The 72,089-nt window shown below is 42.9% G+C and overlaps 3 protein-coding genes and 1 non-coding gene across 8 annotated transcripts in view; 2 read left to right on the top strand and 2 right to left on the bottom strand.

The window, feature by feature from the left end:
* The first annotated feature begins 1,213 nt into the window (after nucleotides 1–1,213).
* On the top strand, nucleotides 1,214–15,162 carry LOC143983457 (uncharacterized). The gene is made up of 4 exons (XM_077483171.1): nucleotides 1,214–1,320; nucleotides 6,543–6,609; nucleotides 11,606–11,769; nucleotides 14,422–15,162. Exons 2-4 carry the CDS (start codon nucleotides 6,583–6,585, stop codon nucleotides 14,654–14,656), a joined length of 426 nt encoding a protein of 141 aa, XP_077339297.1. The 5' UTR covers nucleotides 1,214–1,320; nucleotides 6,543–6,582; the 3' UTR covers nucleotides 14,657–15,162.
* Nucleotides 15,163–30,086: 14,924 nt separating this feature from the next.
* KBTBD7 (kelch repeat and BTB domain containing 7) lies at nucleotides 30,087–32,560 on the bottom strand. Its single transcript, XM_077483172.1, has one exon. It carries the CDS (start codon nucleotides 32,424–32,426, stop codon nucleotides 30,507–30,509), a length of 1,920 nt encoding a protein of 639 aa, XP_077339298.1. The 5' UTR covers nucleotides 32,427–32,560; the 3' UTR covers nucleotides 30,087–30,506.
* Nucleotides 32,561–37,279: 4,719 nt separating this feature from the next.
* On the top strand, nucleotides 37,280–37,351 carry TRNAN-AUU (transfer RNA asparagine (anticodon AUU)). The gene has a single exon. It is a non-coding gene; the product is annotated as a tRNA-Asn (tRNA).
* Nucleotides 37,352–47,538: 10,187 nt separating this feature from the next.
* MTRF1 (mitochondrial translation release factor 1) overlaps nucleotides 47,539–72,089 on the bottom strand; it is a 62,070-nt gene continuing 37,519 nt past the window's right edge. For all 5 annotated transcript variants that reach the window (XM_077483177.1, XM_077483178.1, XM_077483180.1 and 2 more), the window contains 5 exons: nucleotides 62,312–62,484; nucleotides 62,110–62,227; nucleotides 55,234–55,370; nucleotides 49,819–49,917; nucleotides 47,539–48,132 (listed from right to left, as the gene is read on the bottom strand). In XM_077483177.1, the coding sequence (XP_077339303.1) occupies nucleotides 48,016–48,132; nucleotides 49,819–49,917; nucleotides 55,234–55,370; nucleotides 62,110–62,227; nucleotides 62,312–62,484 (644 nt within the window). In that variant the 3' untranslated portion in view covers nucleotides 47,539–48,015. The remainder of the gene's footprint in view (nucleotides 48,133–49,818; nucleotides 49,918–55,233; nucleotides 55,371–62,109; nucleotides 62,228–62,311; nucleotides 62,485–72,089) is intronic.

The following is a 72,089-nucleotide window of genomic DNA, read 5'->3' on the forward strand; positions in this document are numbered from 1 at the left end:
AGGCAAGCTCACCCAGCAGGATAAAGTCATAAGTAACAGGAGTGGGCCTTCCAGCATCAAGCTCATTACATTACACAGCCATTTATCTCCAAACACTGTTCTCCTCTGACATTTTCAACTCAGCTGGCAATAAGCAGGTCTATAGGGTAAGTACCTGCCCTCTTCAATTAACCCCTTCTCAATTAACCCTGCCCCAGGTAGACCCTCCACATACCGCCCCTCCCCCCCGTTCCAGGCCCGGGGCTGGACAATTTATACCACAATGGCCATAGGCCTGGGAAAGGGCTTTTTTTTCCCAAATGCAAGCGCCCAGGTCTATGCCCCCTTCCTACTCTGAATCCACATAATTTCTAGACTGGATTGTTGCTGTAAACCTATCATGGTCAATTCTATCAGTTTCCATTAGGCGGTACAATTCCTGGTACTCCTCTGTGAGGAGCAGTTGCACCAATTCTGAGCCACCTTTTAAACAATGCCATGTTTTTGAATCCAGCCAGGCAGTCCTCAATGTGGTCGTCTGGTGGCTTTGGCTCTAAAAAGTCACCAGCACAGATTCTACCTTTGTTACTACTGAGAGCAGCACCAACCTTTTCTACTATCTCAGAGGGTTCCTGTCCCTCCGTGAGACACCTGCTCTCCACAGTAGGCTCAACCACTAGCACTTGATCCCCAGGTTTAGACTCTCTGACACTGGCGGACCGGTTGGCAACCCCCCTCTGAGTCCTGGCTAATGGTTTATGCCCACGTTTAAGCACTTTGTGATTTTTGGCTACCCTGTAGCATGGAGTATGATGCACAGTAACTCGGGGAGGGGCGCATATCTTCCGCAGGATGCTGTGGCTCACCACTCAACGATGTGACCTGTTCCCTGGTGGGGATCAAAGGGGAGTCCTTCCTCTGAGTATATTATACAATACAGTACAATCCTCCGTTGGGTGCTGCAATTGGATTGTAGATGACAAATGCTTTTTGTTAACGCCAACCAGTTGTGGATTTCATAGTTCCCTAAGTTATGTAATGCAGTATATAATTCTTATATAGAGAACCGCTACAACAGCTCTATAGTTGTTATCTTGACTTTGACATACCGCTGAAGGTTAAAGTGATTGTGAATCCAGGTCTTCTGGTCTATGATCTCCAGTCATGAGGAACAGCTAAGAATAATTGAATTTCTTTAATTTTTAACAGGATGAATTTCAACTTCTGTTGTAGTTACCTCTTAACAACACATCATGATAAAGACAGGAATGACTTTCTTGTCTCTATTCTTTTGGGAACATCACAGGGTTTGCTCGCTATTTACTGTATGGCAGAAAAAAGGTAGGCTGAAATAGATATCGCATCTGAAATACTTTTTTATAATTTTAATTTTTTTACTTTTTTTCAATATCTATCAGATACTTTTATTGTTCTATGTGATCTTGTATGGTAGTATTCAGCCTGGCCGCTGTTTATCTACAAAACTATAACTTTTTTTTTACATTTTAGCATTAAATTACATTTTACAAATTGAAGGGCTGATTATCGTAAAAAAATTCTCTTTTTTATTAATTTTTTTCATTTAACTGACAGCATGTAATAATTTGTGTGAAATATTCAAAATGCGTTGTTCTGTAATAATATTCAGTATATGACACTAGATTGCAGCTTGTAGTCAGGTAATGTAGTCCATAGAGAATTTTGAGTATGACAGAGCTCTCTAAAAATATATGAAGGGATATGTTCTTGAAAAAGTACGATATTTTTGGTATAAAGCTGATTATTTTTAATAATGATAATAATAATAATGATGATGATGATTTGTTTAGAATTTTAGAACCATAACGCATATGTACAAAATAACAGATTTTTTTTTTTTATCCTTGTTTAGTTTTACTTGAATTGGCCCCAAGCTGATTGAAAATCGATCAGTGATTGGCCTTGTCAGCACCATTCCACCCAAAATCCATAGATGGATGCAGGCGCTGTTTGGGCATTCTGACAGCCAGTGCTGCAAGCTGTCAGAACATGATAGTCACAGTGGAAGATTCATCTATCCACACTGTTTAGCATGGATAGAGGAATATGTTTGACATCTTTCTTTTAGCCTTCAAGCAGAACAAAAGAAATCTATGTATGTTATTGCTAGCCTTAGTTATGGAGTTTCTGGAGTCAACTGTTTAACACATTACCCTCTCTTATGATGGTAAACAGTGTAGTTGATCAGACATTTGACAGTCCAGCCTCTGTCGGACTTTGGATGACATCTGATCTTCTATTGCTCTTTACATTGATGATCAGTGAGAAGAATGCTCCTTACATTGGTGATCAGTGAGAAGAATGTGTCTTACATTGATGATCATTGAGAAGAACGCTCCTTACATTGATGATCAGTGAGAAGAACGCTCCTTACATTGATGATCAGTGAGAAGAACGCACGTTACATTGCTGATCAGTGAGAAGAATGTGTCTTACATTGATGATCAGTGAGAAGAACGCACGTTACATTGATGATCAGTGATAAGAATGCATCTTACATTGTTGGTCAGTGAGAAGAATGCATCTTACATTGTTGGTCAGTGAGAAGAATGCATCTTACATTGTTGGTCAGTGAGAAGAATGCATCTTACATTGTTGGTCAGTGAGAAGAATGCATCTTACATTGGTGATCAGTGAGAAGAATGTGTCTTACATTGATGATCAGTGAGAAGAACGCTCCTTACATTGATGATCAGTGAGAAGAATGCTCCTTACATTGATGATCAGTGAGAAGAACGCACGTTACATTGATGATCAGTGAGAAGAATGCTCCTTACATTGTTGGTCAGTGAGAAGAATGCATCTTACATTGATGATCAGTGAGAAGAATGCTCCTTACATTGATGATCAGTGAGAAGAACGCACGTTACATTGATGATCAGTGAGAAGAATGCTCCTTACATTGATGATCAGTGAGAAGAACGCACGTTACATTGATGATCAGTGAGAAGAATGCTCCTTACATTGTTGGTCAGTGAGAAGAATGCATCTTACATTGGTGATCAGTGAGAAGAATGCTCCTTACATTGATGATCGGTGAGAAGAATGCTCCTTACATTGTTGGTCAGTGAGAAGAATGCTCCTTACATTGATGATCAGTGAGAAGAATGTGTCTTACATTGATGATCGGTGAGAAGAATGCGTCTTACATTGATGATCGGTGAGAAGACTGCTCCTTACATTGGTGGTCAGTGAGAAGAATGCTCCTTACATTGATGATCAGTGAGAAGAATGTGTCTTACATTGATGATCGGTGAGAAGAATGCGTCTTACATTGATGATCGGTGAGAAGACTGCTCCTTACATTGGTGGTCAGTGAGAAGAATGCGTCTTACATTGATGATCAGTGAGAAGAATGCTCTTTACATTGGTGGTCATTGAGAAGAATGCTCTTTACATTGGTGGTCAGTGAGAAGAATGCTCCTTACATTGATGATCGGTGAGAAGAATGTGTCTTACATTGATGATCGGTGAGAAGAATGTGTCTTACATTGATGATCGGTGAGAAGAATGCGTCTTACATTGATGATCGGTGAGAAGACTGCTCCTTACATTGGTGGTCAGTGAGAAGAATGCGTCTTACATTGATGATCAGTGAGAAGAATGCTCTTTACATTGGTGGTCATTGAGAGGAATTCTCCTTACATTGGTGGTCAGTGAGAAGAATGCGTCTTACATTGATGATCAGTGAGAAGAATGCTCTTTACATTGGTGGTCATTGAGAGGAATTCTCCTTACATTGGTGGTCAGTAAGAAGAATGATCCTTACATTGATGGTTATTGTGAAGAATTCCCCTAACATTGTAGGGTCATCAGGAGGAATGCTCCTTACATTGGTGGTCAGTAAGAAGAATGCATCTTACATTGGTGGTTAGTGAGAAGAATGCATCTTACATTGGTGGTTAGTGAGAAGAATGCATTTTATATTGGTGGTCAGTGATAAGAATGCATCTTACATTGGTGATCAGTGAGAAGAATGTGTCTTACATTGGTGATCAGTGAGAAGAATGCATCTTACATTGGTGATCAGTGGGAAGAATGTTCCTTACATTGGTGATCAGTGAGAAGAATGTTCCTTACATTGGTGATCAGTGAGAAGAATGCTCCTTACATTGATGATCGGTGAGAAGAATGTTCCTTACATTGGTGATCAGTGAGAAGAATGTTCCTTACATTGGTGATCAGTGAGAAGAATGCTCCTTACATTGATGATCGGTGAGAAGAATGTTCCTTACATTGGTGATCAGTGGGAAGAATGCTCCTTACATTGGTGATCAGTGGGAAGAATGCTCCTTACATTGGTGATCAGTGGGAAGAATGTTCCTTACATTGGTGATCAGTGAGAAGAATGTTCCTTACATTGGTGATCAGTGGGAAGAATGCTCCTTACATTGGTGATCAGTGAGAAGAATGCTCCTTACATTGGTGATCAGTGGGAAGAATGCTCCTTACATTGTTGGTCAGTGAGAAGAATGCTCCTTACATTGTTGGTCAGTGAGAAGAATGCTCCTTACATTGATGATCAGTGAGAAGAATGTGTCTTACATTGATGATCAGTGAGAAGAATGCTCTTTACATTGGTGGTCATTGAGAAGAATGCTCTTTACATTGATGATCGGTGAGAAGAATGCTCTTTACATTGGTGGTCAGTGAGAAGAATGTGTCTTACATTGATGATCGGTGAGAAGACTGCTCCTTACATTGGTGGTCAGTGAGAAGAATGCGTCTTACATTGATGATCAGTGAGAAGAATGCTCTTTACATTGGTGGTCATTGAGAGGAATTCTCCTTACATTGGTGGTCAGTAAGAAGAATGATCCTTACATTGATGGTTATTGTGAAGAATTCCCCTAACATTGTAGGGTCATCAGGAGGAATGCTCCTTACATTGGTGGTCAGTAAGAAGAATGCATCTTACATTGGTGGTTAGTGAGAAGAATGCATCTTACATTGGTGGTTAGTGAGAAGAATGCATTTTATATTGGTGGTCAGTGATAAGAATGCATCTTACATTGGTGGTCAGTGAGAAGAATGCATCTTACATTGGTGGTCAGTGAGAAGAGTGCCCCCTTACAGATAAAAAAAAAGATTAATAGTGTCAGTGGTTATTTATCTGAGATACAAGTTGCTCATTTCCTAGTATCCTCTGGAGGAAACTTAGGGTTCCAGGGAGCCTTGGCTGAGAAAGATCAGTTATCGTGTCACCAGTTGTATAAGAATGGCAACATTAAGAGGGCTATGATTCTAACTACATTGATAACAATGTAAAATGAAAGTGGTTGTAAAGGCTAAAGGTTTTTGGGTTTTCTTTTTAACCTTAGGCCGCGTACACACGTGGGGACTGTTCGCTCAACTTTGTCCGCTGAACAGTGTTTCGGCGGACAGTCCGCTCGTGTGTGGGCTTTCAGCGGACAGTTTCAGCGAACAGTCTGCTGAACAAAGTTTTTCAGAATTTCCGAAAAACTCTCGTTTGTAGGCTTGTTCGTCAAACTAAGTTCCGCGCATGCTCAGAAAGGATTTACACGCCGAAGTTTGCATTGCAGTGTATAGGACGTCGTTTTCTAGTCCCGTCGTACGTGCCGTTCACGTCATCGCGCACGGTTTCAGCGGACTGTTCGTTCGTCGTGTGTGGCCAAGTCCGTCCATGCTAATTTTGAGCGGACTGTCCGCTGAAACTGTTTGACGGACAAAGTTGAGCGAACAGTCCCCGCGTGTGTACGCAGCCTTAGAGCGGAGCTCCACTTAAAAGGGGAAGTTCTGCTTTAAGACATCCTCTGAGTTTTGATAGGTACCCGCTCCTACTTCTGCTGCATAAGTTCTCCTCGCCCCTCCCTCCCTGTAGCCTTCTGGGACACGTCACAAGACTCAGAAGACTGGGACTCGTGCTTGGGCAGTGGCCAGCCAGCTCTGAAGCCAAAAGTCGTACATAGCCGGCTTCCCACAGTTAGGTTGTCGGTGCCGGGAACCCAGAGGCTGATGAATAAATAGCCCGGGTGAGGGCGGTGCTGGATCATTACACAGGTAGCTTTGTAGCTGCTGCCTTTTTTATTTTTTTTTTATTTTACAGACTGGAAACCACTTTAATGCATTCTCTGCATTAAATAAAAAAATCCTTTAGGTGCAGCTGCTCACCCCTAAATACTTACCTGAGGCTGAGCCCAGTCTAGCACTGTGCCAGAGAGCAGCAGCACTGCTCTCTCTATCTTCCTCCTCATTGGACCCAGCAAGCTGTCAATCAAATCCAGTGACAAGAGAGTAAGGACAAGCCACCCTGCGTATGTCAATAGAAGCACACAGTGTGGCTTGGAAGCAAGCCAGCATGAGTAACCCCTGTAAGCAGCTTGCAGGAGCGGGAGGGGGGATTGAAGGTAGGAGGAGGAGCCAGGAGCATGGAGACCCCAGAAAAGGAGGATTGGGGCTGCTCTGTGCAAAACGATTGCATACGGCAGGTAAGTATGACATGTTTTGTTATTAAACAAAAAAAAAAAAAGACCCTTTTATTTCACTTTGTTTTTCTTTTTAAGATTGTAGAAAGGAATTGGCGCCTATCCCAGTTTTAAGCATATGAAAATGCCGAATAAAGCACAAGAGGTAAGCTGTTGTCTCACTCTGTTCTATCCGCTTGTCTTAATCACTTGATAATGCACCGTGCAGAGACTACGTCATTTGTCAGATGGGGCTTATAAAGAGAAGTGCTGATTTATGAACATTGCAGGCAAGTGAAAGTATAGCCTATAGCAAGCAATCCGATAAAAAATGTCATTTTTCAAGTTAAAGTTAGAGAGTGTCTGACTGTGGAAATGGGGTGTCTCCCTGCAGGTATGCCAGAAATGAAGCATTTTATTCCATTAAAGACATTCCTGTTACAAGTCTAAATCTGCATTATGGCAGAATGGCTCTTATGTATATGTTGCTGATCTGCATTCCCTCCAACCTTATCTGTTTTACTGACAACAGAAAGACACCTCTGTGACCAGAATTGTATAATAGTTGAAAGAATGTGAAATATATATATATACTTTTGTTGGTAAATCTGATTGAAGGTACTGTATGTGGCCAGATTAAACTGTCGATGCCTTAAAGCAGAACTTTGGTCAAAAATATCAAGGTGAAAAAGAGTAACCCGTTCAAGGATAACATAACAGAATCAGCTTTTGCTGCACTATTAAATTTAAAGAAGAAGTAATCCCTGATGGGTTTACTTCCTCTTTGTCTCCCTGCAAAGGTAAAGCATAATGGATTGCTATGCCAATAGTAGCCCATTATGTGTCACTTACCAGACACAGGAGCCAGCGATGTCACAGCTGTCCCCTGTAGCACGGAGCGTCCATCTTCTTCTGGGTATCACTGCTCCAGCCACTCACAGCGCCGGAGCAGTGGTGACCTCACTCCCGCGCATGCGCTGTAGACAGCGGTGCCTGTCTTTTAGTAAATATCTCCTAAATCGTATAGGTTTAGGAGATATTTCTTGGACCTACAGGTAAGCCTTAATCTAGGCTTACATCTAGGTCAACTTGGTTTGTAAGGTTTTACAACCAATTAAAGTCCAAAGATTTCCCCTGCAGTACTTTTTCCTGCCGCTAGATGTCCTCCATCTAATGGACAGCATCAATCATCCCACTTCCTCTGAGCCCATGTCCTCTTGGACTTGCCACAACCTAAACAGGGACAGTGAAAGAAGCAGCAGCACAGTGATGAGTTCATTTCTCTGTCGCTCTGCTTTATCTTGCTATTGGCATGCTAATTGTCAGCACATGAACAGATTAGTTAAGGTGTTACCAAACTCAGGAGCCTGCATTCACTATATCTGGTCTCCCATGGTACACAGAACATGAAAATGCAATTATTTTAGTAAATATAAACTGCTAAATACATTTTCTGATCAGCAGTTAGAGCAGTCTTGTGGCTTCTATCAGTGTCCAGCAGAGCACTGGTTAAAGCTTGTAGGAGGAGTTTTCATTCTACCCTAATTGTCCTATGAGGCTGCAGGACCTCTGACCCTCTGTCTGGACAGTGCTGATTGGCCCTGTGCTGATCACATGCACCCGCCCAAGAAAATAAATCTCTCTAGCAATACACACCAAACTGAGCATGTGCAGCTTGCCCCCAATGCTCTGTACTATCAGCAGATAGATTGGGGACTGTGGAAGAAGGGGAGGATCAAAGGAAACAGGACCAAACAGCCTTTTTACACAGTGCAGAAGATTTAACCCCTTAAGTTCTAGATGAAAACAGATGCACCAACTAAGTGTAGCTTTAGAAACGTTAATGAGATACAGAAAGAGTATTATGCACACATTGAGAATTGAGCATAGGCACAATCAAATAAAGGTGACACTACACTCGGCTGTCTTTACTTCATGGGAGAGAGGAGGTGATGCAACGCACATCAAAGGAGCCCAGATGCGGGAAAGGCTGCCTGCCTACAGTCAAGTAGTCCGGTGAAAACTGACCCTTCCTGGTCCAGTTCAACGCACTGTCAGATAGGCGTGACGTCACTTCCCGAATATGCAGCTGATTTTCGGCTACGCGTTTGTGGAGCATGCGCTCCTTCTTCAGGCTCCTTAGGTTTCCTAGTGAGTATAACAAACAAGCATGCTTTACTGCATATACACACTGATTTTACTGTTGTGAGTTAAGTAACACTTTAATTGTGCTGATTCTTAAATAATAACTGAAGCCATATTTTTTTGTTTTTGAATAGAGGGATTAGAACACCTGTGAGAATTGTATTGCTGTCTTTGCCCCATGTGTTGGAGATTCTTTCTCTCCTGGGGTCTTGTTTACCATTCATCACCAAGAGTGAAAAGTAAAAAAAAATCTTAAATTTTGGGTTGTCACCAGAACAGAAATAGAGAGGGAATCTTCCAATGGGGATACTAGTTTTTACAACCAGGGATTTCCTCAATTTAAAGGGAATTCCTGCCACATCCTGTTTTGGCTATGGGACAGGAAGTAAAGGGAAACCTCCGCAAGTGGACACAGATGGCAAAAAAAAAAAAACCCTGACAAGGGGTTATAACCTTCCATTAGTCTAAAATGAAAGAAAAGTTTTGCCTTTAGTTCTAATTTAATCACGCACCCCAACTGTGCTGTGCAAGGACTGCAAGAGGCTGATACCAAACCAAACTCAGGTACTGACACTACTCAAATTTAAAATTGAAGCAAAAAAATGCTGCTTGTCTAACCCAAACCTGCTTGTGATGTATATATGTAACCTCAGTCAGTGTTGCTCCACAAATCACACCCACTGATGCATTTCGTGGATGAGGTGAAATGCATCAGTGGCAGGGTTTGTGGAGCAGCACTGACTGAGGCTACATATACACATCACTACCAGGATTGGGTTAGGTGAGCGACTGCTTTTTTTGCTTCAATTTCCATTACTCACTGGATGAGCCAAGTCTCACACCGCCCCCCCCCCCTAATACCCTGAGCATCAGCAGGGCTGCGCACCTCGGCTTGAAATGACACCATTAAGTTTAGACGGGTCCTAAAATACAATAAATGTGTAAATACCTTATTTTAAATTGATCAGGAGCAGTCATAAGATCCAACAGCTCCGGCTTCCCGTGGGACAGTGAGCAGCCAGGGATGGGAGGTAGCACTGATGAAGAATGGGCAATAGGTGTCTGCGGGTGATGTCACAGCTGAGTGCTCCCTGACACAGAGTAGCCAGAGTTTCTTCATCACATGACCGCACAGGAGCCAATAAAAAAGGGGGTATTTACCTGCATTTTCTTAAAGAGCTATTCAATACACGTAGCAGGAAGGGGGAGGCAGCATTTTTAAGGACACCTATAGCTGGCCTTCAGTACTACTTTAATGAGTGCATAGCTGAATTCATTTGTACCTTTTGTATCTGCTTAGAGCTCAGCTTTAAAAGACCAGTGAATCTAAAAAAGGACAATGAGGCTGATTTACTGGAGCTATATTGGGTTCATCTACAAGCATTACTACAACTACTTTTAATATATTATTATAACTATACACATGTAATATTTTGTTTCTGTATAACCCTGCTTCACGAAGTATACATCACATTTTTTTGCCATATGGAGCTCTCACTTATTTCCTCTATGTCCTTACACTGCCCAATGCTGCAACCATATATTATGCCGCCTCCGCTCCTGTGTTGGGGTTATGGTCTCGGCCCTGTGCCGGCTCTTCTACACTGCAGTCACTGTCTGGGTTGGTGAGTGTTGTTGGTAAACTATCTATATACACTAAAAATACTCTTGAGCAAAGTTTTTTACGCCTTTATATATATTCCATAGGAATGTCTGTCGCATCTGCTCCTGACAAGTGGGAATACCCACGAAACGCGTAGAGCTTTAGTTGATGCCGCAGTTACACTCCATACGGATTGATATTTACTTACTACCATTATACGTTATGATAAAAAAACTAAAAAAAACGAAAAGTATAAAAAAGAAGAGAGGGACCTCTAAGTGTAGCAACATGGTTACATTTAATGAAGGTATAACATTTAGCAATACATGGTTGATGATTAAAAGAGGTACATCTAAGTATGCAGCTATCTGGGGTAAAGCTGTCCACATTGACCATCCTCCTCACCGCCATTGACGTCATCCCTTCCACTCTGCGCTCCAGGAACGCTTCAAGCCTCGCTTTCAGAACGCTCTAATGCAGGGTAGTCTTCCTAGCCACCATTGCAGACTGACAGTGGTGAGAGCCGGTGGTGCGGAGGATGATCTATGTGGACAGCTTTACCCCAGCTTTACCTCATACTTAGACGTGGCTGTTTTGATCATAAACCATGTGAGTTGCTAAATGTTGTACCTTCATTAAATGTAATCATATTGCTACACTTAGAGCCTTCTCTTTTATACTCTGTAGCTTCTGCTGGATTTTGCTTCTAATCCCCTTGTGGAGGCCGCCTTTTGTGGATAGACATTTTATGGTTACACAACCTGGTCACATTGCTATAATCTTTTTATATGAACTATAAACTGAAGGACTTATGAATAAATGGTTGTGGAACGAATCATTTTTTCCATTATTTCTTATGAGGAAATTCGCTTTGATATACAAGTGTTTTGGATTACAAGCATGTTTCTGGAACTAATTATGCTCGCTATCCAAGGGTTTACTGTATTGGTGTTGCCATCAATGCTATGCAGAATAGCTTTTTGATCACAAGAAGGATATCTGATAAGGCCATCCCTATTACCATTGCTTTTCATGCAAGTGAGAATTACAGGGCAAGAATATTTGATACAGTGAGCTAGCTAGTGCAGGGAGGATGATATTTTTAATAAACCCAACATTTTGCATTATATTCTGTTATTTTATAAAGTATATCAAAAATTCATAAGCTTATGCACAATAGTAACAACCTGGAGACCTTGGTGTATCTAATATGACCATGAATATTGGAATGATTTTTTTTTTTACAGCAGCACATAAATATAACATTAGCGGTAACCGGTAAAAATTTTGTCCGTTAGCGCATTTCAAGAAATAATTTGTCATGAAGGAATGTTACAAGCCAACAAAAATGCACATCCAGGGAGAAAGAACAACTTGTGAATTGCTGACACTTATTTCTTGTTACGTGAATCAGGATGCAGTAATTAACCTGAAGTCCATAAAGGATCTTGGGAACCAGCTGGGCTTTGAATGGACCATTGTTGCACGAGAACTTGGATTCAGCAGACCAGAAATCAGACAGTTCCATACCGCCTCAATGGAAAAGAAGATTCAGGCACAGAAAATGCTAGAGTGCTGGTAATTACCATGTCATTGCTTATCAACTCTATGCAGGAGCAGCTTGTGCTTATAGATAAAAGCTCCCTCTGCCAATGTGATCACATAAGCGTCTCTTAAAAAGAAAATATTGTAAATGCAACGTTCCACCAAAGCATAAGAATAACCACATTTATCTAAAAAGTAATATTCAGACTGCTATAATTGCTTTCAATAGATGGGCTTACAAGAGAACATTTTAACTGAAGATTAAGTATGTAGTCACTACATTTACTGTGTAGCTAAAATTTGTTTTTTTACAGCTTATAGAAATACGATGTTCTGTCTGTTTGGCTTTTATAGGATAGCCCATGTTTATATTTCTGGTGAATGATGGCTTCCACACATACACAGACTCAATTATGCTTTAATAGTCATAAGAACACATAGTCTGTGACTCCTTCCCTGCATACGTGTTCTGAGTATGCATGACAGCCTGCATTCACGGAAGACACAAACAGGAACCTGCATGTGCTGATACAGTTGTGTTACAATGGCATGTAGCAGGCAATAAGTTGTGTCTCTCCAAATTCACATAATATTATTATTATTATTATTATTATTGTACAGCATTTATATAGCACCAACAGTTTGCTCAGTGCTTTACAAAATAGGGAGACCGTACAGTTGCAATAAAATTCAAGACAAGAGGGTAAGGTCGCAGTAAAGATATTCGTTATTGTAGCTCCAATTTATCACAAAAGTGAACTGCAATACCCATGCATTTAATCTTCTCCCCTCTATGGATACCCCTTGGGTAAGCAATGAGTCGCTTGCAGGAGCTTATTCCCTTCCCGTCCCCAACTCCCAGCCTTTTAAAAACTTCTAGTTAGAAGGTGGGCATTTGGGTCATGTGACCACTGTGATTGGCTGTCACATGAGCAGAAAGCTCCTGATCACAAGTATGCATTGGGTGCTTTCTGATTCCTAGCAATGACTGTGCTGGGAGCATGCAGGGCACGTGCTTTCAGTACAGTTTTGTGTTTTAATAGGACCACATATATGCGCGGCCTCTCTGCATTAAAGCCCAACCGCCAAGAGGTCACATATATGTGTGCAGCTGGTGGGAAAAATCTAAAAAACAAAGGCTAGTGACACCAAAGATAATAACGGTGAGGGGTCAGCTGATGCAGAAAATAGAACTTCAGTTTCAGGTTGAGGCTGATTCACACCTGAGTGGGTGTTTTTTCTGCCGTCTTGTTGCACATTTTTGCAAACCGTTTATTTTTTTTCGGTTTAGCTCTTTTATATTAACCAAAAAAGAAAATTTTCATCTGTTTCATCATTTGTTACAATGTTTTCTCAGCTTTTTCCTCTGCTTCATTCTCTTCCTGGAATTTATTTATTTTTAGGAGTAGGGTTAACCTAACCCCTAACAAAAATAACAAAATAAATAAATATTAATAATAAATAATCACTTGGGTTAGAGGTTAACCCTAACAAAATAAATAAAAGCTTAGGTTAGAGTTGGGGTAATTTATTTATTTTAGGGAAATGTGTCATTATTATTTATTAGTATTTTCTATTTATTATTACTATTATTATTTTGTTTTATTTCTTTTGCATTTGGGCAGAAAAAATTGCAACAAAACATACACAAAAGCACAAATAGCATGCTTCAATGCATTTCTGTGGGGAAATAACACCAATCTGCCCAAATCAAGCTACAAAAGAAGCTCCAACATTTTTTTGACCTTCAGGTGACTTGGAGCGGAGATGTGAAACAACACCACAGAAATTAAGCTCCGGTGTTTTGGAGCTCAGGTGTGAACAGGGCCTGAGGCAGGATAAGCTTTCCTGAACCAATGAGTTTTCAGGGATTGCCTAAAGGCAGACAAAGTAGGAGATCGCAGTACACACTGAGGAAGGGAGTTCTAAAGAATGGGAGAGGCTCTGAAGAAGCCCTAGAGGTGAGCATGGGAGGAGGTGACGAGAAGGCAAGTGAGTCGGAGATCTTGGGAGGAGTGAAGAGGACCATTTGGGCGAAATTTTAAGACAAGATGGCGATGTAAGTTGGAGGCAGAATTGTGGATGACTTTGTATGAGGTTTTTAATATTTTGAAGTTTATGCAATGGGCGATCGTAAGCCAATGGAGAGAAATATCTAGTTACGTTATTGTTGTGTCCATATTTGATGGTGCAGTCAACTTTTTTTAAGATCTGAATGTGCATGCATGGTTAGACTCCTGTTGAAGCTGGCAGGTGAAAAGTGCCTACCAAGTGGAAGGTTCACATAAAAAATGAAACCCCAAATTTACAGAAAAAATATAGGCCTATATTTTTCACATCTGTCCTAACAGCAGCCTAGGATTGATTGATGTATCTTTTCTTTCTTTTTTTCAAGCTACAGACGAAACATAGAAAGATTTTGCATGGGAAGCAAATTAGGAAAATCTTTCACAAGAGAAACACAGGCTGTTGTTGCTTCAATACTTTGAATCACTGACTCAAAACAGCATGCAGATAATGACTTTATGCTTTATTCTGACTTTCGTGACCTGCATACATGGTCTGAATCAGTGACTCAGAATGCATTGAAGCCATTGCAAAAATTAGCCAGCCAACCAGCTTTTGCGGAAACTCCCATTTTCTTTAATGGCTTTCAAACACTGACTTGAGTTTGTGCACATGCAGGTATGAGAAGGCCTGGAACGATCTGAACAAGACTAAGATTCTACAGGATGCCTTGGAACGTGCAGGCAGAAAGGATCTTGCTGACAAGCTTCGCTGTCTCCACTGGGGGCATCAGAAACTGAGCAGTAGAGTGGAACTTCCTTCGGCTTTCCCCTTCCTAATCACTGTGCATAAAACTATCAATAACAAGGAAGGTCTAAAGAAAATAAACCAGCTTAGTATTAAATATATATAATCTGGATTTCCCAGAATGTTCTGTAGTTACTCCACAAGCAGTATGTATATACTGAATCTACAGGTTATCACCTGCCCAAAATATACAAACACCAGCATCCTTTCTTACCTAAATATGTGTTCATTACTTCTAAGGACATGAGCAGACTGCCATCAAGGAATCCTAATTCCAGACCACATGAGCAATGAGTAAACGTAGCATGCATGGGAGCCTGCCAGAAGGTTGCTTACCTGCCTCCAGCCATTCATAGAGGCCACCATCATCTGAATCCACAGATCTAAGAATTACTTCTGCTCCCAGGAGTTGCATGATGGCAGGCATTAGACCCTTGGTGAAGACCAGCAAGTTGAAGTTTTACAGGTTCTCCTTACATGAAATTATTGGCTGATGATAAAAGATATAATCTTGTATAGTCTCTTATTGGGAAGTCATTTGAATGTGTAAAATTCTGCTTTGCGTAGATGATGTACTATTGATTTTAATTCAAAATAAATTAGCTAGCTAAATATTTGCATTTATTTTCTTCAGATTCCAATCATACAAAAAAATAATTTCTGTTTACTTATTTCATCTGCCCATGACTGGGTATTCAAAGTGAACTAAATATTTGCTTTTATTTTCTCACAGAAGATCGAATCTGCAGAAACATCAATGTGAGCATGCCATTTTCCTTTCTCTAGGGAAAAAGAAAACCTTTTTCCTTTAGGGTGAGGCTGCCCTGTATGCAAGGGTTAAATACTCATCTAGGTACCAGAAAACTTAATTTTACAAACCCGATCACCTGTCAACCTGCACTTTTCTCTACTCCTCTTCGCTTGAGTGGTGGACTGTCCCTCAGCATATTATGGGCACTGCATTGTACTTGATGACATCACAGAATCTGTGACTGACGAAGTGCAAGGGAGAAGAGGCTGTGAGACCAGCCTAGCAGTAAAGGGGGAGTGTGATGGTTCAAAACCTCAATCGGGTTTAAATTAGGTATCTGCCTGCTGCTGGTCCTAATTATAAAGTGGAGATATGCGTGCATGCCGGGAGTAACCACTCTGACACCTGTTCAGTTTGATTACTTCCACATCTCTGTTTATTGCAGGGCGGTGCTCAATGTTATATACACAGAGAACAATAGAGCATAGGTCATTACTATGTAAATGTGGTCAGTCTAAAAGGGTACATCTTATTGGCTGAAATACAAGAGGAATGCAGGAACTTGATGCTTAGGCTTAGTTGTTGCTGGCTCTTCTCATTTCCTCATACCTCCAATGCGGGGGCTGTAGGGGGTAGACACCATCTTTTGGTTCCAAAGCAGAGCTGAGCTGTTTACTATATAACAAGTAAGGCGTTGCATAGAAACATGTATACACATAAGAAAATAGGTATTTTTATGATTATCATTATGTACATTACATTCCTTCACAGGAGCAAAAGATCTGGTAAGTGAAACTGCTTTTTTCCCTAGTTTCCCCAAAAGAAGCATTTAACCCTTGCAATATGGAGGATCTTCCTTTTCTGCTTTTAAGTAAACCTTTTCTGAGAAATATGGGGCTGCCACTGTTGATTTTCTCCTAAAAATAAATGGTACTTACCCAATAACCTAATCTTCTGCCATCAGGGTTCTCTGAGTCACTGAAGGGCTAATTCCACGTATACACGACCGGACTTTTCAACGGACTAGGTCCGACGGAATGAATGCGTCGGATATTACGATCGTGTATGGGCTCCAGCTGACTTTCTTTCCCCAAAAGTCAGACGGACCTAGAAATAAAACATGTTTCAAATCTTTCCGATGGACTCGAGTCTGGTCAAAAAATCCGTTCTTCTGTATGCTAGTCCGACAGACGAAAACCGATGCTAGGGCAGCTATTGGCTACTGGCTATGACCTTCCTTATTCTAGACCGGTCATATGTCATCACGTTCAAATCCGTCAGACTTTGGTGTGCTTGTTTGTGGCCAAGTCCGTTCATTCGGAAAGTCTGTCGGAACTCCACCAAAAGTCGTTCGGGAAGACCGGACGTATTCCGTTGAAAAGTCCAGTCATGTTTACGTGGCATAAGTCCTCATTTGCATACTTGTTCTAGTTAGTGACTCAAAGTAGTAAAGACTGAGGGTCAGTATAACTGCCAAAATGACCCAATATCAGAAATTTAGAAAAATGTGTAAACTGCGCTTGGATATAAATGAACAAAAAACTATAAATTAAAAATTATACTAAACATAAATAATAGGCAGCAGCTCGAAGTGAGATACAAACACACAAATGCAAAGAAAGATAAAAAGAACTGCGCCAAAAGCACTAGATAAAAAATAACTATATACATATAACTATGCAAAGAATGTATGGCATAGGTGTCTATGGCCAAAAGTGGTCACTAAACATGCGTATAGTGTTCACAAAAAGATATATGCATCAATAATGTATGAAAAATAAGGACCATACATAAAATTAAAAATAAACATAAAAATTATTATAAATTAAAGTCCATTAAGATGTTCCGATATTCCAAGCGATCAGCATATCACCACCGTAATCACACACACACTCCGAAATTTTGTGCCCGTCACCAGATAAGTGATGCGCTTACCAGATGAATGAACAATTACAGCCTTAATGGTATTTAGAGAGATTAGAGCTTCAATCAAGGCTCCTGCATCCAGATAACCCCCAATGTAGATAAATGGCCAAATCCCAATCTTTGGAGCTCCAATGGATATATCATCAGCAACACCGTTAAAGAAAAAGAAATGCCTCCATAGCGTAAAAACGTCAGGAAATTTATTTAAAGTAAAAGAATCACACTTACATATAACAGATTTCTGTCAGGCATTAGAACAGAACAAAACACGCCGGCCGGCATACAAACAAGCGTCCCGTCCTCCCCTCGTAGAGCGTGGTGGCGTCACTGCGTATATCGGAACATCTTAATGGACTTTAATTTATAATAATTTTTATGTTTATTTTTAATTTTATGTATGGTCCTTATTTTTCATACATTATTGATGCATATATCTTTTTGTGAACACTATACGCATGTTTAGTGACCACTTTTGGCCATAGACACCTATGCCATACATTCTTTGCATAGTTATATGTATATAGTTATTTTTTATCTAGTGCTTTTGGCGCAGTTCTTTTTATCTTTCCAATATCAGAAATGCCAGCCTGTTTCTCTCATGAAAGGTTTCCGACAAGAAGGACTCAAGGCAAAAATTTTATTTTCCCATGCAGTGGGGATGACCCCATACTGCATGGGTTAACTGCTCATTTTTGTCTAGGGCAATTGTAGAGTGGGGATACCTAATCTGCCAATCCTGTGAGCACAAGACCAATGCCCACCACAGCTGTCTCCTGCCCCTACACTAGCAGTCTTGTAAATGGACTGTTCCTGATGTCATCACACCCATAAATCGGCTCTGGATGTCAGGACAGTGGGAACAGTCCACAGCTGGTCGTGGGGGAGCGTGGTTTTCCAAAGGATCAGGTAAGTATAGCTTTTCCTTACACACCTGGACAAAATGAGCAGTTAACCAATGCAGTTCAGGCACAGCCCCACAGCATGAGAAAATAAGCATTTTGCCCAGAATTCATCATTAAAAGAACTTGGAAGGGCAGGTCTAAGGGATCAGTGTAAATTCAACGAACACTGGCCCTTTCACCTGAGCGGTGTCCATTCATTCTCAGCAGGAAAATTCTGCACGGATGCCTTGCTTGGTCAGATTAGAACAGTATAGCTGTTACATTGGTGTCGACCATGTCCATGCCCAATTTTCCCATGCGAGGCCTATGGCTGTGAGCAGATGTAGGCAGACTTGCGCCCACCTATAGCTGCCAACCTTCACTTCGTTCCGTAATCGTGGACCTGAACACAAACCTTTTCAGTTTGGTCCAATGGACCGGAAGGCAACCCAGGAGGTGGACATATGTAGGTGGACCCATAAGCATGTATAGCTGTCTGTTTTGGTAAAAAAAATAGACCGACAAACCACCTGTATGAAAGGGGCCAGAGTCATTAAAAATAAGGATATTGGTAGCCACAGTGATACAGGCACGCACGATAACACACAAGCTTAGGTCGCTATAGTTTCCCTTTTAAAAATGCACTAAACTACAGAAGTGAACCAGCCTCATAGGGAAAAAAATAGGATTTCTACTTTTGATAAAATTTTCCCTTCAAATTGGTGATTTTGGCTACTGGAATAGCTTGTGCTATGTACAGTCGGGTGCGTAGCAGCAATACCAGGCACTTCCCCCTCTACAGTCAGATATAGAGAAAGTTGGTTGTACCGAATCTCTGCCATATAGGGGAAGCCTTCTATTTTTTCAATGAATATGAGAAATGAGGTGGAAATCATAGCATCATCCACTTACTGTACATACCAAAAGTTACTACGGTATATGACAGCCTAAGCTAGGCCCAAACAAGATATTTAAAGTGCCAGGAAAACTGGAACGCTCTTTTAAAGCTGAAGTTTAATGCTTATGTATTGTGTTTCACGATTCCTACTTTTCCTTTTATCACAATGCTAATAACATTTTTAAATAAGACCTGGTTTTCATTACATATCTTATTTTAGACCCAGGGATGTCATAACTGAGTCTCTTTACTCTTTACTACTCTATGGAATGCAGGCACATGGCTTTCATTGCTGTCAGTGTCCCCACTGCATAGATTTACACTCTCTTTTTATTTTGGTGACCGTTATTAAAGCTTGTACACACTGAGAAAATTGGGTGAACATTTTCTTCCGAAGAACAATCATACAATTTTCTGATATTGTGTACACAAATTTTGACAGTTGATTCCGACCTTCTGAATTAAGATTTCCGAAGGAACAAACTGGAGAAGTTTTCTTGTACGGGACCAGAACGAACGATTTCCGTTTAATGTGTACCGTTTTTGTACAAGAAATAATCAGAAACAAAAGACTGCTCCTGTTCAGAAACAATAAAGAAGAAAAAAAAAGCATTTGTTGCAGAATTTTTAGACATTATTTCCTTCCTCGGTTCTGACTTTCTGTGAAACTAGGAAAATCGGATGATCGTGTGCCCGATTTCCTTATAGTGTGTACCCACCTTTACTCCGGCACAGTGGTAGGAAATTCAAAATGTTGGCACCAGAACAAAATATGGTGGTAAATCTTCTAAGACGGACACTTAATCTAGAATTCCCCTCACTGTAGAGATTTCCTTATAGACTGTGTAGTGGCTCCAGGAAAGGGACATCTTTGCAACAGCACAGAGGCGGCGATTTAAAAAATAATCCACTATATACTTTCATTTACAGGTCTGCCCCCTAAAACACAGTAAAGTTTTTAGTCTCCCTTTACAGTACGTGGAAATTGCAGTGCTCTATGATCATTAATTAAGCAAGTTAATTAACTCTTGAGAATAAAAATATTAAAGCGGTTCTCCACCCTGAAGTGGAAGTTCCGCTCATCTGATCCCCCCCCCCCCCTCCGGTGCCACAATCGGCACCTTTCAGGGATGAGGGGGGTGCAGGTACCTGGATAATCCAGGTATCTGCACCCACTTCCAGGACAAGACCGCCGCAGATGCCCCGCCCCCCGTCGTGTTCTGGGAAACACACAGTTCCCAGGACACAACGGGGACAAGCAGAGACGCGCAGCGCGACTTGCGCATGCGCAGTAGGGAACCGGGCATTGAAACCGCAATGCTTCACTTCCCGATTCCCTGAGAGAGGATGGCGGCGGGGGCAGCAGAGAGATGAGCGATTGCTCGTCATCTGCCGCCGACATCGCTGGACCCTGGGACAGGTAAGTGTCAATTTATTAAAAGTCAGCAGCTGCAGTATCTGTAGCTGCTGGCTTTTAATATTTTTTTTAAAGGTGCAGAACCACTTTAAAGAAAAAGAAAACTTCAAGATGTAAAACAACTTGTGGTGACACTTTGGGAGAGATTTACTAAAAATGTATCACTCAATATCTGGTGCAATTGTGCATGGTAGCAAATCAGCTTCTAACTTCAGCTTGTTCAATTAAGCTTTAACAATACAAAATGGAAGATGATTGGTTTCTATGCAGAGCTGCACCAGATTGTGCAATCTCCAGTTTTAGTAAATAACCCTCTTCGTTTTGCTCAAAACACACTCATATCATAGAAATATAAATTTTATGAGTTACTCAAAAGGGATGGGATTCGTTTTTAAACCAGCATTACCAATGCCGCAGACCCATCTCTGTATTTTTGCACCTGAGGAAACACAGAACTACCTACCTACATATATATATATATATATATATGTATGTATATATGAATTAAAAAAAAATGTGGAGTAGCAAACAGGTTTCTTATATTATATTATATATATATATATACATATACATACACACACACACACACACACACACACACACACACACACCATCAACTATAAGTTCTATTTTTTTTATAACCTGTAAAGTTAGTTGTCCAGAAAAGTAGAAAGAAAATAAGATTTAAAAAAAAAAAAAATGCATTTTACGTTTAGAGGAAACACTTCTTTGGAGCACTGCAGAATGTAAAAAGGATACTGAATAGCGAAGAATCACATATTTAACCACTTGCTTACTGGGCACTTAAACCCCCCTCCTGCCCAGACCAATTTTCAGCTTTCAGCGCTGATGCACTTTGAATGACAATTGCGCGGCCATACAACACTGTACCCAAATGAAATTTTTATCATTTTTTTCCCCACAAATAGAGCTTTCTTTTGGTGGTATTTAATTATAGCTGGGAGTTTTATTTTATATATGCAAAATAAAAAAAAATAAAAAAATCATGTTTAATAGTTTATTATAAAATTTTGCAAACAGGTCATTTTTATGCTTCATTGAAATGCGCTGATGAGGCGGCACTGATAGGCTGCACTGGTGGGCACTGATAGGCACGTATAAGGCAGCACTGATGGGCACAGATAAGGCAGCACTGATGGGCACAGATAAGGTGGCACTGATGGGCACAGATAAGATGGCACGGATGGGTGGCATGGATAGATGGGACTGAAGGGGCACTGCTGGGCACTGGTAGATGACACTGATGGGCACGGATATGTGGCATATGAGGTGCAGCACTGTTGTTGAGGCAGATTGTGGGCACTGATGGGTGGCACTATGGGCACTAAGGGGTGGTACTGATGGGTGGCACTTTTACTATATGTATGTTGCACTGGCAGGGGGCAGGTGGACACTGATGACTTGGCCGTGATCGGGACTGAAGTCCCTCTCACGGCCGCCAGTGAGCGGCTGTTTTTTTTCTCCCCGCGCTGTCAGCGTGAGGAGGAAAATAGCCGATTACCGGCTCTGTTATGATCACATGATCAGCTGTCATTGGCTGACAGCTGATCACGTGGTAAGGGGTCGGGATCGACCCCTTGCTTCGATCCGTGATCAGGCGATTCTCATAGACAGAGCGCCTCAGGGGGTGCGCAGGCCGCTCGTGCACGGGACGACGTCAATAGACGTCGTCCCGGCAAAGCAGGTCTGCGCTGTAGCCGTCATTCGGCTATAGCGTGGATCTCAAGCGGTTAAACCCAAATTCTAGGATTTACGAAAGGGTACAACTTAATTCTGGGGGGGGGGGGGGGGTACAGGAACAGGCATTATTAGCCCTATTTCCCCTGCTCCAGTGCTGCCCTCCTCTCTTCAAATCTCTGGTCTCTGGGCGGGGGTTTCCTCGCTGTCATATACAGTACAATCAGTAGCTGACCAAAGAGCCTGAAGAAAACCGGTTGCACTGCCAGAGCAAGAAATAAGGTAATTTGTCCTATTCTGACACCCCAGACATAACAAATATTGAGCCCTGGCACTTTCTAATTCCAGGAGTTGGGCTTTAGGCCCAATTCACACCAATGCAGGTTGCAGTTTGCATTTTTCAATACACGCTTGTGATCCATTGAAGTCTATGGAACCAAAAACCAGAACAAAAATCCCTGGCCCTTCCCATAAAATGCAGAGATGTGAACTACATCCATAGGAAACCATGAAAAATGTACTTTAGTGTTTCTGCAAAACTAAATATGCACTAAAAAAATGCATAGGTGTGGACCAGGCCTTAAAGAAAACCTATATTGTGAGAAATATGGCTCAGTATAACGGCCAGGGAACTAGAAGGATCAACAATAGTTTCAGTACCCCCCTCTATGCCAGTTTGCTATATAATAGATAAAACAGGCAGTTACAATACTTGCCATTATTTTATGTTTTCTGTGTTCACATTGGGAAGGTTTCCCATTTTTGTGGACAGCAATAAAAAAGAAAAAACCCAACACAAAAAACAGACAGGATATTGAAAACCTTTCAGGGGACAGAGGTGAGCGTGCTCAGAAATACAGAGATAAGCTACAGCAGGGGTGCCCAACCAGTGGCCCTTTGATGTGGCCCGCGACCTCCTGCTCTGGGATGGCGGGTTGGCAAGCCCAGATTGTAGGTTGTCTACCCACCATGCCAGAGCATCAGTGTTGTGAATGAAGCCAGTGGTAGAGGAAGCAAGCAGCTGCGGAGCAGAGCCGCATAAGCCAATGCTTCTTGTATAGCACCGGCTCCTGTCATAGGTGGAGTGATACCAAATGCACTCTGCTTGAGACAGCAAGTTTATTACTAAAATCACAGTGTATATATGGATATATCTGTTCTGCAGTGGTTACTGGGCTGCTTTTAAAGTGATCCGCAGGTGTAGCACAGTGTACCTGTGGCTTACCTGCACTGAGCCATAGACTTCTGGTTTTAGTTTTACCTGTGGGTTTGGTGCGCTTTCAGAAAGTGCACCACACCTGCAGGATATGATAGAATTCTATGGCAAAGTACAGCTAACCTGCAGGAAAGCCACCGCAGACCATCAGTGTAAAAGTAGCCTTAGGCCCCTTTAACATGATCTGTCTGACCCAAACACTCCATTCACCTCTATGGAGCGGCAGATGTAAACAGACTCGTGTCCATTTACACCTGCCTCCTTCCAATCCGCTAAAAAAAAACGGAAAGTGGATCCGTCCCCTTCTATTTGATCAGATGAGAGGGCCAATAGAGTAGAGTGGGCTGTGTCCGTTTTGCATACGCAGAGCGGACGCAGACCTGTCATCTGCTCATTGTGGCCCACGACTGGTTATTAAGTCACTTAAGTGGCCCTTGCTCTTCAAAAGGTTGGGCACCCCTGACCTACAGCAATCTAGATATAGTAGATTGCTTCACGTGTGCATCACTAGTCAAGCTAGCCACATGCAGAACAGCGCTGGATCCTGGTGATGACAGGTAAACTATCTACAGTTATCTCTAAGCTTACACACAGCTTGATTTTTTAAATGTATTTTTTTAAAGAAAACCTTCACTTGGCCATCAGTCAAGTATTACAACCCCATTCTGTTCGCCTGCTATGCAGATTAATAAAAAAAAAAAAACACAAGAACATCTTCTATATATCTTGTCAATAGCAGACTGCAAGATCTCGGTTTGAGCGTTATTTTGGAGACTGGACAGGAGAAGGGGAACAAGCAGTCAGGGGCTAAAAGGAATATTTGCGGAAAATAAAACACAAGAAATTTCTTGCTGGAGTACTCTACATATGTAGATATCTAATGCCCACGTCAGTCTGACAGACTCTGCTTACTGTACATCCAAAATATTAGTCTTGGTAAGACTAACCCTCTGGAACATTTCAAAGGATTAGATCTTAAAGTGGATGTAAACCCGGTATTTAAAATTTGAGCTGGGCACATATATCTGTAGTGTTTGTTTACTTATCTTTCTCCAAAGGTCCAAGTCCTGTGTCTTTCTGCTGCTCTGTTCCTCTGTTTTCATGATAACTTCCGACAAGTACTCTGACACAGGAGATAAAAGCAGCTTTAAATTTGTGTTGGGGTGGGTGCTATAACTAGATTAGCAGAGAGCTGGTCTATTCACAGCACAGCTCTGCACATTCCCTTCTTCTTTCCATCCTCTGACAATGTGGAAGGGGGGGGGGGTGTTCCTTTCCTCCAGTCAGCTGTGACAATGTATGCCAAGACTTCTCTCCCACAGTTGAAACAGGAAGAAAGAAATCGAACACCATGTGCACTTTCTAAACAGTATATAAAAGATGAAGACAGCTGATATACATGTAAAACCTATGTAGGGAGATTTGTTTCCTCTCTGTGTATCATCTGAGGCTATTAGCTTCACTGGGTATAGGAGAGGGTTTATATCCACTTTAAGCTGACCACACGCAGATTTTATTTTTTTGCTCATCCTGTGGGCTGAATTAAAAAATCTAGCAGATTCATCACCCATCCATGCTCTACAGTGCAGATTGACTAATCTCCTACTGCGACTGTTGTATTTTGAAAGCTGGCCACATAGAATTGGGGACTCACTGACTATTCATGCTCGTCTCTTTTTGCCAGATATGTATTCAATTAACCACTTCTGGACCGCCCACTGTATATATACACACGTGATTTAGAGCTGCACAATTAATCGCCAAGAATCGTTATTGCGATCTCGACTAGAGTGTTTCACAATTCTTTCTATGCAAAGAATTCTCTCTGCTCTCCTGAAGCCGCAGCCCTCAAAAGAAAATGACTTAGAACCCCCAAACATATTTTTAGTAGACACCCTAGAGAATAAAATGGTGGTTGTTGCAATATTTTATGTCACACTGTATTTGCGCAGCAGTCTTTCAAATGCAATTTTTTTTTTTTTGAAAAAATTACTTTAATGAATAACGAAAAAATAAATAAAAATAAAACACTAACCAGTAAAGTTAGCCCATTTTTTTTTATTTATTTTTTTTGTATAATGTGAAAGATATTAGGTAGCAATAATAGTGATGTTTTTATTCTAAGCAGAAAAAAAATGCGATTCTCATTTTGGCCAGAATTGTGCAGCTCTAACGTCATTACTTTGATGTTAGCGGCCATAACCCCGGTATATTTTTACACAGTTCCTCTTTCATATAAAAGTGCCCCGGTGGCAGATTTGCCAGAGGATCACAGGAGAGGTGCCCCTCCCGCTGATAGTGGCGAAAACAATCCAAACTTCTGGACTGATGGGCAGGAAGTAGAGTGAGGGCAAGATGGCCCCCACTCAACTCTATGCCCGCAGAGGTGCGGAGCGATGTCAAATGTCACTTTTCCTCTCCGGCCTTAAAGCTACTTTCACACTTTTTACAAGTGCCATAGTGCTAAAAATAGCACCTGTAAAGCGTCTCTCCTGTCCCCCCAAGGGCTTTCACACTGGAGCTGTGCGTAAGCAGGATGCTTAAAAAAAAAAAAAAAAAAAAAAAAAAGTCCTGTAAGCCTGCATACACCTCTCTTAAAAGTGCCCCTGCCCATTGTAATCAATAGGCAATGGTGCTTTTAACCCTTTTCGGCCGAAATTACATTTATATATATTTTTTGGCTTATAAGTGTAAATGTGAGATGAGATCTTTTTGACCCCGATCTCACATTAAAGAGGCCCTGTCCTGCTTATTTCTATTACAAGGGATGATTCCATTTCTTGTAATAGGAAGAACAGTGATTTTTTTTTTTTTTTTAAGGGACAGTGTAAAAATAAAAAGTAAAATAAATAATAAAAAATTAAACTGCCTGTCCCTCAGAGCTTGTGTGCAGAAGTGAACACATACGCAAGTCGCGCCCACATATGTAAACAGTGTTCAAAGCACACGTGAGCTGTTGCCACAAATGTTAGAGCAAGAGCAATAAGTTGTAGCGCTAGACCTCCTCTAACTCTAAACCAGTAACCTGTAAAAAAAAAGTTTAAATTGTCGCTTATGGAGATTTTTAAAGTACTGGAGTTTGTTGCCATTCCATGAGCGTGCGCAATTTTAAAGCATGACATTTTGGGTATCAATATCCTTGCTGCAACATCATCTTTCGCAGTATACAAAAAATTGCGATTGTAAGACCGCTGAGCAAATACGTTGTGACAAAATGTACTGCAATGATCTCCATTTTATTCTCTAGGGTCTCGATAGAAAGGAGATATATCTCTATATCTATCCAAAGTTTGGGGGTTCTAAGTAATTTTATAGCAAAAAAAATACAGAATTTAACTTTGTAAACAACAAATGTCAGAAATAGGCTTGGTCCACTAGAATTCCATGTGTGATTCAACCTAGTAACATTAACCTGAAATATTACATCCATAACTAAAGCTGGCCATACATGGAGCACATTTTGGCCTATTCATAATAAACAGGTCAGCATTCACTCTATGGGTGGCTCTGTCAGCACCCTCTTACCTGACATTGAAGATGCTGGGCCAAATTGTCATACAATCAGCGCTTGCAAATAAAATGCAGGCACTGTTCGGGTAATTTGACAGCGGGTTGCGTCGGCTGTCAAAATGCAATGTATCATCCATTCAAGCTGTGTGTATGACCAGCTTAAATGTTGGGTGTTCATACGAGTGCTCAGACAACAGACACTCCAAAAACCACACTAAATACTTTCGAGGCACAACTGGGCATTTTTGGCCTTAATTTCAGGTTAACACTGAGCTGCGGGAATGAAGCCGAGTAGTTCAGCTGAACTCGCACAATTTCACTCCCGCATTTCAGTACTGATTTCGGCTCTGATTTCAGAGACATCTGCACAGATGTCAATGTAAATCGCAGTCTGAAATCACAAAAATTAGTATAGAAACTACTTTTTGAAATTGGTGCAGGGCCATAAATGCAGCATTGTACCGATTAAGCCGGTGCCACTGCCACCATTTGACATGTCAAATCATACCAATGTGAACCAGGGCTAAAGGACTAATACTGGATAACCTGAATGCTGGGTGCAGCTCCAGCCAGCATTCAGATATCCCCACTCAGAGTCCAGGACGTCATATGACGGCCTTGGGTGGGAAATGGTTAAACCTAACTCCAACTTTTTACACTCATATTTAGGGTGCGGTTTGTGATATGCAACATGGTGCCATGTGCCCCCCTGCAAACACCTCGCTGGTACTGTGTGAATATTGGAAGGCCTGCAAATCTACACAACCAAAGATCAATTTAAAGCAGAAAGTCTGAAAATATTGACTTACTCTCTAGTGATGCAACCTCCACAAGCTCCCTCACGGGCATCTTCTCCGTGGTTCTTTGGCTGTATATATTGGCAGGTGGGGAGGACAATGAATCTCCCATACACGTACATGATAGTTCAATCATTGTGAGCATGAAATGAGCCAAGAAAATGTACCTTTAGTTTTGCTTTAAATAATCTATAACAGCTGAAGTAACCAGTGAATATAAATTAGTGATGTGATGGTACGCACACATATGGAGTGTTACCTTCACATATCACAAAGAGATTAGGGAAACCAATCTTTAGCAAGGTTTAACTACTCACTTTAGAGTATAAAGTCCACGCAAAATGTTATAAAACCCATTTTCTGCTCCATAACACTTCACCCGTTACAGAGTTGGTCTATCCAAAAATTAATGAGCATCAATGCCCTTTTGCCTTTTAAATCTCTCAGGGATCCCACTGGCAAGAGCTCTGCTAAGAATTTAAAAAAAAAAAAAAAATTAAGGCCTCATTCCGCAGGGATGTTTTGCCAACTCCCATAGAAGCTTTTCCTCCTTGCAGCAGCGTTTTCACAGAACAAATTGCTTTACCCTTTTAAAAGTGTATAACGTATTTAAAGGGCATTTACAGGTGTCAAGCACTTGGACATAATTTCATTTAATTGATCAGAATAATTCATTCTGGCCACGGAAATGAATTAACACTCAAGAGCTAAAACGCGCCTAGCGTTAATGCACATTTAGAAGCATCAAGTGTTTTATTTTCCTGCCATAATTTTGCTGCTTCTGGACACACTGGGAGTGCTTTTTTTCTTCCAGTCTCTAATCGCATATGTGTGCATGGGCACATAGGCTAACATGCAGGGGCATTTAGAGGCAGGGGAAAAAAAAAAAAACAACACCAAACACCAGACTTCCCTAGGAGCAGTTGAAAAAAAAACCTCCAGTGTGCACGAGCCGAAACCTTGACGGCTTGTTCGCACCATACGTGCACGAAAAATTATGGACAAACTGCACAGATTTCACTTGCAGAGACATCATTTTTCATTTACGTTTTAGTGAGTTGTTATCCACGCTGACATTAGTTTTCATGCACATAAGTTATGTGCCCTGTTCACACCACTGTTGATGTCATGTCAGTTTTTTTCCCACATGGAAAACTGCATACACGTTGCAGATTCTTGTGCAGGAAAAATCTCGACGTGATACCAGTGTTGTGGTGTGATCAGGGCACATAGAGAACCATTGTTTTTTTTGTGCCCTTGCAGAACTTGTGCAGAAAAACTGCCATCTCTGCACCATGGTGTGAACAAGGTCTGGTGCAGAGACGTCAGTTTTTGTGCACACATTCTGCAAAGGCACAAAAAAAAAAAAAAAACAAACAAAAAAAAAAAAACAAACAAAAAAAAAAAAACAAAAAAAAACACCCCAATGGTTCCCTGCTCACACCACAACACTGATATTATGTGCAGATATTTTTTATGCGCAGGAATCTGCAACGTGTTTTCTGCATGGGGAAAACAAAACAAAAACCTGACAGGATATCAACATTGGTGTAAAGACTAATGCGCATGAAAACCGATGTCAATGTGCATAACAACTTACTGAAACGCGCATAAAAACTGATGTCTCTGCAAGTGAAATCTGCGTGGTTTTCCCATCAGTTTTCATGCCTGTATGGTGTGAATGAAGCCTGAGGGTCCATGAACACTGGGGCTTGGAAAAACAAAACCATCACGCCAGAACTTTTTAGCAGAAAAAACACAAAAACAAAAAAAATACCCTTATATGAAGCATTTAGCGTTTTTTTCTGTCAGAAGACTCCAAACAGGCAAAAGCAGAAAGTTTTTTTCCTGCCTCTGCGCTGAGCTTTAAATATGCCTCTAAACATTCTAAATGTGCATGGATGCATAGGAAAACACTGAGCTGCTTCTACAGGCAAAACTCCCATAGAATCAGCGTTTATACAGTTGGATTTTAAGTCATGAAGAATACAGTAGGGCACAACATACAGGCAGGTACCTAGTCCATGTTGTCCACCAGAAAAAAAAAAAAAAAAAAGGCATGTCTACCCAACATAGTCCAACCATAACTAAAGCAGACCTAGGTATACTCATCTTTTAAGCAGCTCAACCTATTTAGAAAAGTATAAATTCCAGAGACTGGAAGTTTGGGTCAGATGAAATGCAACCAATGAAAGACACCTAATAAATGATTAGTTATTAAATGATCCTTTGATTTTGCATGTTTGTTGATTTACATTAGGTACATAAAAAAGTGAGTATATGACAAAAAGACTTTGTTTTGGTGGTCGTTGGAGGCCATATTAGCCACAACATGTATAATTCTGTCAATCCTTGTTTTTATTGCTATGAAGTTGTAGGACAAATTGTGCTCCCCCCTCTTCCCCCCCCCAAAGAAATGAACATTTTCTAAATTTGTCAAAATAATTTTTAACACTGTTTATCTGAAAAGATTGGGGAAAAAAAAAAACATCAAATTATTTGACAAGCAAAAAAGAACATGTTCAATGTCCTGAAGTGCCCAAAAAAAAAAGACATGACCATATTTTAATGTTAATAATAATCTATACTTCAAAAAAAGTTTTCAATTTTGGTCAAACAATTGTTTCTAATCTAGAACAAAAACGGTCACAGTGTAATGTTTAACAAAGGAAGCAAAGGAAATGTACACAAAACACAGGGCACCCAGTGGGTGATGTAGAGGTTTTTGAGGAAGTGTTACAAGTTATCATTTCAAGTAGTGCAGCATCTCTGCATGTTTTTTCTTTCAGATGCAAATCCTTTAACCCAGCGGCACGTAGGAACTTTGATAGGAAATATAAATATTGCTTCTTCTATTTCCGATTAGAAAGAGTCATCAATATATAACCGTGGTGGCCTTACCACTGCCACCCTTGGCCACTCATCCTCTGAAAACGAGCTGAGGCTGTCTGATTCAGAGTCCAGCTCGCTAAAGCCATCCATCCAATCAGTACTTGACTCACTGCGTACGTCTTCCTCCTCAGTGATGAAGCTTTGTCCTGGCTCCAAGCAAGATGGGTAGACACGGGCAGAAAGGGAAATGAAGCCTGTGTCATAATGAAGAAGACCTAACATGGTGCCGATGTTCACCCAGCGATCATTGGTCAAATCATACTCATGAACAGTCACACGGTTCTTCTTCCACTGAACAATGGTGGTAGTGATAAGCAGAAGTTTGGAACCATGTTTTACAATCTGGTAATTGTTGGTGTTACCTTCAGCGGGTATGGGGCTGATCCGTCGCCACTCTCCCCTGGCTGGATTGTAGGCCTTCACCAAAGGAATGTCACATATGCAGTAGATTTCATCATTGAAGACGCAGGCTTCCTGGAAGTCACATCGCTTTAAAGAGGCACAGTTGAGCCACTGGTTACATGAAGGGTCATAGCACAACATTCTTTTGTTACTGATAGCATACAAATGGTCATTACAGGTCACCAGTTCAAAGGCATAAAAAGAATGAGGCACCGGAGCAACCAGCGCCCACTGATTCCTCTGCACACTGTAGCATTCCACATCTTTGATCTTGGCACCGGTCGATGGGTCACGTCCCCCTACAATATAGACGTAACCATTGAGGTAAGCCACATCCATACCTTCTCGGCACAGCAGCCTTTCTGCTAGGAGTTGCCAGCTGTTCTGGACGGGGCTGTAAACCCAAAGCTGCTTCATAGGTTGAGTAGCCAAGTACAAGTCGTTCTCTGGAGAGACGCATACAGCAGATGAGGTGACTGCTTTGCCGTGCGCTAGGTTGGTCAGTGGAGAAGGCATGGTGTAAATGTCCCCTGAATAAGGGTCATAGCACAAGAAGGGCTCCTTACGGTGACCAAAGAAGATGACCATTTCCTTGGCTATCATGCCGATTCTGCGGAGCGGACTACTCTCCTGGCATGGTAGCATGCAGGTGGCGTGTTTGTCCTCCTTGCCTGGTAGGACAGAGTCCAGATAGTGCAAGCACTGTTTGCGCACCAATGGCTTGGCCCTGAGGCTCTCCAGATACACATGGTCCTTCTCTGTGAAGTGCTGCCAGCGGACACAGGCCAGGACCTCCTGACACCCATCAGCCGCCTCCTTTGGATTGGCCTCCAGCCAACGCAGGGCGGCGTTGCACACCACTCTCTCACTGCCCACGTCCAGGTTGTCCATGCTCAGGACCGCTTTCAGCTGGGCCAAACTCAGCTCGCAAAGTTCCTCCCCAAGGGCGAGCTGCTCAAAGTGGCGTGCCATGAAGGCGAGGGAGCGCAACCTAAGCTCGGGGTGGTCAAAGGCATCGGCAAAGCGGAGGATGCTGGCACAGTTGTGAAGGTCGAGGCGGCGGGCGAGGTAGTTGGCACAGGCTTGCCGTACGTACTCCAGTTGCAGCATGTCGGCAGCGGCATAGAGGCGCTGGACGTTGCCCTCGGTGACGGTGACGCGGCCTGTGTAGCAGTAGTCAATGATCAGGGCCATGGACTCTGGGCTCACGTCATGCAGGGTGACCTCCTGCTGCTTGCTCTCATACAGGCCCCCGGTGAACATGCTCTTGAAGTACGGGCAGGCCGCAGACAGTACATTACGGTTACACAGGAAGCTCCGGCTGCTCTCCGGCTCCTCGGGGCCCCCTCCCAGCACACGGAGGGTGACATCACACAGCAGCTGCGAGTCATAAAACGATTTCAGCTGCGCCAGAAGGGACGAGGCGTGACCCGAGTCCTCCAGAACCTCCGGACCGGAGAACAAGCTCGACACCCCCAGACCAGACATGACACCGAGCGCCTCACTCACACCACTTCCTTCCTGCCGACGCCGGCCGCATGACGTCAGCGCGCAGGTCACATGGCGCTGCCACGGATCAACGGTGTTGTGCCGAGAATGGTTTCCCCGTCGAAATCTGTTCCCCCGGCTCTCGGCTTAGATCGGAACCCCGCCTGTCCAGCCCTCTGCACTGCGGCTCCTCCCACTCTACCCCAATGCAAATCACACTTCTGCCGTCCCGCCCCTGTGCGCGTCCCCTGTACAATATTATTAGTCCATCCACACATTACATATATATATATATATATATTAATATTACAATAGTATTACTCCTTCCATATTATATATATATCTATAGATATATACACATATATATATAGAGAGAGATCTATAGATATATCTATATATATATGGAAGGAGTAATAATATTGTACTATATATATATGTGTGGATGGACTAATACATATAGATATATATTTATGGAAGGAGTAATACTATTGTACCATATATATATATATATATATATATATATATATATATTTATATATATATATATATATATATATGTGTGTGTGTATGGACTAATAATAATTCGGGGTAGAGTGGGAGGAGCCGCAGTGCAGAGGGCTGGAAAGGCGGAGTTCCGATCTGAGCCGAGAGCCAGGGGGAACAGATTTCGATGGGGAAACCATTCTCGGCAGAACACCTGTGAGGGTCACACTCTTCCCCAGGCAGGCATGCTGGACAGAGCAGTGTGCGAATCTCTCCTCTTCTATGGCAGCTGCACCGAGCTGGCTGTCGCCCATGGGAGGACTTCTGTCCCCGCCCACCACCAGCGTGACCTGTCAGTCACCTATCACAATAGCCACAGGAAGTGGCCACAGGTAGTGGGCGGGCCAGCAACAGTAAGACTCCGCCTTCTAGACTCAGGGGGAGGAGATACAGAAGACGCTCTCTGGCTGCTGTCGCTCTCCTGCGGCCAGAGGCGGATTCAGAGCACGGTTGCTAGGCGCGGGGCGGCCATATCAACCAGTTCGGCAATGTTTATTGCTACAACACCGATCACCCCACCGGGCACTTCTCCTCCTCACACGTCACTCACCGATTGAATCAACTTTATTAAACCACGGACAATGCCGAGTGTACAGGTGAGCGACCCGTCATATGATGTAATGGGAGTGACGTATGGGACGTCACGTACGTCACCCTCATCTGACGGGGCACCGCCGCCATCTTTGTTGAAGGCAATAGCCGTTTTAAAATGATAAAATTGAATAAAACGAAATAGATAAATATCTCCGCCCTGTATAAAAGATTCTCCTAATATTTATTGCATCCAATAGGAAACATTCCAGTTTTATCAATATGTAGTATTACAGTCTATAGGATTTCATTATAAGGAAGATATCAGATCATTTCCAGCTCTGCATGATCCCCAAAATCAGATCCATGCTGTGCACAGTGCCTGGCGCAGCCCAGATGATACATTTTGCAGCAGCTGTAAAGTGAAGTTGCTCTCTTGCAGCTTAGCAACACTATGATGTCATAGTGACACTGATGCAAAGGCTTTAAATAGAACAGCAGCAGCTGCAGAGTAGCAGTTGGTCTTTGATCTCAGCTGAGACAGGTGTGTCTGGAAGGAGCTCCAGGTATTTTCTCACTGAATTTCAAAGCTTTCTTTTTCCATATTGGTATTGAGTGTTTATTCAAAACCTTCTATTGATAGCGATCAGCAAGCGCAGATTTCTATCTTTATTTCTTGTAGTAACTAACATTTCTTGTCAGTTACTAATCTTCACAAAAATGAGGAATCAGATCATTGCCGTAATTTTTACTCTACTGTGCACATGGGCAGGAGTACGAGAGGTTACCAAACCCTCTCCAGAAATCTCCATGCCCCTCAAGGAAGAGAACATCAATACTCCGGTGCAGATAGTGGAGGAATTAGGCAAAGGAATTGAACGTGACCCCCCAGAGATTTATATGAAAGAGGAGGAGACTGTACAGTCAATAGGGGGGCCAGGGGAGAGTTCATGCATTTTTAAACCATTCTCATGGTCAGAAAAGCAAAGAGACTCCCAAAAAGAGACAGACATCCACATTCCAGTGAAGTCCAAGATTGAGTCCACAGGGCAGCAAGTGGACGAATTGGACAGAGGAAGGGAAAATTCCCCTCCCGAAATCCAGGGGGTAGAAGAGGAGACAACAGGGGAATTTCCATGGATTTTCAAAATATTCTATCCATGGTTAGTAAAGAAAAAAGTCTCCCAAAAAACCCCAGATACCCACATTCCGGTGGAGGAGTCCAAGATTGAGTCCACGGAGCAGCAAGTGGAGGAGTTGGACAGAAAAACTGAAAATAACCCCCCAGAGATCTACGTGATAGAAGAGGAGACTGTGAAGACAACGAAGAGGCCAGGGGAAATTGCATGGGTTTTTAAAATATTATATCCATGGTTAGGAAAGCAAAAAGCCCCCCAAAAAAAAACAGATACCCACATTACGATGGAGGAGTCCAAGATCAAGTCAACAGAGCAGCAAGTGGAGGACTTGGACAGAAAATTTGAAAATGACCCCACAGAGATCTACGTGATAGAAGAGGAGACTGTGAAGACAACGAAGAGGCCAGGGGAAATTCCATGGGTTTTTAAAATATTATATCCATGGCTAGGAAAGCAAGAAGTCTCCCAAGAAACCCCAAATACCCACATTTCGGTGGAGGAGTCCAAGATCGAGTCCACGGAGCAGCAAGTGGAGGACTTGGACAGAAAAATTGAAAATGACCCCCCAGAGATCTATGTGATAGAAGAGGAGACTGTGAAGACAACGGAGAAGCCAGGGGGAATTCCATGGGTTTTTAAAATATTATATCCATGGTTAGGAAAGCAAAAAGTCTCCCAAGAAACCCCAAATACCCACATTCCGGTGGAGGAGTCCAAGATCGAGTCCACGGAGCAGCAAGTGGAGGACTTGGACAGAAAAATTGAAAATGACCCCCCAGAGATCTATGTGATAGAAGAGGAGACTGTGAAGACAACGGAGAAGCCAGGGGGAATTCCATGGGTTTTTAAAATATTATATCCATGGTTAGGAAAGCAAAAAGTCTCCCAAGAAACCCCAAATACCCACATTCCGGTGGAGAGGTCCAAGATCGAGTCCACGGAGCAGCAAGTGGAGGACTTGGACAGAAAAATTGAAAATGACCCCCCAGAGATCTATGTGATAGAAGAGGAGACTGTGAAGACAACGGAGAAGCCAGGGGGAATTCCATGGGTTTTTAAAATATTATATCCATGGTTAGAAAAGCAAAAAGTCTCCCAAGAAACCCCAAATACCCACATTCTGGTGGAGGAGTCCAAGATCATGTCCACGGAGCAGCAAGTGGATGACTTGGACAAAGGAAGGGAAAATAACCCTCCAGAGATCCAGAAGCTAGTGAAGCAGTTACACAAAAACTCAACAGAGCAGGAAGTGGATGATATGGTAAAAGGAACGGCAAACGGGCCATCAGAATATTGTTAGTCAGAACACTTTAAGGGATTAGTCCTAATGCTGCTGATGATGATGCTCGTACTGCTGCTGGAGACGCTTTTAGCACTGCTGGCGCTGCTCATATCATTCAAGCCGTTCAACCGATTCTTCCCACCATCGAATGACAACATGACCCCACCAACGAGTGGTCACAGCAGCCCAACAACAAGTAGCGATAGCACTTCATCAAGCAACGATAGCACTTCATCGAGTGATTACTTTACCCCACCGACAATGGCGGAAATCAGTTAAGGTCTCATGGATAACATCGTCCGTCAAGTGCCGGTCCCATTAAGCCAGGAAGACATAGGCAGACTCCACCACTCAAGCCGACAATCCTGCCAAGTGCTAGGGGTGGCATTTATGATTACACAGAGACACCGTCACTCAAGCTGACAACCCTGCCATCAAGTGCTAAGGGTGGCATTAATACTGCCACGTCATCTTGCCAGTGTCCAAGTGATCATATCACCCGGCCACCAAGTGATAAAATCATTCCATCATCAGATGAATAAGCTCAGGAAAAACAGAACACTCAGGCGCCTCAAGACCTTTTGGCGTCGTTCAAGGGACAGCGTACTAAATGAATAGATGCCTGCCTTTTGATGGAGAACATCTCTTTGGTGCCTTTAACGCAAACCCTAACCCTATATACAAGTGTGTGTGGGGGGGGGGGGGGGGTGGGTGGCTGACCTATATACAGGTGTGTGGGGGGGTGGGTGGCTGACCTATATACAGGTGGGTGTGGGGGTGGCTGCCATATATGCAGGTTTGTGTGGGGAGGGGGAGGGGCTGACATATATGTATATGCAGCTTTGTGTGTGGGGGGATGGCTGACCTATATACAGGTGTGTGGGGGGCTGACCTAAATACAGGTGTGTGTGGGGGGGGGGGGTGGCTGACCTATATACAGGTGTGTTGGGGGGGGGGGGTGGGTGGCTGCCCTATATGCAGGTGGGTGTGGGGGTGGCTGCCATATATGCAGGTTTGTGTGGGGAGGGGCTGACATATATGTATATGCAGGTTTGTGTGTGGGGGGATGGCTGACCTATATACAGGTGTGTGGGGGGCTGACCTAAATACAGGTGTGTGTGGGGGGGGGGGTGGCTGACCTATATACAGGTGTGTGGGGGTGGTGTGGCTGCCATATATACAGGTGTGTGTGGGGGGTGGCTGCCATATATGCAGGTTTGTGTGCTGGGAGGGGGAGTGGCTGACATATACAGGTAGGTGTGTGTGTGTGTGTGTGTGTGTGTGTGTGTGGGGGCTGACATATATGCAGGTTTGTGTGTGGGGGGGGGGTGGCTGACCTATATACAGGTGTGTGCCTCGCGTTGGTGGTGCAGTGGTGAGCATAGCTGCTTATTCAGCAGCTGACCCGGGTTCGATTCCCGGCCAATGCAATTGCCAAGATGGCTGCCTCGACTGTTAACTGCTTTGTGTCCCCAGGGAGAATTCTAAATCATACAAATCAGAAACATAAGGGGAATACAAAGACGCTGAATTTCAAAAGAGCCAACTTCCCTAAACTACGAACTTTGCTAGAAGGCATAAATTGGGATAAAATCTTAGGAACAAAGAACATGGAGGAAAGATGGGTTTGCTTTAAGAGCATATTAAATAAGTGCATCAGCCAATGCATCCCATTGGGTAATACATTTAAAAGAGCTAACAAAAGTCCTGGATGGCTTATCTCCAAAGTAAAAATGCATATAAAAGCAAAGGAGAAGGCCTTCAAAAAATACAAGGTTGAAGGATCATCATCAGCATTCAGACTTTATAAAGAATAAAGAATGCAACAAGAAATGTAAGATTGCAATAAGGGCGGCTAAGACAGAACGGAGGAGAGTAAAAAATCCCAAGAAATTCTTTAATTATATAAACAGTATCAAAGAGGACAAAACATATTGGTCCCATAAAGAATGAGGAAGCACATCTGGTTACAAAGGATGGGGAGATGGCAAAGGTATTGAATTTATTATTCTCCTCAGTCTTCACAAGGGAATCGGGGGGCTTCAGTAACCAAAACTGCAGTGTTTATCCTCATGACAAATCCACGGTTAACAGAGGACAGAATTAAAATTAGACTTGGGAAACTTAACATTAATAAATCACCAGGACCAGATGGCTTGCACCCGAGGGTACTTAGGGAACTCGGTCAAGTAATTGCCAGACCGTTGTTCCTAATTTTTACTTACAGTCTACTGACTAGAATGGTACCAGCTGACTGGAGAAAAGCCAATGTAGTACCAATATTTAAAAATGGCCCAAAATACATCCCTGGGAATTACAGACCAGTTAGCCTAACATTAATAGTATATAAACTCTTGAAGGGGATGATAAAAAAAGAGGTTTAACCTTAAACTACATAGAGGGTTCTTTACTGCAAGAGCGGTAAGGATTTGGAATTCCCTTCCACAGGTGGTGGTCTCAACGGGGGGCATCGATAGTTTCAAGAAACTATTAGATAAGCACCTAAACGACCGCAACATACAGAGATATACAATGTAATACTGACATATAATCACACACATAGGATGGACTTTTTTCAACCTCTACTACTACTACCATCCCTATATCCCCTAGAATAACCCTCCCTGTAACCCCAATACTACCCCCCCCTATATCCCCAAGAATAACCCACCCTGTAAACCCAATACTAACCCTCCCTATAGCCCCAAGAATAACCCTTCCTGTAACCCCAATACTAACCCCCCTATATCCCCAAGAATAACCCTCCCTGTAACCCCAATACTAACCCTCCCTATAGCCCCAAGAATAACCCTTCCTGTAACCCCAATACTAACCCCCCCTATATCCCCAAGAATAACCCTCCCTGTAACCCAATACTAACCCTCCCTATAGCCCCAAGAATATCCCTCCCTGTAACCCCAATACTATCCCTCCCTGTAACCCTAACATTGCTCTTCCAGTAGCTATTAGGAGAGAGAGAGAAGATAATAATATCTTCTGCAGTCAGCAATGTATTAACTCCTTCAGATCCGCACCATAGCCGAATGACGGCTACAGCGCGGATCTGCTTTGCCGGGAGGGCGTCAATAGATGTCCTCCCCTTAGCAGGCTAGCCACGCCCCCCTGCAGGGTGCACGCTGTGATCACCCGAGTCTTAAGGGGTCGATCCCAACCCCTTACCACGTGATCAGTTGTCAGCCAATGACAGTTGATCATGTGATGTAAACAGAGAATCAGTAAACTTTTTTTTTTTTTTTTCTCACGCTGACAGCGTGAGGAGAAAAAAAAGCCGATCACGACTCCTGTTGAAGAGACATCGGTCCCGATCTGTGAGAGGTGAAACTGCCTCATGTGTGCCCACAGTGCCCACCAATCAGTGCTACCTATTAATGCCCACCAGTGGTGCCTCATCAGTGCCACCTAGAAGTACTGCCTATCAGTGTCGCCTACCAGTGCCCATCACTGCCACCCATCAGTGCCCATCACTGCCACCCATCAGAGCCCATGAGTGCCATCTATTAGTGCTCTACAGTGTCACCTATCAATGCCCTTCAGTGCCACCAATCAGTGCCCACCAGTGCTGCCTATTAGTGCCCATCAATGTCGCCTTATCAGTGACCCCTATTGGTGCCCACTAGTGCAGCCTCATCAGCGTACATCAATGAAGGAGAAAAATTACCTGTTTGCATAATTTATTAACAAAATATGAAACAGTTTTCTATTTTTTTCATTCAGTCTTTTTTAATAATAATAGTAAAAAAAAAAAAAAAAAAAACAGGTGATCAAATATCACCAAAAGGAAGCTCTATTTGTGGGAACAAATTAGAAAAATTCAATTTGAGTACAGTGTTGGATGACCTCACAATTGTCATTCAAAGAGTGACAACGCTAAAAGCTAAAAATTGGTCTGGGCAGGAGGGGGGGGGGGGGGGGTTTAGGTGCCCGGTAAGCAAGAGGTTAAACATAACCACCAAAAACATGGAGTTAGGAAGGCATCCATGAGTAGAGTAGGATCCCCATCATCCAGGTATCGGCAATAGAGGAGGGAAGCAGGAGCCATAGAGAGGCGAAACCCCCAATCTGCGCTGCTTCCTGTCAATATTTGCACTGACCCAATAATAATGTTCCCTGTATCCTCAACACTAGCCTTCCCTGTAACCCTAACAATAACCCTCCCTGTAATCCTAACACTAACCCTCCCTGTAATCCTAACACTAACCCTCCCTGTAATCCTAACACTAACCCTCCCTGTAATCCTAAAACTAACCTTCCCTGTAATCCTAACACTAACCTTCCCTGTAATCCTAATGCCGCGTACACACGTATCAGACTGTCTGGCGGACTGTCCGCCGGACTTTCCGAACAAGGTACCTGCCCACACACGGTACTTTTGCAGCGGACTAGGTATGGCGGACTAAGTCCACTGGACTGTCCGCCGTACTTTTGAAATGAACGGACTCGCCCACACACACGGAGGAAAGTCCACTCATTTTAAGCGCGGCTCCAGGTAGCCGAAAAAATGCCCCCCCCCCCCCCCCAGGTCCATATCAGACCCTTATCCGAGCACGCTACCCGGCTGGCCAGGAAAGGGGGTGGTGACGAGCGAGCCGTGTGCCCTCAACATGGGGGTGCCTTGGGGAAGGGGGGGCCGCGCGGCATAGTGACCGGAGACAGCGACGAGGCAACATCTCCAGAAGAGAAGAACAGAAGAAGAGAAGAGAGAAGAAGGCGGCAGCAGCGACAGAATACCGGGCCACCACTTGTAAAAGAGCTAGAAGGCGGCGAGGTGGCCCGGCAAGAAGAACCGAAGAGGGGGACAAGACCCCCGAATTCAGAAGAAGAGGGCGGCAGCGAAGAAAGCCGGGCTCCTCCGCTAGTAAAAGAGCTAGCAGAAGATAGCGGAGGAGTCCGGCAAGAAGACCCCCGAAGACGGAAGAAGACCCCCGGAGCTGTGCAATAAACTATTTTAACACTTGTGTGTTGTTTTTTTTACATTTTTTTCACAGGTGAATGGGTAGGGGTACATTGTACCCCATACTCATTCACATAGGGTGGGGGGCGGGATCCGGGGGCCCCTTATTAAAGGGGGCTCACGGATTCCAAAAAGCCCCACCTCCCCCGCCAACCAACGGCCAGGGTTGTCGGGAAGAGGCCCTTGTCCTCATCAACATGGGGACAAGGTGTCCCCCCCTCCCCAAGGCACCCCCCATGTTGAGGGCACGCGACCTGGTACGGCTCAGGAGGGGCTCGTCCCCAACTCCTTTCCTGGCCGGCCGGGTAGCGTGCACGGATAAGGGTCTGATATGGACCTAGGGGGGACCCCACGCCGTTTTTTCGGCGTAGGGATTCCCCTTTAAGTCCATACCAGGTAACGGGACCAGCGACGCCTCCTTCACTGGTCCCGGCTACCTGGAGCCGTGCTCAAAATGAGCGGACTTTTCTCCGGGCGGGAAAAGTCAGTTCATTTCAAAAGTACGGCGGACTGGCACACACACGGCTGTACTGTCCGCCGAAATGCGAGTGTGGCGGACAGATTGATGGGCAAAACTCCAATCTTAGTCCGCTGGACATTTGGCTAAAAAAAGTCCGCCAGAGCCTACACACGGGTGGATTGTCTGGCGGACTTTAGTCCGCCGGATTGTTTGATCGCGTGTACGCGGCATTACACTAACCCTCCCTGTAACCCGAAAACTCTCCCTGTATCCCTAATGCCGCGTACACACGATCAAACTATCTGGAGGATGCTGGGACTGTGACATCATAATTGGCGGGGACATCACCCAGTGACCCCCACCCATTGTCCCTATATAAGTCGCCGCGCAACACGTCCCTGTCATTGCAGCCAGAGACAGCGACGAGTCTCAACATCTCAAGAAAGAAGAGAAGGCTGCGACAGAAGACCGGGCAACCGCTAGTAAAAGAGCTGGAAGAAGGAGCGGAGGCCCGGCCGAAAATGGGTTAAATCCACCCGCAATACGCCACTGCCCCATTGATTTTAATGGGGAGGAGCAGTGAATTCACGGCTCCAAAGAAGCTGCCGGCAGGACATTTTCTGGTTCCCTGCCAGCGCACTGCTTCAGTGTGAAAGGCGGTTTGCAGGCGCTATTTTTAACACTATAGTGCCTGCAAAACGCCCCACTTCACACCACCTTGCAGTCCAGTGCATTCTTTTTCTGTATTAAAAATGCATGGATAGTAGGTTATATGGTTTTCAATGGCACAGTTCACACCAGTGCAGTCAGTGCCAGTGTATTCCAGTTAAAGTAGAACATACTGGATTTTTTTCTGCATTGAAATGTACTGGAACATGGTAAAACGGATAAAAAAAAAAAAAAACACACGTTCTTCTTTAAGGTGAATGCACCGGAATGCATCAAAACCAGACAAAAGCATCTGGAATGGATCCAGACTGCGTTTCTTTGGTGTGAACTGGCAGAGAAGTTTTGGATTCATTTATTTTTTTAAGAATCATACACCATGAGAACTGAGCGCACCATCAATCGCTCGGTTCTCAGAGCTCACCGCTGTCTGCTCATTGCCAACCCTCCTCACTGGAGCGCTGGGCTATGCAGGGGGTGGGAGTAGCTGACTCTGGCTCTCAGTGGCTGAGCCAGGTGCTGGTCCAGGGTTGTGGGCAGATCCTGGACTATATTCTCATGATGTTTCTCCAGGCTGCACCTCTGTCTGCTCTGCCACCTCTTCGCTCACTGAAACACTGGGCCATGAAGGGGGTGGGAGCAGCCAGCTCAGCGTCTGAGAGGCTGAGCTGAGTGACAGTCCAGGCATGTGGGCGGATCCCGACTTTGTCGCGATCTTGCCAGAGCTTGGACCGGCCCTGTAACCTCAGCCCGCTGTCAACTGAAAATGGGTCACAGGCGTGCAGAGCAAACGGACCAAGGCCCTTCTCCCTGATCGCTCAGTTTGGCTGGGTGGCCCGCTCTAGGAACAGTCCTGGTGGTTCCAAACTTCTTCCATTTATGAATGATGGAGGCCACTGTGCTCATTGAGACCTTCAATGCTGCAGAAAATTTTCTGTAACCTTCCCTAGATCTGTGCCTCGATACAATCATGTCTCAGAGGTCTACAGACAATTCCTTGGACTTCATGGCTTGGTTTGTGCTCCGACATGCATGGTTAACTGTGGGACCTTATATAGACAGGTGTGTGCCTTTACAAATCTCGGCCAACCAACTGAATTTACCACGCATGGACTCCAATCAAGTTGTAGAAACAGCTCAAGAATTTTCAGTGGCAACAGGATACACCTTGTCATGGCAAAGGCTGTGAACACTTATGAACATGTGATTGTTTTCAATAAATTTGCAAAGGAAAGGTTTCAAACAAACTTCTTTCATGTTGTCATCATGGGGTATTGTTTGGAGAATTTTGAGGAAAATTATGAATTTAATCTATTTTGGAATAAGGCTGTAAAATAAAAATGTGAAGCGCTGTGAATACTTTCTGTATTCTCTGTATGTATGGCTGTACGAAACATTTTTTTTTTATAAGTACCTATACTGTTTAATTCCTTTACAAGATATAGTATATCCTTTTTGTGTTAAAAAGCCCTCTTGATCACAAACTTTTTTTTCCTTAGTAAAATTCCACTTTATAAAGCAGAATTAAAAACTGTATCTGAGCACCACAAACCAAAAATCCTAATTCATTTTTGATGTTTAACCACTTGCTTACTGGGCACTTAAACACCCTTCCTGCCCAGACCAATTTTCAGCTTTCGGTGCTCTCACACTTTGAATGACAATTACTCAGTCATGCAACACTGTACCCAAATGAATTTTGTGTCCTTTTTTTCCCACAAATAGAGCTTTCTTTTGGTGGTATTTGATCACCTCTGGGGTTTTTATTTTTTGCGCTATAAATGAAAAAAGACCGAAAATTTTGAAAAAAAACGCATATTTCTTTGTTTCTGTGACAGAATTATGCAAATTATTAATTTTTCTTCATAAATTTTGGCCACAATTTATACTGCTACATATCTTTGGTAAAAATAACCCAAATTAGTGGATATTATTTGGTCTTTGTGAAAGTTAGAGAGTCTACAAGCTGTGGTGCGAATCGCACAAAATTGATCACATCTGATGTACTGGTGGCCTATCTCGCTTCTTGTGACCCAAACAAGTCAGGAAAGTACAAATACCCCCCAAATGACCCCTTTTTGGAAAGTAGACATTCCAAGGTATTTAGTAAGAGGCATGGTGAGCTTTTTGATGTTGTCATTTTTTTCCCACAATTCTTTGCAAAATGAAGATTTTTCATTTTCTTTATTTTTCTCCACAAAATTGTCATTGTAATAGGTTATTTCTCTCACGTGGCATGTGTATACCACAAATGACACCCCCCAAAAAATTCTGCTACTCCTCCTGAGTATTACAATACCACATGTGTGGGACTTTTTCGCAGCCTGGCCACATAGAGAGGCCCAACATGCAGGGAGCGCCATCACGTGTTCTAGGAGCATAAATTACACATCTAACTTGTTGACTACTTATTACACTTTTGAAATACCAGGACAATGACACGTGACACTGATGACAGATGGCACTGATACGTGGCAACGATGACACTTATACGTGGCACTGATGACACGTGGCACTGATGACAGATGACACTAATATGTGGCACTGATGACACGTGGCACTAATACGTGGCACTGATGACACGTGGCACTAATACGTGGCACTGATGACACGTGGCACTAATATGTGGCACTGATGACACGTGGCACTAATACGTGGCACTGATGACATGTGGCACTAATACGTGGCACTAATACGTGCCACCGGTGACAGATGGCACTAATACGTGGCACCAATGACACGTGACACTGATGACAGATGGCACTGATAAGTGGCATTGATGACACGTGACACTGACAACAGATGGCACGTGACACTGACAGGTGGCACTGATGACAAATGGCACTGATACGTGGCACTGATGACAGATGGCACTAATACGTGGCACTGATGACAGATGGCACTATGTGGCACTAATAACACGTGGCACTGATGACAGATGCCACTTATACGTGGCACTGATGACAGATGGCACTGGGGACAAATGGCACTGACAACAGGTGGCACTGGGGACAGATAGCACTGCGGGCAGGTGGCACTGGGGTGGGGTGGATTGCACTGGGGTGGATGGCACTGGGGCGGATGGCACTGGGGCGGATGGCACTGGGGCAGGATGGCACTGGGGCAGGATGGCACTGGGGCAGGATGGCACTGGGGCAGGATGGCACTGGGGCAGGATGGCACTGGGGGGGGGGGCATGGCACTGGGGGGGGTGGCACTGGGGGAGGATGGCTCTGGGGGAGGATGGCACTTTTTATTAAACTTTTTTTTTACTTTTTTTCTTTTTTACACTGACGGCTGCTGCAGCCGTTCTTCTCTCCCCTCTCACACGCTGTCTGTGTGAGGAGGGAGAGCGGCGCTGAGAGATGATCTCATATGTTTACATATGAGATCATCTCCCATTGGACACGCCGATCACGCTGTAAACGGCCGCTGTGATTGGCCGTTTACAGCGATCTGTGTTTGCCTGTCCCCGGGGGACACGGCAAACACAGAACTTCCGCGATGCGCGCCCGCGGCGGCGCGCATTGCGGAAGTAAACACCAGGCCGTCCAGGGACGGCCAGGCACGGGAAGCCGCCCGCCCTAAGGCCGGCATTCGGCTATAGGGCGGGCAGGAAGCGGTTAAAAGCAAACTCGCCCATCCATGTCTTCATGCTTTATTTTGTTGAGAAATCACTTTGAAAAACACCTAGTCGTGGCCATCTTGAATAATGGCAGATAATTCATGTAGAATTTGCTTCCTGGAGTCCATCTGCCCTTAGCTCAGGCATACAGGTAGGAAGGTGTGATTAGCTGAGAAAGCCCCTCCTCCAGATGAAAGAAAAACAAAATGCCCATGACCTTTGGGATGTATGACATGATTTTGGCTTAGGCCAGAAACCCGTAAACAACTGAAGAAATGTAAAAAAATAAAATAAAATAAATAAAAAGGTTCAAACAAAAAATAGTCTACTCCTTTCTAATTACTACGGCTAACATAACAATTAAACATAGTTTATTGAGAGAGTTTAGTTTCCTTTAATGAGCCTCTGACCTAGAGTGGTGGCTGGTGTTAGACAGGTGACCCCGACACTGCCAACCTGTTGAAATTGGGGCTGGATGGCTAACAGTCTCGTTTTCTTGCTGCTAACAAGCTGCTGTCTCCTATGTCATCACTCTTCCTCTAGTGGAGGTCTCTCTGTCAATAGGAACTGATACTCAGCAGAAACAGAGCAACATCCCACTGCATCGGGTTACAGATTGCTTTCATAGGACACTCTTATGCCGTGCACACATGACCAGACTTTCCGACGGACTTGGCTACACACAATCACACCAAAGTCCGACGGATTCGACTGTGATGACGTACGACCGGACTAGAATAAGGAAGTTCATAGCCAGTAGCCAATAGCTGCCCTAGCATCGGTTTTCGTCTGTCGGACTAGCATACAGACAAACAGATTTTTCGACCGGACTCGAGTCCGTCGGAAAGATTTGAAACGTGTTCTAAATCTAAAGTCTGTCTGATTTTTTAACAGCAAAGGTCCGATGAAGCCCATACGCGATTGAGTTGTCCAACGGATTTGTTCCGTCAGACCTTTGCTGTCGATAAGTCCAGCTGTGTATACACGGCATTAGCCATCACCTGTACAAAGTCACCCATCTGACTTGGCGCATTGTCCTGCTGCTTGACAATGCAATCTGATAGATGGGTGCTCTGCTGCTGGGAATTTATCTGTAGGGCCAGAATTGCCCCTCTGATATCAGCCTTGCGTGGGGTAGGATTGCACAGGCTGCATAGTCAAGCAGCAGAGAAATGGGGTTAGTCAGATGGATGATTTTATAGCAGCGATTAAATCACTAATGCCAACAGATTTGTCACAAAGAAACGGACTGGTGCTATAGCATTCCAATTGTGTGCTCTGCTACAGACCACTCTCCTTCAGCATTTTGCAACTAAGCCATAGATTTCAATGGCAAAGATGCTGCTTGTGGGACTTTTTTTCTCGTCCTGCAAGCGATCCGCTCCAGTGTGAAAGCACTCAGGTTCTTACATACCGGGGCTCCAGAAGGGGGCATTTTTTAGGTGCTATTTTTAGCCCAAAGCGCCTGAAAAACAACCCAGTGTGAAAGTGGCCAAACTCAATCATTGATCTACTAATCTCTGATAATTAGTGAGTTAGCAGTTCTATACAAAGTAACTGTCTTCCTTAGCAAGATATCAAGCTGTAACCCAATTGCCTAATACATGCTTGTTTACACAGCGTTTAGTACAAGTCCATGTCAGATGGGCCATTTATTTGGAACAATCCTTTTTTTTCATAGATATTTTCTATGGAATTGCTAACCCACTACGTTTGAAGAAGCTTCTTCTTCATAAAAAGGAGCACTGAAGGAGGTGATGCGAGTTCTTTTTTTTTTTTTTTTTTTTAAACGGTCAATGAAAATTTCTGTCCTATAGTTGGGTTGGACCTCTTTCTTGGTTGTTTTGTAATAAAAGTAACATGGTGAAATAAATATTTATAAAATAACAAAAAATGAAATAATAAATATTTTATTTCAAAATATATAAAATTATACACATATATTGCTGTAGTTACAATATTTACATCTAAGAAAGCACACCCAGTCTTTTTTTGGTAGTATTTTGTATGATTGACTCCCTAAATCCAACCACGTTTCCATGTCTGCAGTAAGGATGAGCTCCGGCGTGCTCGCACACTCCACGTGTAGAGCCCGCCAGGAAGTCGGCACTGCTCTGTGCTAATCACAGGCAGTGAATCATTTCCTGATGCGCGGCTGCAGAGATCGGGGTGGGGGGAGGAATACTCTATCCGTTAACATGGTCTCAAACTTAAAGCTGAACTTCAGGAATTCAGCTTTCTAAAATGTGCTGCTTACTTTGGGCTAGGCCATAACAAGAAAATTGAGAGATGACAAGCTAAGGCTTAGAAGAACTGACAAGGTGAGGGTACAGGTGCCAGGCAGCGAATGCTCTCACAAGCCCAGAGCCCATCACCTATTTAGCTTTAAGGAATTGTTTTCTATGACCTCAAGAAGAGCCTCTGCATCTGCTGACTGCTGTAACCTGTCTATTAAGTCATCCAAAAGGTCTTCTCCGTTTATGAATTCCTGAAAGAGAAAAAACAAACAGCACAATTGACACCTTTATTTACAAAAAGGCTGTGCAGTTACACTTATTGTATTTATCAAGGAGCAAACTTTGTTTTCATTTCCAAAAGATGAACAAAATATGATAGGTAATGTAGCAATTTTAAATGCCATGTTATTAAAATTACATTTTAGTCTTAAAGATCACTCAAAAACTGACCACCACATATATACTACGGCAAGGCGGCTCTATTGCACGAAATGATGTACCTGTACATCATTTTGTGCAATAGATACTGTGGGCACGTGCCCATTGAACAGGAGGGGAGCCAATCAGCGGGTTTGGGCGAACTCGATGTCCGCTGACCACCCGCGATCGTTCCACAGAGAGGCAGAATGGTGATCAAACAAGATGTAAACAAGTCAGATCGCCAGTCTGAGAGGGAAGAACACAGTGATCATCTATTCCTGCTAAGCAGGTACACGGATTTCTGTGTTCACCCAGTCAGCCCATCCCCCACACAGTTAGCAAGCACCTCCTAGGGAAACACTTAACTTTTTGATCGCCCCTGGTGTTAACCCCTTCATTGCCAGTGTCATTAGTATAGCAACAATGCATATTTTTAGCACTGTAATGTCACCGGTTCCCAGAAAAGTGTTATGTGTTCAATCTGTCCGCCGCAATGTCGCAGTTCCACTAAAAATCACTGCCATTACTAATAAAAAATAAAATAAAAAAAATAGCCATAAAAATATCCCATAGTTTGTAGACGCTATAACTAAACTGATAAAGAAATTTGATTTTTCTTCTTTAAAAATGTTATTGGGTGCGTTTTACAGCAAAAAAAAATAAAATAAAATAATTATATATATATATATATTTTTTTTTTTTTGTTTTTTTTTCAAAAATTGTCGCCCTTCTTTTGTTTATAGCGCAAAAAATAAAAAGAGGTGATCAAATACCACCAAAAAAAAGTTCTATTTGTGGGAGGAAAATATTATTTGGGTTACAGCGTCGCACAACCACGCAATTATCACTTAAAGCAACACAGTGACGTATTGAAAAAATGGCCTAGTCATTAAAGCAGAGTTCCAGTCATTTGTTTATTAAAAGTCAGCAGCTACAAAAAGTGTGGCCCATTGTCCAGCAGTATACTCACCACAGCTATGTTCTCCCAGCATTCTCCCTCAACGGTACTGGCATCTCTTCTATGAGGACCCGGCTATGTAGCTTGTGACTTTACAGACAGGTGCTCACTGCGCATGCGCAAGCGGCACTGCTGTGTGTGACTGGCCCCCAAGTATTCTAGGCCTGTCATGTCCCAGAAGGCTTCGGGAGGGAGAGCTTCTGCTTCTGGTCGCCTAGGCGACTGGAACGGAAGTGGAAGCATGTACCTAACTACCCCCCCCCCCTCAAAAGCTCAGTTTCACAACTGAGTCGGGGAGAAGGCCTTAAAGCGGATGTTCCACTTTTGGCAAAATCTTCCAGGGCTGAAGTGGTTAATATGCAATCTATGATTTTTTGAAACTGATAATTCTAATTCTCATTCTTTGCAACCATGGCAATGTTCAGAACAACTCAGGCCTCATGCCCACTGAGCATTTGCTCCGCTCTGAAGGCCTTTTCTCCTGCTGCTTAAAAGCCCACATTTATGTGTGGTAATGCATTCTATTGGCATTTTAAATCTCACTAGATTAAATACTTACCTTTAAATTTCGAGAGACAAAGGCTATCCGGTGGTCAGTAAATCTGTCCTGTGTGAAGTTGTAGGTACGTATTCGGTCAGACTGGTCTCTTGTACCAACCTGTCGGGGAAATAATACTGTAACCCAACACTCATCAAATGTTTAAAGAAAACAAGTATATTGGCCTTCAAGATGATGACTTACTGTATTTATCGGAGTATAACACGCACAGGCATACAACATTTACCCTAATTTTAAGAGGGAAGTTTCAGGGGAAAAAAAAAAACTTTTCCACAACCCCCTGCACAGCACACAGACCCCATGCACAGCACACAGACTCTTCATTATAAAGCCCCCTGCACTCCCAGTCTCCTGTGACAGCATACTCTAAAGTTGAGAAAACATCACCGTCAGCCCCTTCTCATACACCGCTCCTCCTATGTCACTCATTGTAAATCAAAGCTTCTATATACCTCAATTAACGACGCTCTCTCGTGAACATGGTCATGTGACTCTCCTCTGCTATTTCATTGATGGTGACATGACCTCTCTCTTCCTCTAATCAAAAGCTACACTTGAGGAGGAGAGCGACCGGAACGAACTTGAGGTATTACAGGGTTCTATTTACATTGAGAGTGGCACAGGAGGAGAGTTGGGTGAGAAAGGGCTGGCAGTAACATTTTCTTAAAATAAGGCAGGTCTGTCCCAGGAGAGGTGGGGCAGCCGTCCTGACACCCCCCCAATGGGTGGCACCTGAAAGTGGACTGCCCAATTCCTGCCCCCGTTAGAAAAAAATAAATAAAAATTATATATATATATATATAATAATATTGGTTTGCCCTGTTTTCAGGGGGGGGGGAAAAGTGCATGTTATAAGCCAATAAACACGGTATTTGCAGATGATGACTTTCACTACTATACAATTATTCTAGAGAATGGCATGTATAAAAAAACAAACTAAACAACATGTACAATGTTAATGTAGATGAGGAAATATCATGAAATGGGTGCAACTTGTTCTAATGTATTTAGAACTAAAGTATTACATATCATGTATCACAGAGTGTGGGGGTCCTCAAACATTTTAATTTAAAAGGGCCACAGTTCTTCAGATTGTTTGGGGACCAGACTGCGGCCAGAAAAAAAAAAGCCCCAGCTTTGGATGTTAGTGAGAGTAAAAGAAAAAAAGATAAATAACCCTGCATCAAAGTATTAAAATGCCACTGCATTTTAATAAAATGTAGGGAAGTAAAAAAAATGGCTGTGCATTAGTGGTGGTAGAACTACCCTGTATGTGTGGTAATTGGGAGTAAAACATGCCCTTGCGTCATTGGTCAGTAGGAATAATAAATGGCACTGCATCATTGAGCAGTTGGAATAGTACATATACATATATACATATATATATATATATATATATATACACACACACACACATACATACATACATACACACACACACACAGTATCTCACAAAAGTGAGTGCACCCTTCACATTTTTTGAAAATATTTTATTATATCTTTTCATGTGACAGCACTGAAGAAATGACACTTTGCTACAATGTAAAGTAGTGAGTGCACAGCTTGTATAACAGTGTCAATTTGCTGTCCCCTCAAAATAACGCAACACACAGCCATTAATGTCTAAACCGCTGGCAACAAAAGTGAGTACACCCCTAATTGAAAATGTCCAAATTGGGCCCAAAGTGTCAATGTTTTGTGTGGCCAACATTATTTTCCTTAACCCTCTTGGGCATGGAGTTCACCAGAGCTTCACGGGTTGCCACTGGAGTCCTCTTCCACTCCTCTATTTGCATGCATCTGCCCCTGAAGAGTGGTATTATCCACAAAACGCATCAGTCTTATAGGATGCATTCTCATGCCTACTGATACGAACCTACTTAAACTCAATATCTACAACCAAATTATTATACTGCGTTTCTTACCATTGATTACACTGCATATTGCCATTTAGATGATGAGTACACATATGAATTTGCAATAATTCATTTTATCCACATTAAATCTCTTGTCAATTTTACATGCTGTCCTGATATGTATATGTAATGTATTCATGAGGTCAACATGAGGTATGTGTGTGTATACATATTAACCCTTTTCTACTATGTGCATCATTGTTATGTATTGTCAGACTCAATATCAATTAAATATATTTTCTAATTTCTCATCCCCACAAATCAATAGCCTCATTTAAAGTCCCACCTTCCTTTTTCTTATACATGAACCAGGGATGGAGGCACACACACTATGTTTCATTTAAAGTCCCAAACTCCCCCCTATTATTCCACTTCTCCATGATGGCACTGTGGAGCTGGTGGACGTTAGAGACCTTGCGCATCTCCACCTTCCATTGGAGGAAGCCCCACAGATACTCAATAGGGCTTAGGTCTGGAGACATGCTTGGCCAGTCCATCACCTTTACCTCAGCTTCCTTAGCAAGGCAGTGGTCATCTTGGAGGTGTGTTTGGGGTCGTTATGTTGGAATACTGACCTGCAGCCCAGTCTCAGAAGGGAGGGGATCATGCTCTGCTTCAGTATGTCACAGTACATGTTGGCATTCATGGTTCCCTCAATGAACTGTAGCTCCCCAGTGCCGGCAGCACTCATGCAGCCCCAGACCATGACATTCCCACCACTATGCTTGACTGTAGGCAAGACACATTTGTCTTTGTACTCCTCACCTGGTTGCCACCACACACACTGGACACCGGACACCATCTAAACCAAATAAGTTTATCTTGGTCTCATCAGACCACAGGACATGGTTCCAGTAATCCAGGTCCTTAGTCTGCTTGAATTCAGCAAACCAATTGTGGTCTTTCTTGTGCATCATCTTTAGAAGAGGCCTCCTTCTGGGACGATAGCCATGCAGACCAACTTGATGCAGAGTGAGGCATATGGTCTGAGCACCAACATGCTGATTAACCCCCCCCCCCCCCCCCAAACCTCTGCAGCAAAGCTTGCAGCACTCATATGTGTTTCCCAAAGACAACCTCCGGATATGACACTGAGCCTGTGCACTCAAATTCTTTGGTCAACCATGAGAAGGCCTGTTCTGAGTGGAACCTGTCCTGTTAAACCACTTTATGGTCTTGGCCATCGTGCTGCAGCTCAGTTTGTATTGGCAATATTCGTATAGCCTAGGCCATCAATTTTTTTTTCAGATCCTCAGAGAGAGACAGCAAATTTACACTGCTATACAAGCTGTACACTCACTACTTTACAATGTAGCAAAGTGTCATTTCTTCAGTGTTGTCACATGAAAAGATATAATAAAATATTTTTAAAAAAATGTAAGGGGTGTACTCACTTTTGTGAGATAATGTACATATTTACTGTACCTTTGCGCTTAGTGTATGGAAAAACAAAAAACAAAATCCTAGTGAAAAAGAATTCAATTAAGGGAAAGCTGCACACTAAAGAGTGCCTGAATACAAAACCACCAAAAACTAAAACATATCAAAATTAGGTACGCTATCCCTTTAAATGACTAATATATGACGAAAGTACATCTGATTAATAAACATGTTCAAAAGAAAAAAAGAAAGAAAGATAACTCATGAAAGTGCAATAAAATTCAACAAATGTTAAGAGCAATAAAGCTTATATATATAAAAAAAAAAAAAAAGTTATCCAATACACTATCATGCATGAACAATAAAGTGCTAATGAAATAAATAATGCTTTAAAAACACAAATTCCATAAAAAGTCCATCGAAAATGTGCCATAAGTGATGACAGGAGAATGCGGATCTGCTGAAGGCCATTTACACCAACTTTAGTTGACCTTAACCAAGGAAGCTTTCAGACCATCTGCTTACCAGAACGATAGACCTCTTAAAACATGAGGTTTATATGTGCTTATGACCAAACCGACATTTCACCCAGAAAAATCAAGGGTTACAAGTATCCACTTCATAGACAGTAGCAACTCTTTGTGGCGGCTCCTTGCCATTCCACCAGGTACAACAACCATATTAGGGAATCCAATATAGAATAAAGCTCTCTATAGTCTATAGTGCATTACCAGAGCATAAAAGCTGCTTTATTAAAAGACGTGCTTAGAAGCATTAACCGACATAGCGTTAACCACAAACAACTCGCAGGACGCTCAGGTCCACGGCCGTACGTGATGAGGTCACTGCCGAAAAGCTCTGCGCAATGTGTTTAGTCTATGACATCTTCAGGGCAAAGCGGACGGCATAGAGATGCTCATCTCTGCAGACCAACATTTTAGCCAAAGGGTCCTCTATATATACACTGAAAGGAGACCAATTTAGGATTTTTGCCAAATAGCGTTTTCATCCCTTCATCACAACAGAGCAAAACCCTGACCTAACACAGTGGTAATCATCCGACTATTCCCACTGAGCAGACAGGCTGCTAGGGACAAGCCCTTATCTAGCAGTCTTCACCTTGCCAGTAGTCAGACTTCCTTAGGAGTTTTCAGGAAAAGGGTTCCACTTGGTGAAAGTACCATGGCCCTGAACCTGTAGACCACACTGCGGCTAATTCAAAGCATTGCATCACATGGAAAGAAAAACTGTCTGCTTCTCTCAGAGCAGAGAAATGTCCATTCTGTTACCAACACAAATAAAAATGCAAAGGCATACTGAGAGTGGGAGGGGTTATACTGGGCTGTTCTTACAGCTATGCCAGTGTCCAATCTCCTGAAGAGAGAAGTATAACCCAATGTTACTGCATACATCTCCCGTGTCCTGTAAGATACGATTAAGAAACGCCCCTATGCTAGTGGTGAGTAGGAGTAAAAAAAAAAAAAAAATACAGTTTCATCAGTGGTCATTTATATTATATACACACACACACACACACACACACACACACAGCAAATGACTGTCATAATGTGCTAGTATGCGTCGTCTTCCTTCTGGGTTTGTGGGCAGCTGCTGTTCGATTGGCTGAGCCACGTGGGAGTCACGGCCTTGAAACGGATCTCTATGGACAGCACGTCATCCACGGTGCACGTTTAAGAGATATCTATTGTACCAACAGGTAAGCCTAATTATAGGCTTACATGTAGGCATACAGTTAAAAAAAAAGCCTTTACTAGCACTTTAAATGTGCCTTATAATTAATTGGTGTCAGTGGACCTAATGCACTGGTGGTATTGGGATTAATAAAAGAGCCCCTGTAGGATTATTGTCAGTGGCAATCAAATCCCTGTAGGCTCCTTGTCCTCCGTCGCTTCTTGTTGTGGAGTCACAGCTGGCAGAAGTTCATTTCACCCAATACTGCTGGGTGCTGGAATCCTCTGCACTTCAGCACACAAGGTTTCCACATCTTGTAATGAGTAAGCCATGCATGCAGGGCCTTCATCTTGCAGAGGCCAGTTAACAGCATGCAAAGGGTCATAGTTAGGTGGAAGGTAATGTAGTGTATGTGTATTTAACCCACCTGCAGTTTCCTGGCACTTTGCCTTTGGGACAGCTCCAGATTTACCGTCTGTTCAAAGAGTTTAGCCCTTAGAATCTTCATGGCAGTTTCCCTATTTGTAATTTGAGAGCGTTCTTCTTGGCACTCCACTGACATTCCTACACGAGAACAACGAGAAACGTAGGAAAAATTGAAGTATAAAAGAAACTACAAATATGCAGTGGCTAGATAAACAAAATCGAATTTGTAGTCAGTCAATCATTGGAGGTACGGAATGGAGGGAGAGGAAAACAACATGTCTGTAGGCTTTATATATAAAGAAGAACTCCAGGCAGATATACAATGCACAAATTAGTGCAGCTTTGTTTTCATTATTACATTTTTTTTTTTTAATGCACCTGAATTTGACTTGACTTCAACTTCCTGCAATTCACGGAGCTCAGACTATGAAACAGAAGGAACAAGACTGGAAGCCAATCAAGTGTGCTGTATGCAAGGAGCATGCTGATAGGAGGGAAGCCAAGTGAACAGATGGAAAAAAAAAATTGTAACCTGTGGCTGCTCTTTCATTGTCCAGATAGCAGACTAGTGCCTGGTACGCATGGGCCGCTTATGAACCGGTTAAACAGAAACTGGCCGACTTTTGGTCCGTGTGTACACCAGCCTGTCTAACAGAAGCTGGGCATTCTGAAAAACCAGCATCTGATTGGCATCCAATCAGCACTGGCAGCCAATGGATGCAAGCGCTGAGTGGTCTGTTATGGCTGGGGGTGGGGCGGGGGCATGGGCATTCCCCCGGTCAGAACACAATAGCTCAGCGGGGATATTGCTGTACTAACTGCATAATTAGTACATCAAGCTCCTCAGTTTTTTTTTTTTTAGTTCAGCCCAGATAGTGTGTACCAGGCTTAATGGTGGAAAGAGGACACTACTGTATTCCTGTCTTAAGTGTACTGCCTGGCTATAAAAAAAAAAAACAGGAGTGGATGGAGATAAATGCTAAACCTTTGACAGGTAACATACAGTATATTGTACATACTGTATATGTACACAAATCAACAGATATACAGTTTTTCTCAAAAGTTTACATACCCTGGCAGAATTTATGATTTCTTGGCCATTTTTCAGAGACTATGAATGATAACACAAAAACATTTCTTTCACTCATGGTTAGTGTTTGGCTGAAGCCATTTATTGCCAACTAACTGTTTACTCTTTTTAAATCATAATAACAACAGAAACCACACAAATGACCCTGATCAAAAGTTTACATACCCTGGTGATTTTGGCCTGATGGCATGCACACAAGTTGACACAAAGGGGTTTGAATGGCCATTAAAAAAAGGTAACAATCCTCACCTGTGATCTGTTTGCTTGTCATTAAATGTGTGTGTATATAAAAAGGTCAATAAGTTGTTGGACTCCTGACAGACCCTTGCATCTTTCATCCAGTGCTGAACTGACCTTTCTGGATTCTGAGTCATAAGGAAAGCAAAAGAATTGTTAAAGGGTCTGCGGGAAAAGGTAGTTGAACTGTAGGGATGAGCTTCAGGTTTGAGTAGAACATGAGTTAGACGCGAACATTGGCTGTCCGCCAGTTCGCCGAACAGCGAACAATTTTGGGTGTTTGCGGCAAAAATCGAAAGCCGCATAACACCCTTAAAAAAAGTCTATGGGAGAAATATAAAGTGCTAATTTTAAAGGCTTATATGCAAGATATTATCATAAAAAAAGAAGTGTTTGGGGACCTGGTTCCCGCCCCAGGGAACATGTATCAATGCAAAAAAAAAGTTTTAAAAACCTGACGTTTTTCCGGGAGCAGTGATTTTAATAATGCTTAAAGTGAAACAATAAAAGTGTAACATTCCTTAAGGAAGGAAGGAAGGAAGGAAGGAAGGAAGACCATAAGAAGCAGAAAGAAGAAGAAACTAATAAAAAGGACTTGTCAAAAACCATCTCGTGTTTTTTTAACCCATTTGACACTTTTGTACCCCATTACCAATTCACATGGGGGGGTGGTATCTGGGGGTCCCCTTGATAAAGGGGGCTTCCAGGTTCCGATAAGCCCCCTGCCCACAGACCCCCACAACCACCGGGCAAGGGTTGTGGGGGATGAGGCCCTTCTCCCCATCAACATGGGGACAAGGTGGCTTGGGGTGGGCCGCTACCCCAAAGCACCCTTCAAATGTTAAAGACATGTGGCTTGGTACAGTTCAGGAGGGGGGCGCTCTCTCATCCCTTTTCCTGCGGCCTGCCAGGTTGCGTACACAGATAAGGGTCTGGTATGGATTTTTGGGGGGACCCCCCACGTCATTTTTTCTAAATTTTGGTTCGGGGTTCCCCTGTGGGGAAATTCCATGCCGTTTTTTTTAATGAGCTGTTAAGTGCATTGTCGAACTCGACAATTCATTATAGCCGCGAATAGCTTTATATGACTTTTTTGCCTTTAGAAATATCATTTTGCTGTCAGACTGTTCTAAACATGGGAAACATGCGCCCCTTTACAGGCATACTATAGAAACCCCCCAGGTACAAAATTTAAAGGAATATTACACTTTTATTGTTTCACTTTAAGCATTATTAAAATCACTGCTCCCGGAAAAATAGGATTTTTAAAACAGCTTACCTGTAAAATCCTTTTCTTGGAGTACATCATAGGACACAGAGTCTCAAGTAATTACTTGGTGGGTTATAGGCCTACCTTCAGGTGTTGATACTGGTATAACCAATACAGGAAGTTGACTCCCCTATATAACCCCTCCTCCTTCCAGGAGCACTCAGTTTTTGTAGCCAAGCAATACAAGTAATATACTCTTACCCCATAAAACAGAGGGGCGGGAGCTCTTTGTCCTATGATGTACTCCAAGAAAAGGATTTTACAGGTAAGCCGTTTTAAAAATCCTATTTTCTTTATCGTACATCATAGGACACAGAGTCTCGAATCATTTCTTGGTGGGATGTCCCATAGCAATGCTACTGGAGGGGAGGGAGACACAACCCGTAGGGTAACCCCCAGACCTGAGGACTTATACTGCTGCCTGCAGCACACTGCGCCCAAAGGCGATATCCTCATTCCATCTTACATGCACTTGATAACATTTTGCAAATGTATGTACTGAAAGCCAAGTCGTGGCCTAGCAGATTTGAGACCTGGAGGCCTGGTGACGCACTGCCCAAGAAGCACCAACCGCTCTGGTAGAGTGCGCCTTAACTTGAAAAGGGGGAATCTTTCCCTTTAAATCATAAGTTTGAATTATAACGTGCCAAATGCACTTAGCGACAGTGGATTTTGACGCTGCCTGTCCCTTCTTAGGACCCTCTGGCAGAAGAAATAAGACATCAGTCTTACGAATCGGAGCAGTTTTCTTAAATACATTTTCACTGCTCTCACTACATTAAGACAATGTAGTGACCTTTCTTCCCTGGAACAAGGTATTGGGAAAAAAGCCTGGCAGGACAATATCTTCATTCAGATGAAAGCCTGAAACCACTTTTGGCAAAAAACCTGGACGAGGGCGTAACACCACTCTGTCCTCATGAATAATCAAATATGACTCCTTACAAGAAAGAGCAGCCAATCCTCCTTGCTGAGGATATAGCAAACGAAAAGATCAGCTTCCTAGTCAGAAGGACTAAGGGAACATGCTGCAACGGTTCAAATGGCTGTTTTTGTAACACTGACAAAACTAAATTTAAGTCCCAAGGGCTTAAGAGTGATTTAACTGGCGGATTCCTTGCATGAATCCCTGGACTAAAGAATGCATAGCAAGCAGTCTTTGAAATAAAAATTGATAGGGCTGAGACTTGGCCCTTAATAGTACTCAGGGCCAACTTCAACTCTACGCTTAATTGTAGAAAGGTAAGAATTCTGCCTATGATATATCTCTGAGGGTACCAACCCTTGGACTCACACCAGGAAACATAAGCTTTCCAGGCTCTATAATATATAGCTCTAGAAGCTGGCTTCCTAGCATTAAACAAAGTAGAGTTAACTGACCTGGAAAGCCCACGTTTATTCAGAATGTGGGTCTCAATAGCCAAGCCGTTAAATTTAGCGTTCGTAAAGTAGGATGGAATATCGGCCCCTGAGATAGCAGGTCTGGCCTTAGTGGGAAGAGCCCTGGACCCTTCACTGCCATCCTTATGATCTCTGCGTATCATGACCTTCAGGGCCATGCTGGTGCTACCAGTATTACCGATTTTCAAAACTGAGGCTTTGGGACACTCATGGGGACAGCCACATTGGCAAGTCCATAGCTTGAATAGTTTTTTTCCAAGCAGACAAAATACTGGTTTCAGTTTCGATTGGAATTGAGCATAGGGAACTGCTTCGAATGAAGCTACCATCTTCCCTAACAACCTCATGCAAAGGCGAATTGAAGGATTTCTCTTCGACCTGATCATCCTCACCAGCTCCTGTATGGAGCTGATCCTTGCGGGAGGCAAGGACACCCCTTTTCTGGGCTGTGTCTATGATCAGATACTCCAGCCTTCCTAGTGGCTTTAAGGAGGATTTCTTTAGGTTGAGAATCCAACCCAAGCCTTCCAGGTAACTGCTTGTGATGGCTACACCTTGCTTAAAAGCAAGCCACTGACTGGTCTATTAACAATAGATTGTCTAAATAAGCCAAGACAGTTATGCCCTGTGCCCTTAACCTCACTAGAGGTGAGGCCAATACCTTAGTGAATACCCGAGGTGCTGTAGCAAGCCCGAAGGGCAAGGCTATTAACTGAAAATGCTTCTGTTCTACTTTGAACCGCAGAAACCTCTGGTGAGGAGGAAATATATGGACAAGCAGCTATGCATCTCTGATGTCGATGGACGCCAGAAGTTCTCCTCCTTGCAGGATGGAAACGACTGACTTGATTGACTCCGTGCAAATGGAGCGGATTTTCAGGAACCGATTTAGATTAAGTAGATCTAGACTTGGCCTGATATCCCCATTTGGCTTTGGCACCCTAATTAGGTTTGAGTAAAACCTCAAACCTTGCTCTTGTTTGGGAATCTGTCTGGTCACCCCTTGAGCCAATAATTGGTCTAATGCTTGCAATAGGGATTACCTTTTCCCTGGATCCTTGGGAACGTTTGATCTCAGAAAACGAGATGGTGGAAACTCTCAAAGTTCTAGCTTGTATCCTAGAGACACTGTGGAGAGAGTCCATTTGTCCTGAATCTCCCTTTGCCAGACTTCTGAGTACATCAGAAGTCTTCCCCCCTACCTTGGTGAGGGGAGATGCCTCTTCATAAGGAGGTCTTGTATTCTGCTTTGCAGACTTATAGCCCCAGGTCTTCCTTTATGCCTGGTCTGATGGCAGAGGCCGAACAGTTTAAATGAAAGACGCTTATATTTTCTTTTGACCGGCAAAAGAGTACTATTTCCGCTGGAAAATGTTTGAATGTATTTATCCAAACTATTCTCAAATAATCGTTCTCCCTTAAAGGGGAAACTAGTTAGAAGGTTCTTACAAGGTGTCTCAGCTGACCAACCCTTTAACCAAAGGGTCCTTTGCATATGTACAAGTACAAAACGCAAGGCATGATGCCTGGTGAATATAATCTTTCATAGAGTCTACAGCAAAGCATAATGCTTTAGGTAGCTCGGCCAGTTCCTGTGCTTGTTGTGCAGGGAGGTCATCTGAGAGCATCTGTGAACTGGTCCTTTAAGGACTGACAGATGCCTATAGCTGCAATTGCAGGCTGAGCAACAGTACCTGCTAAGAAAAAAAGAATTTTAACAGACAGACCTTCCAACTTCTTATCTGTTGGATCTTTAAGCATAAGCGCATTGTCCACTGGGTAAGTTAAAAAAAAAAAATAAATAAAAAAAATTTCACATTGGAAATCGCAGCGTCAACTGCTGCAACTTTCCAGGTTATATTGGGGAGTAAACTTCCTGTATTGTTATACCAGTGTCAACACCTGAAGGTAGGGCTATAACCCACCAAGTAATTACTTGAGACTCTGTGTCCTATAATGCGCGATAAAGAAACAGCCATTTTTAAATTTTATTTTTTTGCATGGATACATTTGGGGCAGGACTCATGTCCCCAAACACTTTTTATGACAATACCATGCATATAAGCCTTTAAAATTATTGGATGCGAACTGAACAGGGGGGGGGGGGGGTGTTCGGCTCACCTTTACTGAACTGTATAAAACAGGAAAGGGATATAAAAAGATATCCAGCGAATTGAGAATGCCAATCAGCAGTGTTCAAACTCTAATCAAGAAGTGGAAAATTAGGGGTTCTGTTGAAACCAAACCATGGTCGGGTAGACCAACTAAAATTTCAGCCACAACTGCCAGGAAAATTGTTCGGGATGCAGAAGAAAACCCACAAATAACTTCAGGTGAAATACAGGACTCTCTGAAAACATGTGGTGTGGCCGTTTCAAGATGAACAATAAGGAGGCACTTGAAGAAAGATGGGCTGCATGATTGAGTCTGCTTACAATATGCCAAACAGCACAGAGACAAGCCTCTAACCTTCTGGCACAAAATCATTTGGAGTGATCAGACCAAAATTTCGTTTTTTGGCCACAACCATAAACGCTACATTTGGAGAGGAGTCAACAAGGCCTATGATGAAATGCATGGAGGTGGATCGTCATTTGGGTAGTTTCTGCTATGATTATGAATTACAAAAAGAGTAAACACAGTTGATTGAAAATAAATGGCTTTAGCCAAACACTAACCATGAGTGAAAGAAAAGTTGTGTTATCATTCATATTCTCTGAAAAATGGCCAAGAAATCATCAATTCTGCCAGGGTATGTAAACTTATGAGCACAACTGTATGTAGTATATGGATTTATTCTGTGTATTTACTGCTTGCCTGGAGTTCAGGTTCCTTTGCTGGCAATGCATTGATTGTAAACGACTGATATTATACAGTACCTGTAGGCAGGTGAACAATCCTCACTGCACTGTCGGTCGTATTAACATGCTGACCTCCAGCCCCTTTAGCTCTGAAAGTATCAATTCTCAAGTCCTTTGGATCAATTTTAATATCAACCTGTTCAGGACATAAAAACTATTTAATTTTGATAAACTAAATACAACCACCATACCCATCTAATGATAAATTCATGTGCTTTACCTCATCTGGCTGTGGAAGGACGATTACAGTCATGGTTCCTGTGTGAATCCTTTGCATCCTAGAGGAAAGGCCCACCTCTGGAATGCGCTGAACTCTATGAACGCCACCTTCATATTTCAAACGTTTGTACACCTCTTCTCCCGCAATACGTGCAGCCGCATGGTGCAGCCCTCCTGTAACAAGATTAACAGGCCTTTCAATAGGCACAACCAAAAAAACGAAAAAAAAAAAAAAAAAACACGCTGATCGCCGCCACTACTAAAAAAAATTATTAATAAAAATGCCACAAAACTATACCCTATTTTGTAAACACTAACTTTTGCGCAAAGCAATAATCGCTTTTTACGATTTTTTTTACCAAAAATATGTAGAAGAATACGTATCGGCCTAAACTGAGGGAAAAAATGTTTTTTTAGATATTTTTGGGGGATATTTATTATAACAAAAAGTAAAAAATAGTGCGTTTTTTTAAAATTGTCGCTTTATTTTTGTTTATAGCGCAAAAAATAAAAACCGCAGGGGTGATCAAATACCACCAAAAGAAAGCTCTATTTGTGGAGAAAAAAAAAGGACGTCAATTTTGTTTGGGAGCCACGTTGCATGACCGCGCAATTATCAGTTAAAGCGACGCAGTGCCGAATCGCAAAAAGTGGTCTGGTCTTTGGCCAGCAAAATGGTCCAGGCTGAAGTGGTTAAGAATGGTCATTTTGAAATTGATGGCAGCAACACGTCTCAAAAAAGTTGGGACAGGGCAACAAAAGGCAGGCAAAAGTAAATGATACTAACAAGGAAAGGCTGGAAGAACATTTTTCAATTAATTTGGTTAACTGGCAAAAGGTCAGTAACATGATTGGGTATAAAAAGAGCATCTTAGAGAGTCAGTGTGTCTCAGAAGTAAAGATGGGCAGAGGTTCACCGATCTGTAAAAGGCTGCATCTAGTAATTGTCAATTTAAGAATAATGTTCCTCAACGTAAACCTGCAAAGACTTTAAAAGCAGAGTTCCACCCACATTTTTCACTCCTCACCACTCCTTAAAATGAATTGCCAATTTATTATTTATTTTTTCTGTTCACTTCCCTGATTTAAGCCTATATCTAATTTCACTTCCTCCTTTAGCAGCTGAGGCCGTGGACATCATTTCCGGTTTTGCATTGCTCCCGGGAGATCTTGGTCAGCTTGGCATGGCCCTGCTCCCATAATATTTAACATTGGCATCTGTGGAAATTCTTGGTCAGCTTGGCATGGCACAGCTCCAGTAACATTGGCGTCTATGAAAAATCCTGGCATTGCAAGCTGACAAAGATTGCACTGCACAAGATCGGCAGGTCCGTGTTGGGTAGCCAGCATTCGCGGAATCCAGGAAGGAGGTCATTGTGGCTTCAGATGCCCACACTGGAAATGGCTGCGCTTTGCCGGAACACACAAAGTAAGAAAACGATGCTGCACAAATAGAAAACTGGGCATAGTTTACAGCATACCATTGTACTCTGAGTCAATCTGTGGATAGTATAGGAAAGGAAAAAAGAAACAGAGAACATGGACCTGAGGTGTGCCAAGGTCACATGGTCAGCATGCCTAAAAGGGGGCATACCCAAGTATGAAATGAACAGTAAAAGAAAAAGAAAAGGGGAATGGGTGGGTGGGACACGAGAGCCTACGACCACAAGGGGAGGAGGCAAAGGAGGGCAGGCTTTATACAGCCTGACTCCTCCTACAAAAACAGGCTGACCTGCGGTCAGCCTTACACTTGTACTTGGAGTCGATCTGTGGATAGCATAGGAAAGGAAAAAAGAAACAGAACATTGACCTGAGGTGTGCCAAGGTCACGTGGTCAGTATGCCTAAAAGGGGGCAAAAATAAACACAGTAGGATGACAGTTTAACCACCTCAATACAGTGCACTTACACCCCCTTCCTGACCAAAATAATTTTCAGCGCTCTCACAGTTTGAATGACAATTACTCAGTCATGCAACACAAATAGAGCTTTCTTTTAGTGGTATTTAATCACTATTGGGTTTTTTATTTTTTGTGCTATAAATAAAACAAAACATACATTTTGTAAAAAAAAAAAATGCCCTTTTCTTTGTTTCCGTCATACATTTTGGCCAAAATTTATACTGCTACCTATCTTTGGTAAAAATAACCCACATTAGTATATATTATTTGGTCTTAGTTAAAGTTATAGAGTCTACAAAACTATGGTGCCAATCACTGAAAATTGATCACTTCTGATCAGGCCTTCAGTACATCGGGTGTATCTCATTTCTTGAGACACTAACAAGTCAGGAAAGTACAAATACCCCCCAAAATGACCCCTTTTTACAAAGTAGACATTCCAAGGTATTAAGTAGCATGGTGAGTTTTTTTAAGTTGTCATTTTTTTCCCACAATTCTTTTCAAAATGAAGATTTTATTTTTATTATTATTTTTTTTTTTACAAAATTGTCACATTATCAGGTTATTTCTCACACACAGCATATGCATACAACAAATTACACCCCAAAATACATTCTGCTACTCTTCCTGAGTACAGCGATACCACATGTGTGAGACTTTTACACAGCCTGGCCACATACAGAGCACCAACATTGATGTAGTACCTTCAGACGTTCTACGAGCAAAAATTACGCATTTCATTTCTCAACCACCTATTACACTTTTGAAGGCCCTGGAGTACCAGGACAATGGAATTTCCCATAAAATGACCCTATTTTGGAAAGCAAACACCCCAACGTATAATCTGTCAGGCATAATAATGAGTCTTTTGAATGGTTAATTTTTTTTCCAGAAGTTTTTGGAATATGTGGAAAAAAATTAAAACGCATTTTTTTTTTTTTTTTTTTTTTTTTTACACAAAATTGTCAATTTATAAGATATTTCTAACACATAGCATGTATATAGCAAAAATTACACCCCAAAATACATTCTGCTACTCCTCCCGAGTATGGCGATACCACATGTGTAAGACTTTTACACAGCCTGGTCACATAGAGAGGCCGAACATTGAAGTAGTACGTTTAGGCGTTCTAGGAGCATAAATGATCTCGTTTCATTCCTACCTATCACACTTTTGAAGGTCCTGGACTACCAGGACAGTGAAATTATCCACAAAATGACCCCATTTTAGAAAGCAAACACCCCAACGTATATTCTATGAGACATGGGCTGCAAATAGGTACTCGGGTACTCTGATGGCCTGGTGACAGGTACACTGATGGACTGTGACAGGTACGCGGGTACTCTGATGAACAGTGACAAGTACTCAGGCAAACTGTGACAGGTACTCGGGTACTCAGATGGGCTGTGACAGGTACTCAAATACTCGAATGGACTGTGACAGGTACTCTGATGGACTGTGATTGACAGGTACTATGAGGGGTGGTGACAGGTCCTCTTTATTGGGGGGGGGGGGGGATTAGTGTGATTGGTGTACACTGTAGGCGGTAACGAGATGTTACCGCAATCTCCTCCTCACATACGATCAGTGTGTGAGGAGGAGAACCCGGTAAAATCTCGTTACCGCGGTTTGTTTACATTTTTTGTGATCGGCTTTGAAAGGTTCACAGCCGATCACATGGGTAAACAGCCGGCCAATGGCTGTTTACCAGCGTCAGTGACGAGCAGTGTTCCCGGGGAACACGCCGTCACCGATGTGCTCACGCGCATGCGCCATGCACAGTCGGGGTGTGACCATCTGTGATCGGTGGTAAACAGCCATAACTAATGGCTGTTCACCCCCCTCGGTGGCGAGCGGTGTCTCCTAGAGAACAAGAAGACCTCCAACAACCCAATGTCTTAATATGGGCTGGGACCCCTTGGCGCAAAGCTGTGCAGCCCCTCCTATCCTGAATGAATGGCCAGAGTATGATGTCTTAGGGTCCAGACCCAGAATGGCCTAAAGGGTTTGGCAATGAAGTACGAATTGAGCTGCGGAGAGGGGTGCACAAGGAAAAGGCAACAGAGGACCATCCCTGGGTTTATCAGACGTAGCACTGACGAGCTGGTCTAACACCAACACCGGCACCATGCCTTGCCAGTCTCAAAGCCTGATGTCTGTGCCGTTTCCCAATTGCTGCATCTTACCCAAGCTGGGTAACAACCCAAAAGAAGACCTCGAGAACATGTCAGACATATCCAGAAAATATGACCCATGATGGGAAGTATGCTGAGCACATCAGGAGGGCTACTCTTCTGGTTCCCTTTAAGGATGGCTTTAATAGGGCGTGCAGAAAATAAAGGTCTATCGGGGTCTTCCAAAAACATGAAATTCTGAATCCCAGCCAGATATGTCCTGATAGTGCTGTGGGCCAATTTGAGTTGAGAGTGGCAAAAAGCAGTAAAAGCTAAATAGGTACTGGATGTTGTAACCGTCAGGACTAGGAAACCTCGAACAGAAAGCCTAGAAAACATTCCAAGCAGTGTCATAAGCCTTCCTGGTATTCAAAAATAAAGTTTTATCGATCAAGGCTCCTGGGTCAGCCCAATGGGAACCTAATCCATCACTAATTGCTGGAACCGAGGAGAAGGTGTGGCGCAGGCATCTGCGTCCAAGACCTGATGGGCCCTCCGGTACCGTCCTAGGCACAGAGGGGGTTCCAGAATCCACTAAAACCCCTGGGCCAGTAGAAGCTGCTGGAGCTGCATTAGGCTGACTTTCCAACACCTATTACAGTCCTAACACTGTCCCCTTTAACCTGATGCAACCGTGTCTAAAAACCTGCAGACTCACGTTCCCAACAAGCTCTATGCCTCCACGCACACACCAGGTGAACTGTCCAAATGGCGTCATTCGATCCGCGCGGAAGGCGTGGTACCCGAATGTATAGTGACGCCAAAATACAGCGCATGCGTGCCTGAAGACCGACAACCTTACGAGGCAAAAATCATCTCAACGGCGCACGCGTACGACCGTACGGCAACAGCACGTGCGCACGTTCGTACGGCACCGGCGTCTCCACATGCGCCAGCGTTTCATCGTTATAAAATACACAACATGGAGACATTCTGTAACAGTTTTGAAAAGACACAGTAACAGAGGGGAATACAGCAATCCCAGAGGGAGTATTTAACAGTCCACGCCCGCAGGACCTGAGAAGCCAGGCCCAATCTTCCCCATCATGGCGGGTAGTGCCTCTGTGGACCTTCAAGGACCGGGTCCCCCATCTTGGGGTCCACACCCTTGGGCCCTTTGGGTTTATCTTGGGCAAGTTAATGACCAGAATACCACTATCCAAGGGTCCAGCGCCTAATTAGGACACATTACAAGCAAAACCTCATTCTTGCTCGGGTACCATTGCTTTAGCTTCGTGCCATCCGAACGGATCCGATTACAACGTCCTCACTGGGACGCTCAATTGACGAAATTTTGAAGAGCTTCACGTTCGTGACCATCACCTGAAGACACTGGTGAAAAACTGAGGCAATTCCCGTATGGGAGGGGTTATATGGGAGGAACCTTCTTGCTATTGGTTGCCAGTGTCCAATAACCTAGAGGTAGCGTATAACCCAGATAGTCATGAATAACTGCTCTGTGTCCCGTGATGTATGATAAAGAAATAATGAAAACGACACTTAACTAGGTGAGGAACATGAACTGCGTGTGAAACATGAGCAGACTGAGAAAAGTAACCTGGACAGGAATGTAAGCAGCTCGAAGGAACGTAAGTAGCGTGAACCAACGAAATGTAAGCAGCATGAGAACCGAGGTTGCATGAGAAACGCAAACTGCATGAGAACGTATATTGTATGAATAACGTGAGATACATGGGAAAACGCGAGTTTGTACGAGATACGTAAGCTGCGCAAGAACAAATGAGACTTGCCAATGAACAAGCCAAATTAAAAACGATCACCTTAATCTGTTAAAATCCCATAGACAAGATGGGTAACCTGCAGTGGAAGAACGTAGACAGTCCTGCTGTGTGAAAACGACAGAGAACATAAAACAGACAACCAGCCCACGAAATAACAACATCCCTTGGTACATGACAAGTATGAGGATGTGGGTACAGAAATGACAAGACCAATAGCGAATGAATGTGAGGTACCCACAGACCGTAGTGGGGAGTAGTAAAGGTGTAATGGAGAAGGTACATGTATGAAGTATGGTATACAGGCGAGAAGATTGTGGGACGCCAACCAATTAAAATTGAAACCTCAGCCCATATGGATCTGTAGACATGACATATCCTAGATGTGAGCACTAGCTAAAAGGAAATGCAGGGAATGAAAGGCCAGAAAATGAAAAGCCACACAGGAAAGGCTACAAAAGAAAAAAGCTCCAAACGAAAACCTAAGATCGAAATGCTACGAATGAAAAGCTACAAAATGAAAACCTATGATCAAAAAGCTACAAACAAAAAGCTGTGACAGGAAATGGAAACTCACGAAGGCCTGTAGGAGGATTTATCATAAATTAGAAATAAGCATAAGTTGGACTAACCGGGAAAAATATATATACTATATAATAGTAATATATAATACTAAGCTTGAGGGCCCAGCATGAGTGAAGATTCATGGATGGATAAGAAGGGCTATGTACGCTATAAGCAAGGCTGTGCTTTTAATGAGCTGAAAGATGGGGCACTTGGAGTTCATGGACTTAGTGAACTGGGATTCATTTATATGGGCTTAGAAAATGAGATTCAAGGAATGGCACATATCCGTACAGGGATATAAACATGTGGAATCAAATTGGCTTGGTGTATGCATTTAGTGTTCATTACTGTCAAACTGATAGGGCAATACGTTAAGCATGCGATACCCACACATGCCATGGAAAGATCAACTGGCTTCTCTGGCCCCCTCCTCTACATGCTTGTTTCCTATGGCTAAGTGCTTGCTGAGTATGCATTTAGTTGCATATCATGAATAGCGTTTCCTAGTGATTGGCAAGTAGAGCTGCTAGGCAAAACAAAACGCATGAATGTAAAAAAAAAAGCAGGTTTGAAAAAGAAAAATCGCATTGCAAAATGTGCCTGAAAACAACAACCCCATAGATGACAGGTTAAGGAGACTGACTAAAGCGAACACTGTTCTATGAGCCGACAAAGGCCACGCTGGGCGACAGCCATTAAGAATGCGGTGTAGCCGTCTGCTCAGTGCGATAACAGCGAGCTCTCAGCAGTCACTGGGCGACACATCATATCACAGAGGAAGGAGACAGGCTGCACTGAGAAAGACGCTCCTTCAGCCAATCAGTGCTCAGCTAACATGACACTGCACAGCTGGAAGGAAGCGGTGTGTGTGTGTGTGTCCGGTGTCAGCTGATCCCCTCCATCCCTCCCCTGAACACACCTGGTGATGGTGCTGTGACTGGAGTGTAACCGGAGAAGAAAAAAATAAAACACACACACACACACACACACACACACACACACACACACACACACACACACACCCCAACCGGGATCCAGCCTCCGATCACTTCTGACAGGGGGCCAGCACCTACTATTGGGGAAGGATGGACATTACCATCTATCTATACCTGTACTGGGAGGGAAGCACATCACCATTGCACAGTATGTGAGTGCCTTGAACAAAAGGATGGACCCCCCTTGAGCTGACAACCCCTGCAACTAGGCTGAACCCCCCCAAGCTGAGAACAGGCGACAGGCTCCCATCCTCTGAGCAATAGGGCAACAAATGCACAAGGTAACATCCAGGTCGACGCGCCCCCCCCCCCCCCCCACATTCCCCGGATCGGATGTGATCGGCCGACCCCGCCCCCCCCTGCTGAAAACCAGCCGACACCTGAGCAGGATGGGTGGCAGCCTTACACTTGTTACATTGCACGAGGCATGAGTATTCTAGGGGTATTTTTATCTTAAAAGTCATATTTCAGCCGGAACTCCACTTTAAAGATATTCTCATCTACAGTACACAATATCTAAAAAATTAACGACAAGGCCGAAACACAAATGTTGCTGGCATTGCCAATGAAGAGAGGGGGAGTAATAAAGTCCCTGTAAAGCAAGGAAACTGAGTCTCATACTGGTTCTGCAGATGTTCTCAAAAATGGTGAGGGCCCTGTAAAATATAATTTCTAAGATGGAGGACAAAGCCGCAAAGCTGAAGAAAGTTCCCGGCATCTGTTGGTGGGTCCTTAGGTTTCTGATTTCTTCCTGGGAAAACCATCCCATATGTTGTTAAAGTGTATGGCCTTAAAACTTCCTACAAGCAGCTGCATGCCCAAATTAGCATTTTGTTTTTCGATGCAATGCAGTGTTTGGAAAAACAAACATTTTTTTATTGCAGCTTTTGGCTAAGCACATTTTCAAACAACTTGCATAGAACTAAGGTTACTATTTTTTTTTTTTTTTTTACCACTCAGTAAGATTTGTTATTTATGGATTCTAATCAGATTGACTGTCTGAATCTTATCCTGTGTACTTAACATCATTGTGGCAAAAGTTTCGTTTTCTTTTCTCAATCTCTTTTATTTTTTCCCTTTATAAGCTTAATTCAGTTTAATATTTTTCATTAAAAAAAGGAAGCCGTACATATATAGAGAAAAAGGGGAAAAAGAAAGAAAAGAAAAACCAACACTAAAATTTACATCTACTTGGTTATCATTGCCAACTTATTCTACTACCTTATCTCTTTATTTAACTCCTTATTTTGTTAGATTTTTCCACACCCACCCTTCCCTCTTCTCCCCATCTGTTGACCTTCCCCTTACCCACTACTCTTTATTCCATTAATGCTTGGGAATAATGCTTCGTCTTTTTAAATATTCTCCACTTTTCCCACGTTCTACGGTATTTTATCATTTTATTTTCCTCCATTTTTCTTAGGTATTCCATATTATTGATATATTCTATTCTTTGGATCCAATCTCTGATCAGGGGTTGTTTCACCTGTAACCAATTTTTTGGTATTAAAGCTTTTGCGGCATTGAGTAAAACGGGTGTTAATGAGTTTTGTATACTTCTTTTGAAATGCTTACTCGTTTTTGCATCTACCCCTAAAAACAAACATTCCCCTGGGGTTAAAGGTATTTTTTGCCCTGTTATTTTCTCTATATATTCTGTAATTTTACTTCAATATTGGTTTATTACTGGGCATTCCCACCAGAAGTGGAATATCGTTCCCGGTTTCCCACATTTTCTCCAGCATAACTTGGAGTTGGATGGTTCCATTCTATGTAATTTATCTGGTGTTAAATGCCATCTCATTAGGCATTTATAATTTACTTCCATTGATCTTATATCAAATACAGAATGATATACTGAGTTAATCATTTGGGTCTCATCAACTTCATAACCCAAGTCCCTCTCCCATTTAGCTATAAATGGGATATGTCCTTGGCCTTCTATTTCCGATAAACAGTTGTATAGCTGTGAGACACAATGTTTAACTGCTCTTTTCTTTGTACATAATTTTTCCATTGCTGTTAACCTTTTTTCATTTCTTATTGGTTTTGGGATGGAATTAACGAAGTGCTGAATCTGGAGGTATTCCCAGTCCTTCAATATTTGCCAACTGTGCTTCGTCATTAAATCTTGTTTTGACATTATCTTCCCCTCCCTTATAATGTCTTTTAATTGTAAGTCCCTCATTCGATTCCCTAGTGATGTGTCGTGCCCTGGTGTAAAAAAACTCGTTCCCTCCAGAGGGATTAATGGTGAATTATATTGCCATTTGTTTTTACGCTGTGTTGTGTCCCATTTTTTTAGTGCCGTTAAAGTGATTTCGTGCGTCCTACTACTAATTGCTCTAAATTTTGGTGGAATCCATATGTTTTTTATTAATTGTGACCCGGTCAATATCTCCT

The sequence above is a fragment of the Lithobates pipiens genome, unplaced genomic scaffold (assembly GCF_037356315.1).
Source record: "Lithobates pipiens isolate NorthernLeopardFrog02 unplaced genomic scaffold, aLitPip1_a1.2 Scaffold_16, whole genome shotgun sequence".
NCBI classification, from domain to species: Eukaryota; Metazoa; Chordata; class Amphibia; order Anura; family Ranidae; genus Lithobates; species Lithobates pipiens.

What these genes read in the sequence shown, in the direction of transcription:
- KBTBD7 (XM_077483172.1), bottom strand. Translation starts at nt 32,426, where the DNA reads ATGTCTGGTCTGGGGGTGTCGAGCTTGTTCTCCGGTCCGGAGGTTCTG.
- LOC143983457 (XM_077483171.1), top strand. Translation starts at nt 6,583, where the DNA reads ATGAAAATGCCGAATAAAGCACAAGAG. An exon ending in TGCCGAATAAAGCACAAGAG is followed by an intron (nt 6,610 to 11,605) that starts GTAAGCTGTTGT and finishes TACGTGAATCAG; the next exon opens with GATGCAGTAATTAACCTGAA. An exon ending in CAGAAAATGCTAGAGTGCTG is followed by an intron (nt 11,770 to 14,421) that starts GTAATTACCATG and finishes GTGCACATGCAG; the next exon opens with GTATGAGAAGGCCTGGAACG.